At 35.0% G+C, this 72,089-nt stretch overlaps 6 protein-coding genes and 1 pseudogene across 11 annotated transcripts in view; 2 read left to right on the top strand and 5 right to left on the bottom strand.

Annotated features, from left to right (window-relative positions):
- Positions 1 to 29,050: 29,050 nt before the first annotated feature.
- Positions 29,051 to 30,156, bottom strand: LOC112422045 (metalloendoproteinase 1-like; annotated as a pseudogene).
- A 5,063-nt stretch (positions 30,157 to 35,219) lies between these two features.
- On the bottom strand, positions 35,220 to 36,310 carry LOC25494612 (metalloendoproteinase 5-MMP). The gene has a single exon (XM_013598287.3). It carries the CDS (start codon positions 36,297 to 36,299, stop codon positions 35,355 to 35,357), a length of 945 nt encoding a protein of 314 aa, XP_013453741.1. The 5' UTR covers positions 36,300 to 36,310; the 3' UTR covers positions 35,220 to 35,354.
- A 1,275-nt stretch (positions 36,311 to 37,585) lies between these two features.
- Positions 37,586 to 42,712, bottom strand: LOC25494610 (metalloendoproteinase 1). Its single transcript, XM_013598285.3, has 2 exons — positions 41,665 to 42,712; positions 37,586 to 37,788 (listed from the first exon to the last, which is right to left on the bottom strand). Exon 1 carries the CDS (start codon positions 42,662 to 42,664, stop codon positions 41,708 to 41,710), a length of 957 nt encoding a protein of 318 aa, XP_013453739.1. The 5' UTR covers positions 42,665 to 42,712; the 3' UTR covers positions 37,586 to 37,788; positions 41,665 to 41,707.
- On the bottom strand, positions 37,671 to 38,948 carry LOC25494611 (metalloendoproteinase 1). Its single transcript, XM_013598286.3, has one exon. It carries the CDS (start codon positions 38,891 to 38,893, stop codon positions 37,832 to 37,834), a length of 1,062 nt encoding a protein of 353 aa, XP_013453740.1. The 5' UTR covers positions 38,894 to 38,948; the 3' UTR covers positions 37,671 to 37,831.
- A 2,002-nt stretch (positions 42,713 to 44,714) lies between the features above and the next one.
- Positions 44,715 to 46,332, bottom strand: LOC11416976 (metalloendoproteinase 5-MMP). Its single transcript, XM_003613344.4, has 2 exons — positions 45,881 to 46,332; positions 44,715 to 45,579 (listed from the first exon to the last, which is right to left on the bottom strand). Exons 1-2 carry the CDS (start codon positions 46,248 to 46,250, stop codon positions 44,981 to 44,983), a joined length of 969 nt encoding a protein of 322 aa, XP_003613392.1. The 5' UTR covers positions 46,251 to 46,332; the 3' UTR covers positions 44,715 to 44,980.
- Positions 46,333 to 51,944: 5,612 nt separating this feature from the next.
- Positions 51,945 to 60,460, top strand: LOC112421959 (uncharacterized). 6 transcript variants are annotated; one of them, XM_039834256.1, is made up of 17 exons: positions 51,945 to 52,011; positions 52,049 to 52,112; positions 53,486 to 53,601; positions 53,794 to 54,076; positions 54,275 to 54,384; positions 54,481 to 54,805; positions 55,173 to 55,297; positions 55,370 to 55,697; positions 56,071 to 56,192; positions 56,279 to 56,603; positions 56,793 to 56,902; positions 57,167 to 57,244; positions 57,430 to 57,859; positions 58,767 to 58,896; positions 58,970 to 59,293; positions 59,397 to 59,498; positions 59,790 to 60,460. In XM_039834256.1, the coding sequence occupies exons 3-17, from the start codon at positions 53,523 to 53,525 to the stop codon at positions 60,168 to 60,170; spliced, it is 3,252 nt and encodes a 1,083-aa protein (XP_039690190.1). In that variant the 5' UTR covers positions 51,945 to 52,011; positions 52,049 to 52,112; positions 53,486 to 53,522; the 3' UTR covers positions 60,171 to 60,460. The 6 variants fall into 6 exon arrangements, with proteins under 6 accessions (XP_039690190.1, XP_039690192.1, XP_039690191.1 ...); XM_039834258.1 differs by having other exon boundaries at positions 51,955 to 52,112; positions 57,176 to 57,223; XM_039834257.1 differs by having other exon boundaries at positions 51,955 to 52,112; positions 57,176 to 57,244.
- A 9,947-nt stretch (positions 60,461 to 70,407) lies between these two features.
- LOC120580515 (uncharacterized) overlaps positions 70,408 to 72,089 on the top strand; it is a 4,590-nt gene continuing 2,908 nt past the window's right edge. The window contains exons 1-3 of the mRNA XM_039834199.1: positions 70,408 to 70,482; positions 71,158 to 71,221; positions 71,670 to 71,749. Coding sequence (XP_039690133.1) covers positions 71,182 to 71,221; positions 71,670 to 71,749 — 120 coding nt within the window. The 5' untranslated portion in view covers positions 70,408 to 70,482; positions 71,158 to 71,181. The remainder of the gene's footprint in view (positions 70,483 to 71,157; positions 71,222 to 71,669; positions 71,750 to 72,089) is intronic.

The raw sequence follows: 72,089 nt of genomic DNA, 5'->3' as shown, positions 1-72,089 counted from the left end.
ATCCATACCTTTGATGAGTTAGCCACCGCTTTCAAGAGCCACTACGGGTTTAACACTCGACTGAAGCCAAATAGGGAGTTTCTCAGGTCCCTATCTCAGAAGAAGGAGGAAAGCTTCCGTGAATATGCGCAAAGGTGGAGAGGGGCGGCTGCCCGTATCACCCCTGCTTTAGATGAAGAAGAAATGACCCAGACGTTCTTAAAGACGTTGAAGAAAGATTATGTTGAGAGGATGATCATCGCTGCCCCGAACAACTTTTCGGAGATGGTCACTATGGGAACCCGTCTTGAGGAAGCCGTCAGGGATGGAATTATTGTGTTTGAGAAAGCTGAATCTTCTGCAAGTGCGTCGAAGAGGTATGGTAATGGACACCACAAGAAGAAAGAAACTGAAGTGGGGATGGTGTCAGCTGGAGCAGGTCAATCAATGGCTACTGTTGCTCCTATCAATGCAGCTCAAATGCCTCCGTCATACCCATATATGCCGTATTCTCAGCATCCGTTCTTCCCACCGTTTTATCATCAGTACCCTTTGCCGCCGGGCCAGCCTCAAGTGCCCGTCAATGCGATTGCCCAACAGATGAAACAACAGATGCCGGTTCAACAACAACAACAAAATCAGCAAGCTAGGCCTACTTTCCCTCCGATACCGATGTTATATGCTGAGTTGCTTCCAACTTTACTCCAGAGAGGGCATTGTACAACTAGACAGGGCAAGCCTCCACCTGATCCGTTGCCTCCAAGGTTCAGGTCTGATCTCAAATGTGACTTTCATCAAGGTGCCCTAGGTCATGATGTCGAGGGGTGTTATGCTTTGAAGTATATCGTGAAGAAGCTCATCGATCAAGGGAAGCTGACTTTTGAGAATAATGTTCCACATGTCCTTGACAATCCGCTACCAAATCATGCCGCTGTGAATATGATCGAAGTGTGTGAGGAAGCTCCTAGACTTGATGTCCGCAACGTCGCAACTCCTCTGGTGCCTCTGCACATCAAGCTGTGCAAAGCTTCCCTGTTCAGCCATGAGCATGCCAAGTGTCTAGGATGCCTCCGTGATCCTTTAGGTTGCCATGCTGTTCGAGACGACATCCAAAGCTTGATGGATGATAATCTTCTGACTGTCAGTGATGTTTGCGTGGTCGTGCCAGTTTTTCACGATCCGCCTGTCAAGAGTACACCTTTGAAGAAGAATGCTGAGCCTTTGGTGATAAGGTTGCCAGGACCAATTCCTTATGTTTCGGATAAGGCTGTTCCATACAAGTACAATGCTACTATGATAGAAAATGGAGTAGAGGTGCCTCTAGCCTCCTTTGCCACAGTAAGCAATATTGCCGAAGGGACTTCTGCAGCGCTGAGAAGCGGGAAGGTTCGTCCGCCATTATTTCAGAAGAAAGTGGCTACACCGACCATTCCGCCAGTTGAAGAAGCAACTCCAACCGTTGTTTCACCCATTGCTACAGATGTGAACCAGTCAGGCAAATCTATAGAGGATTCAAATTTAGATGAGATTTTGAGGATAATAAAGAGGAGCGACTACAAGATCGTTGATCAGTTGCTGCAGACTCCTTCGAAGATATCTGTATTGTCATTGCTCTTGAGCTCCGAGGCTCACAGGAATACCTTGTTGAAAGTGCTGGAGCAGGCATATGTTGACCACGAAGTTACGGTAGATCGTTTCGGTGGCATAGTGGGAAATATTACTGCTTGTAACAATCTCTGGTTTAGTGAAGAAGAGCTGCCGGAAGTGGGAAAGAGTCACAATCTGGCTTTGCACATCTCGGTGAACTGTAAATCAGACATGATATCAAATGTGTTGGTAGATACCGGTTCCTCTCTCAATGTAATGCCCAAGACAACTCTAGATCAGTTGAGCTACCGTGGGACCCCGTTGAGAAGAAGTACTTTCTTGGTCAAAGCTTTTGATGGATCTCGAAAGAATGTGCTGGGAGAGATAGACTTGCCGATAACCATTGGCCCTGAGAATTTCTTGGTTACCTTCCAAGTGATGGACATTAATGCATCCTACAGTTGCCTGCTGGGAAGACCGTGGATACACGATGCAGGTGCAGTTACTTCCACCTTACATCAGAAGTTGAAATTTGTGAAGAATGGAAAACTCGTTACAATCCATGGTGAAGAAGCATACTTAGTCAGCCAATTGTCTTCTTTTTCTTGTATTGAAGCAGGGTCTGCTGAAGGAACTGCTTTCCAAGGTTTGACCATTGAAGGTGCAGAGTCTAAGGAAGCTGGGGCTGCTATGGCTTCATTGAAGGATGCTCAGAGAGCCATTCAAGAAGGTCAGACTGCCGGCTGGGGCAAGGTGATACAGCTCTGTGAGAACAAGCGTAAAGAAGGTCTCGGGTTCTCCCCGTCATCAAGAGTTTCCTCGGGAGTCTTCCACAGTGCTGGGTTTGTTAATGCTATCTCTGAAGAAGCCACTGGATCTGGTCTCAGGCCTGTATTTGTTACACCAGGAGGCATTGCGAGAGATTGGGATGCCATTGACATTCCTTCAATAATGCATGTTTCTGAGTAATGTGTCTTGTTGCTTTAATGCTTTGTTTTCAAAAATAACAATCCTCTCGCTCTGCCCAAAGCGAGAGTGATATTTTCTGTAAGGGCATGTTTGTTTCGGCATTGCCGTTGATTAATAAAATTTTGTCGTTTCTTCCACGACTATTTTTTTTTTTTAGTGCTTTTTCCCTTGGAAACAATGGTAATGCCAGAAAAAACCAAAATGTCTGTATTTTCTTATTAATTTCAAAAATCTGCATGAAAAAAAAAAAACTCTTTCTAAAATCATCCAATCATTATATGCAGGTTGAACCATAATAAACCCGTTGAACACAGTAATCCTACGGTTCCTCCAAATTTTGAATTCCCTGTGTATGAAGCCGAAGATGAGGAAGGTGATGGTATACCATATGAGATTACTCGGTTACTTGAGCAAGAAAAGAAAGCCATTCAGCCTCACCAGGAAGAAATTGAGCTTATCAACATAGGTACCGAGGAAAATAAGCAAGAAATCAAGATTGGTGCTACTCTAGAGGAAGGGGTTAAGCAGAAGATTATCCAACTCCTCCGGGAATATCCGGATATTTTTGCATGGTCCTATGAAGATATGCCAGGTCTAGACCCTATGATCGTGGAGCATCGGATCCCTACCAAGCCTGAATGTCCTCCCGTCAGGCAGAAATTGAGAAGGACTCATCCTGATATGGCTCTCAAGATCAAGAATGAAGTTCAAAAGCAGATTGATGCGGGTTTCCTCATGACAGTTGAGTATCCCGAATGGGTTGCCAATATTGTGCCCGTGCCAAAGAAGGATGGTAAAGTCCGGATGTGTGTTGACTTCAGAGACCTGAACAAGGCCAGTCCAAAAGACAACTTTCCATTACCTCATATTGATGTGCTTGTTGATAATACTGCTCAATCTAAGGTGTTCTCCTTCATGGACGGTTTTTCCGGTTATAATCAAATCAAGATGTCTCCTGAAGATAGAGAAAAGACATCTTTTATCACTCCATGGGGTACTTTCTGCTACAAGGTGATGCCGTTCGGCCTAATCAATGCTGGTGCTACCTACCAAAGGGGAATGACCACTCTGTTTCATGACATGATTCACAAAGAAGTTGAGGTATATGTGGATGACATGATTGTGAAGTCAGCAGATGAGGAGCAGCATGTTGAATATTTAACAAAGATGTTTGAAAGGTTGAGAAAATACCAGCTGCGATTGAATCCCAACAAATGTACATTCGGTGTCAGGTCCGGAAAGTTATTAGGCTTCATTGTCAGCCAAAAGGGCATTGAAGTCGACCCTGATAAAGTCCGGGCCATCCGAGAAATGCCAGCTCCACGGACAGAGAAGCAAGTCAGAGGTTTCTTGGGACGTTTGAATTACATCTCCCGATTCATATCTCATATGACTGCAACCTGCGGGCCGATCTTCAAGCTACTTAGAAAGAACCAGCCTGTTGTATGGAATGATGAATGCCAAGAAGCTTTTGATAGCATCAAGAATTACCTGCTGGAACCACCTATCCTTGTCCCACCCGTGGAAGGAAGGCCTTTGATCATGTATTTAGCAGTATTTGATGAATCCATGGGATGCGTGCTTGGTCAACAAGATGAAACCGGAAAGAAAGAGCATGCTATCTACTATTTAAGCAAGAAGTTCACCGATTGTGAAACTCGGTATACAATGCTTGAAAAGACTTGTTGTGCTCTAGCTTGGGCTGCCAAACGCCTGCGTCATTATTTGGTGAATCATACGACTTGGCTGATATCCAGAATGGACCCGATAAAGTATATCTTTGAGAAAGCGGCCGTTACTGGGAAGATCGCACGCTGGCAGATGCTTTTGTCTGAATATGATATTGTGTTCAAAACTCAAAAGGCAATCAAAGGCAGCATTCTTGCCGATCACCTTGCTTATCAACCTCTTGACGATTACCAACCAATTGAATTCGACTTCCCTGATGAAGAGATCATGTATTTGAAATCCAAAGACTGCGAAGAACCGTTGATTAATGAAGGTCCAGATCCCAATAGCAAGTGGGGTTTAGTCTTTGACGGTGCTGTCAATGCTTATGGCAAGGGAATTGGGGCAGTCATTGTATCCCCGCAGGGGCATCACATTCCTTTTACCGCCAGAATCTTGTTCGAATGTACCAACAATATGGCGGAGTATGAAGCATGTATCTTTGGGATCGAGGAAGCAATTGACATGAGAATCAAACACCTCGACATCTATGGAGATTCTGCGCTCGTCATCAATCAGATAAAGGGTGAATGGGAGACCCACCATGCTAATTTGATTCCTTATCGTGATTATGCGAGACGTTTGCTGACATATTTTACAAAGGTTGAGCTGCACCATATTCCTCGTGATGAGAACCAAATGGCTGATGCTCTTGCTACTCTATCCTCCATGTTTCGAGTAAACCATTGGAATGATGTGCCATTAATCAAAGTGCAACGCCTTGAAAGACCTTCGCATGTGTTTGCTATTGGGGATGTGATCGATCAGGCTGGTGAGAATGTGGTTGACTATAGACCCTGGTACTACGACATCAAACAGTTCTTGCTGAGCCGTGAGTATCCGTCGGGTGCTTCCAAACAAGATAAGAAGACCCTGAGAAGATTGGCCAGTAGATTCCTGTTAGACGGAGATATTCTGTACAAGAGGAACTATGACATGGTATTATTAAGATGTGTTGATGAACATGAAGCAGAGCAGTTAATGCATGATGTACATGACGGTACCTTCGGGACCCATGCTACAGGACATACTATGTCAAGAAAGTTGCTACGAGCAGGTTACTACTGGATGGCCATGGAGCATGATTGCTACCAGTACGCCAGAAAATGCCACAAATGTCAAATCTATGCTGATAAGATTCATGTGCCTCCGCACGCTCTCAATGTTATGTCATCCCCGTGGCCGTTCTCAATGTGGGGCATCGACATGATTGGAAGAATTGAACCGAAAGCTTCAAATGGTCACCGTTTCATCTTAGTGGCAATTGACTACTTTACCAAATGGGTTGAAGCAGCATCTTATACCAATGTGACCAAGCAAGTGGTAGCTAAGTTCATCAAGAACAACATCATCTGTCGATATGGTGTTCCTAGCAAGATTATTACCGACAACGGTACCAACCTGAACAACAATGTGGTGCAAGCTCTTTGTGAAGAATTCAAAATTGAGCATCATAACTCTTCTCCTTATAGACCTCAGATGAATGGTGCAGTTGAGGCCGCCAACAAGAATATCAAGAGAATCGTCCAGAAGATGGTAACTACTTACAAGGACTGGCATGAGATGTTACCCTATGCTCTGCATGGCTACCGCACTACCGTGCGCAGTTCAACCGGGGCAACTCCTTTCTCTCTTGTATATGGTATGGAAGCAGTTCTTCCTTTGGAAGTGGAGATCCCATCTCTCCGTGTGATCATGGAAGCAAAGTTATCCGAGGCTGAATGGTGCCAAAGCCGGTATGATCAGTTGAATTTGATTGAGGAAAAACGTATGGATGCCATGGCTCGTGGACAGTCATATCAAGCAAGAATGAAGACTGCCTTTGACAAGAAAGTCCATCCTCGAGAATTCAAGGTAGGGGAACTTGTATTGAAAAGGAGGATAAGCCAGCAACCCGACCCAAGGGGCAAGTGGACGCCTAACTATGAAGGTCCTTATGTTGTCAAGAAGGCCTTCTCCGGTGGTGCTTTAATCCTTACACACATGGATGGTGTAGAACTTCCAAATCCAGTGAATGCCGATATAGTCAAGAAATACTTTGCCTAGAAATATGAAAAGAACAGCGTGGTAGGTCGAAAACCCGAAAGGGCGGCCTAGGCAAAAATGCGCTTCCCGGTGGATCGAAAACCCGAAAGGGCGGTCCAGGCAAAAATAAGGGACAAAAAAAACAAACATGAAAAGCTCGCTGAGATTGTACGCAAATCAGGCAAGAATGAGCGTCTCGATGAGCCGAAAACCCGGAAGGGCGGTTCATGCAAAAATGAGATTGAAGCAAAAGGCAAGTAACTATATCTGGCTAACCACCGTCCCCTTGGGGCATCTGCAGCTGTTAATGACCATCTTCATCAAAAGCTCCTATGCTTGCGAATTCAAAGTTTCTAGGAAATGTCATGATTACTGTGTTCAATGTATCACCAACCAATAAAATTACCATTTTCCAAGCTTTGTGAATCCGTGGAGTCACGCCTTTGGCTGACCACCACTCTTATACATCAATTTGAGCTTGTGCTTTTGTTTGAAATTCTATTTTCTTCTACTTTCAAAGCTATATACAAAACATTTTCTTTCTTGATAATGACAATACTTGAAACAAACATTTTGAAAATTGAAAACCTTTTGTCTATTTTGAAAAGCAAACCTGAGCAACAGGGTACATTCAAATGAAACATGCATGAGCGAGAGTATGTTGGTGTCTATTTCAATATATGTTACCAGCAGGTTCTCCTCCAAGATAATCTGTGGTCAATGGCAAGAATGAAAAAACAGAATGAAAATGCATGAAAATAAATGAGCTCGCTAAGTTGAAAACCCGAAAGGGCGGCTTAGGCAAAAATGAGCACCCCGCTGGATTGACAACCCGAAAGGGCAGTTCAGGCAAAAATGGGGCATTGAAAAGAATTTATTTCCCCGGTGGACCGAAAACCCGAAAGGGCGATCCAGGCAAAAATGGGATGCAAAAAATGATGAATGAAAATGAGAATATAACATGCAAAAGCATTGACCACAGATGCAATGTCTACAACATACCCAGCGCTGAAATGCCCAGCACAACGGCGTTTTCCCCAGTCGGGTCTTCCAAGATTCTATCCCCAGCAAGATGCATAGCTACCTGCCCTCAGCCATGGTTCCGATACGTCTCCCAACGACGTCATCCCCAAAGAGGATTTCCAAGAATGTGTAATATAGCACGAGCCACTACGTGCCCAATACTCTAATGTCTTGTCTTCCCCGTGAAGTCGTGCCTACAAAATGCCAACGGTCATGCATTACAAGCATTCATACATGCATAATCATGCATATTACGTGCCCATGCATTTAATGAAATTGTTATATCATCCATGCATATTGCATTTCCAATGTCAACATCAGTCTCAATTCAATACTCATGTCAGGTTCTCTGTCAAAACCTTGTGAGCCAATAATATCGGTCAATTTCTGCCTTTCAATTCAAATCGACGTCAAGTCAACCTCAATCTATATTTTGTCAACAAACCAATCCCCAGTGAATGTGTTTCTGTTTGGTCAAGTTACTAGTTCGCATCCAAGAACGACTTGTACCCTTTTACTTTTCAATGTTATCGGTCGAGTGCCCAGCTCAATCCAAGAGCAGCTTGTACCTGTCTATATGTTTCCGTTTGGTCAAGTGACTAGCTCAATCCAAGAGCAGCTTGTACCTGTCTATCTGTTTCTGTCCGGTGGAGTAACCAGTTCGCATCCAAGAACAAGCTCGCACCTGTCTATTTGCCTTGCTTTCAGTCGAGTCACCAGTTCGAATCCGTAAGAACAACTCGCACTTTCCAATATCCCCAAGTGAGTCACCAGTTCGAATTCATAAGAACAACTCATGTTTGTCCAGTAACCTCTATCCCCTGTGAAGTGACCAGTTCGAATCCATAAGAACAACTCGCAGTTGTCTGTTTGTTTCATCCCCGGTCAAGTGGCTAGTTTGAATCCAAGAACAGCTTGTACCTGTCCAATTTGTTTCTAGTTTCCCGTTACTCTGCTATTCACTATCTTTGTCAATGTCTACCAATCCTGCAATGGATACGACATATTTTGTTAATTCCAATCCCCATGAGGTCTTGCATTCATAATCCAAATGATGCATGGCATGCATATTATTTGAAAATGGGTAGGCGTATTTTTACGTCCAAACACAGTGCAAATGCTAATATTTAAGTATCTTCGTCCTGTCAAGCCAAAGACTCCGTCTCTTGACTCTCCAGACAAAGAAACTTAAATAGGGGCAGCTGTTATACCCTGTTTTTGGACCTAAAAATACTGGGCCCAATTTCATTTCAAACTTTGTCAATTATCAGATTTCAACTGCAAAGTTCAAATTGTCTCTGCCTCGCAGTATTTCCAATCACAATTTTACTTATGTTTTTCTTGCATAAAACCTTTTGAAGTGTCTTTACTTGTCTTGTAAGTCATTCAGAAGTGTCTCTGAATCATTGCATTGCTTTTTCTACAGTTTATTTCAAAATTTGCAAAAAGTCATACAGAAGGGTATTTTGGTCATTTCCTGCAGTGGGACCCATTTTCATCCTTGTGACTGTCTCTGAGTCTTTTCAGATTGTTTTTGCATTTTCATTAGTAAATCTTGATTAAGTTCATTTTAAATTTGCGTCTGAGTCAGTGTCAGATCAATTTGAATCTGTTTAGGTCGTTTTAGCCCTAGGGGCATTTTGGTCATTTCACACAAAATTTTGACATAGGGAGGTTACTTTGAAGTACCTCATTTAGGCCATTGGTTCGTTTTAGTCCGTTTTGTCGATTTTATTTTTATTTCTATTTCGCTTTACGTTTAGTCAAATTACATATTTTAATTCATTTTTTATTTTTACTTTGCATTTTAATCCTTCAACTTTTTAAAATTGCATTTAAGTCCAAACTGTCCAATTTTTATTTTTTTATTTTTTTTAGTTCTGTTTTTAAAATTGCAGTCCAGTCCCATATTTTACAAAATTGCAGAAAGGTCCAAAGTCCATTTTAAGTCCAATGCCACATGTCGATTTCCTATTGGTCCCAATGCACACATGGCAGCCTATAAAAGGCGCATTCAATGCACAGTCAAAAAGTCAGAAATTCATCACAAACAGATTTCTTTTCTCTCTCCATTCAGTTACAGATCAAAAACAGAAATTCTCCAAGAACAAGCAAGAACAAAATCCAAACCCTAGATTTCCAGAAGACCAAAAAATCATCAAAATTCATTGGATTTTCCATTGATTCTCAGAGATTCCTAAGGAATCATCATCATCGAATCATCTTCTTTGCAATTCAAGGCACGAGCTCGCTGCAGCAGCAGCAAACTCCAGCACCGATCACAAAGAAGAATCAGTGAGAAAGAAGCAGAGAAAGAAGATGAAGTTTCCAGCCAAAATCACGAAGAATCAGTGAGAAAGAAGAACACCGATTTATTTTCGGTTCAAAGCAGCAAGAATCAATAGAAACGCATCTGAAGTTTTCCGAAGAAATCTTCATCAGCACCTCCAATTGAAATCACAGGTAAAAGCATAACTTCAACATCATTTTCTTTAAAAAAAAAGCATGAATCAGTGAAGTAAAAAACAAACCGAATCCAAAGATTTCCAGAATTCAAAGCCAAAGCCGTAACCGTAAACACAAAACCTAGATCCATAAGGATCTAAGTTTTGAAAGCAAGAACGCATACCAGAAAATCAATCAAACAACGAAACGATGTAAGAATCTAAACGTTTTTGTTCAAAAATCAAAAATCATTTCAAAACCGTACAAAGTTCCTTCAAGATCTACGTCGTTTCGAACCGTATTTGAAAAAATAGTTGCTGGATTCGTGTTTAGGGTTAAAGGACGAATCAAAAGGAGTAAGAATCTTTGAAATCTGGAAATTTAGGTCACCGGAAGTTCATAAGTCTCGCCGGAGAAGATGAAGTTTCCGGCGGACCTTCAAGGTCTCCGCCGTAGCTTCATCACCTCCGGTGGTGGTTTTCTGGAGAGAAGAGAGAGGACTGAGAGGAGAGAAGAGCTTAGAGAGAGAAAGAGGTGAGCAAAGTGAGCTGGACCGGTGTCCTTACGTTTATATAGACACCTGGACCGGTCCGGTTCACTTTGGTTTCCTTTTTGGACCGTAGGATCTAGGGTTTCTCTTTTGAATGGCTGTGATGCGTTTGCTCCCACGTGTTTGATCTGTGTTACCATGCGCTGCGTGTTTTGAACCGTCAGATCTAGGTTTGGATCAATCCAACGCCTCTAAGGCCTTTGGATGATCCAGGCCCAGTCTGTATTGGGTTTTGGTTTGGGCTTAAGGTTTTACGTTTTTTTTGCTTGCTTTTGTATGCTATTTACACCATTTTCTTTGCTATCTGCACCTGTGGCCTGCTCATTTTTGTTTACAAAATTTCTAAAAAAATCCTAGTGGTTTCTTGATATATTCTTGGTATTTTTAGGGTATCTTTGCATGTAAAAAAGATGTTAAAATGGTGTGAACTAATTCCATGTGTTTTTATGTTTTTTGTATGCATTTTGCTATGTTTTGTTCTTGACATTTTGATAGTATGACATGGATAAATGATGCCTAATATGGTGATGAATATGCCTCTGGAATTGTGTTTATTTTTGCTGTGTTTGGATGTGATTTTATGGATTTCTTGTTTTACAAGTAATAAGCGTTTATTTTTAGGAATAAAGTGGTAAATTTCTTTATGTTTGGTGTGATACTTTGCTTGCATGTACTTCCACTAATTTCATGTCATGGCTTGAAACAAAATTTCTTTCAAAATTGCCATGATGTGATGATTATGGGTTACAAGCACCTTTAGGTATCACATCAAAAGTTTTAGGTTTATTGCCACTTTATTACCTTTCCTTTGCCATTCTTATACATTTCCTTTTGATTATTTCCTACTATTTTGTGCTTTATGATTACTAACCATTTCATCTCATGTGCCATACATTTCATAAGCATTCCACCACCCTCTCCACTCTCCACCCTCTTTAGTCTAGCATTTATTTTTTTTTGCAAGTTTTGATTCATTTAGTGATGTAATTTGTTATCATTGGTTTGTAGCTTGGCAAAGAGGCCATAGAATGTATTTAGGAAATGTTGTAATATGGACTATGGACACTATGGCGCACCGACACGCACACACTCACCTTAGATGTATGCATAGGATTGTATGGTTAAATAAGCGTTTAGGTTTTAAACACTTAGAGAAAATCCATCTTTTTCCAAAAAAACAATTGAACTTCACTTCAAAAAATTTCATAATAAATATGAAGTCAACACTTCATTTTTTTTCTTTTCTTTTTCTTAAGGAAAATTCAATTCATCTTAACCATTTAGACTTTCTTTCTAATCACTAATCAAACCTCACTTTTTTGCTAAATCTAATGCTCATGAAGCCTCCCAATCTCCTTCTTCAAAACCATTTTCAAAACTTAAAATCAAACAATTAGAACAAAAACAAGTTTTTTAGCAAGAACTACGAACGGTTTTGATCCCTTAAAAGGGTACGTAGGCAATGAGTCAAAACTCATCCAAGCCAAAATAAAATCAAAATTCTACTTCTTCTCACCCCCATTCTTAACTAAATAAACCTCCCATTTTCAAAAGTAAGTAAAAATAAGCGTGAATATAGACTTAGGAAAACGGCTCCTATAGAGGACTATAGTTACTCCGGGTGCCTAACACCTTCCCGTAGTAAAACCGACCCCCGAACTTAGAATCTAAGGGTTTTTTTCTCAATTTTTCCCTTCCCAAGAAAAAAGAGAGATATCAACGGTCGAAAGGTTCAAGTCCAATTAATGGCTTGGCACCCAAAAACCATGATAACACTCCCTGATGGAAAATCTCAGAGAGTAGTCTTCCATAGGGTACCCAAGACCTTTTATTCAGTTGACTCTCTCTGAGTTGATGAACCATATGTCTGAATATGTATCTGGGAATATTTGCCTCTACACCCTTTATGACAAAGTGTAAGAGGATTTTATGTTCCAGAGAGGGCTGATCACCACCACCACCTTTTGGTAGTAGGTTTTCGTTCTGAATCTTCAACATAACCTTTGTCTTGGTGTTCATGTCAGAATAGGCAAAGTCCTTTACCTTGTTGTAGAGAGTTTTGTTAACAATAGCATTCCAGGGGCTGTCCTTTGGCTTTGAAATCCCAGCCTCATGTTCTCCTTCTGCTGGTCTTCTGATGACAAAGGCAATAGTGTCCTCAGTGATCCAGACACGGATTCCCATGATGCTTGATCTTATCTGGGTTTTGGAGAAAGTTTCCAAGCCCATTTCCGCTCTAGACTTCCCTTTGAGTTCAGGATTGAGAAGAACTTTTTCATCTTCTTCAATCTTGGCGGCTTCCCTGTCGTAGATGCTGGCTCTAACCCAGAAATGACGAACCAGTGTTTGATAAGTTGGTCCATTTAGAAGATTGAAGTACCTTCCCAGACCTTGTTTCTCGTAGTACTTGCCAATGTCACAGTCGTGAGCGGCCAAAGAATCAAAATCCACCGGACTTTCTGATTGAATGTTTAATTCCCATTCCTCCAAGGACATGGTTCTTCCCTTTATCTCATAAGCAGGAGCTTCTCCTTGTTGTTCGTTTGATGATGAACCAGATGCAGAACTTGAAGAAGCCATTGATATGAAGTGGTTTTAGGGTTCTAAGGAGTTTTTGAGAGGATGAGAGAATGCGCTTACTTTCGCAGAGGGTTGAGAAGAAAATAGAAAGTGTTTGTTGTGAAGTGAGAAGTGTGTGAAATGACTTAGTGTTTTTATTAAAACGTTTGTAATTCAGAGGGGACAGACAAACACAGCATTAATGACAAATTGGGGGCGCGTGTAAGTACGTTAAAAAGCGAATAAAAACATCATTGCCCTTTTTGTTATACTCCAATACAAATAAACCACGTCAGAGACTCTTCAGAAAACTACCTTTTGGGTAATGAGACAGCTGTTACATAAAGTAACTTCCAACGTTCCCACTAACCAAGCTATTCAGAAGCAAAGAATAACACTTCTGAAGTTTTAGCGCTGACGTCATCTTCAGAAGCACATTTTCCTCAGAACCTCAATTAAGAGCTTCTGATGAACCAAAATGCTTCTGAATAAACTTCAGAACCAAACTTCTTATTCAGAGGCAAGCAATTTTTCAATCAGACCCAAAATGCATGTTCAAATTTTTCTTAATAAAATCAAATCTTTCAACAGACAAAGGTTTTGTAAATATGTCAGCCCATTGATGTTCAGTATCAATGAATTGTATATCTAAAATTCCTTTTTGAACATAGTCTCTGATAAAATGGTGTTTGATTTCAATATGCTTGGCTCTTGAATGTAGAATTGGATTCTTTGACAAACAAATAGCAGCAGTATTATCACAATAAATGGGAATACTGTTAGCATTGATCTGATAGTCTTCCAACTGATGTTTCATCCAAAGCAGTTGTGTGCAACAACTTGCAGCTGAAATGTACTCTGCTTCTGCTGTAGACATAGCAATAGTTGCTTGTCTTTTGCTTGCCCAGGATATCAGATTCTCTCCCAGGAATTGACAATTTCCACTGGTTGATTTTCTTTCAATCCTATCACCAGCATAATCAGCATCACAGAATCCAATCAACTTATAATCTAGGGATTTCCTATACAGGAGTCCAAGATTAGTTGTTCCTTTCAGATACCTGAAGATTCTCTTAACTGCAGTTAAATGAGATTCTCTAGGATCTGATTGAAATCTTGCACACAAGCATACACTGAATAAAATATCAGGTCTAGATGCAGTGAGGTATAACAGAGAACCAATCATACCTCTGTAAAGCTTCTGGTCTACTACTGTTCCAGTATCTTCTTTGCTTAAGGTGCAGGTTGGATGCATTGGAGTGTTCATCACTTTACAATCTTCTAGCTTGAACTTCTTCAGAAGCTCCTTTGTATATTTTGTTTGATGAACATATACTCCTTCTTTACTTTGGTTGATTTGAATTCCCAGAAAGAATTTCAATTCTCCCATCATACTCATTTCAAATTCATCCTGCATTAACTTAGAAAATTCTTTGCAAAGAGATGCATTAGTAGAACCAAATATTATATCATCAACATATATTTGCACAATCAAAATATCTTTCTTAAGAGTCCTTCTGAAGAGTGTTGTGTCAACTTGTCCTCTTTCAAAATCATTTTTAATTAAGAAATTACTTAGTCTATCATACCAAGCTCTGGGAGCTTGTTTCAAGCCATATAGTGATTTCTTAAGTTTATAAACATGGTCAGGATGCTTAAGATCCTCAAACCCAGGAGGTTGTTTAACATACACTTCTTCTTCAATGACTCCATTAAGAAAGGCACTTTTGACATCCATTTGATATAATATTATGCCATGATTAATTGCGTAGGATAGAAGTAACCTGATTGCTTCCAATCTTGCAACTGGAGCAAATGTTTCAGTGTAATCAATGCCTTCTTGTTGACTGTAGCCTTGAGCAACAAGTCTGGCTTTGTTTCTGGTTACTTCTCCTTGTTCATTCAGCTTGTTTCTGAATACCCATTTTGTTCCAATAATGTTCTTCTGAAAAGGTTTGGGTACCAGATCCCACACGTCATTCCTTTGGAATTGATTTAGCTCTTCTTGCATAGCTAATATCCATCCATCATCTGAGAGAGCTTCTTCAACAGTTTTAGGCTCAATTATTGAAAGCAGTCCTATTAAAGACTCTTCTTGTCTAAAATGTGATCTTGTTCTTCTAGGACTATCTTTGCTTCCAATGATTAACTCCTCAGGATGTGAAGATTTGTGCTTGAATTTAGGTTGAATAACCTGCTGAGTGTTATCTTGAAAGTCCTCAGAAGCAATTTCATTCTGTGCTTTTGGGCTAGGTTCTGCTTCTGAATTAGACTCAGCTTCTGGAGTGATTTCAGCTTCTGGACAAGATTCAACTTCTGTATACTTTTCAGAATCAGAAGGTTGATCAGATTCTGATGCATCTTCAGAATCAGTTGTACCTGCATTACTTTCACTTTGCTCTGAAGTTTTACTTCCAGGCTCTCTATCATCAAATTTTACATGCATAGATTCTTCAACACATTGTGTTTCTGAATTATACACTCTGTATGGCTTTGACCTTTCAGAGTAACCTAAAAAGATTCCTCTTTGAGCCTTGGCATCAAATTTCTTCAGATAGTCTTTAGTGTTTAAGATGTAACAAGTACATCCAAACTGATGAAAGTAAGAGATATTTGGTCTTCTTCCTTTAAAGAGTTCATATGCTGTTTTCTCCAACATAGGTCTGATATAGATCCTATTTTGAATATAACATGAAGTATTGACTGCTTCTGCCCAAAAATGTTTAGCTAAGTTGTTTTCATGGATCATGGTTCTGGCCATTTCTTGTAAGGTTCTGTTCTTTCTTTCTACAACCCCATTTTGTTGTGGAGTTCTAGGAGAAGAAAACTCATGGAGAATCCCATGTTTTTCACAAAAAAGTTCAAATGGCTCATTTTCAAATTCTCCACCATGATCACTTCTGACTTTCAAAATTTTCAATTCTTTTTCAGATTGTATTTGAGTGCAGAAGCTGCTAAACACTTCACATGCATAGTCTTTACTTTTAATGAATTTTACCCAAGTCCATCTGCTGTAATCATCAACAATGACTAATCCGTATTTACTTCCATATAAAGATGCAGTGTTAACTGGACCAAAAAGATCAATATGGAGTAATTCTAAGGGTCTGGAGGTTGATACAATGTCTTTAGATTTGAAAGAACTTTTCACAATTTTCCCTTTCTGACATGCACCACAAAGTGCATCTGAATGATAATCAATGTTAGGCAATCCTTTGACCAGTTGTAACTTGCTAATTTTAGAAATTAATCTCCAATTAGCATGTCCCAACCTTTTATGCCATACCCATTTTTTATCATTCACTGACAGAAGGCAAACTACCTTCTGATCAGCCAGATCAGAGAAATTTATTTTATAAACATTCTCAACTCTCTTTCCCTTGAATGTAATGGATTTGTCATCCTTGTTGACTAGTGTGCAGTTGGTCTTACTGAACGTTACATCATACCCATTGTCACAAAATTGACTAATGCTCAATAGGTTATGCTTCAGACCATCTACTAGCCACACATTATTAATTGAGATGGAGGAATTACCAATAGTACCTGTACCAATGATCTTTCCAGTTTGGTTGCCACCAAACTTCACTTCTCCTCCATCTTTCATTGTAAGGGTAAGGAACAAAGCTTTCTCTCCAGTCATGTGCCTTGAACATCCGCTGTCTAGGTACCATGACCTTTGTTTCTCTCTTGCCCTTAAGCACACCTGCATTTTTGGCCAATTCAGATTTAGGTACCCATATCTTCATGGGTCCTTTTGGGTTAGTTTTGGAGGTTTTACTTTTCCTCCCTTGTACCTTAGGGTGAATGCTGAGTGGCTTCTGATCATTCAATACTTTAGGTTTGACACCTTTTGGTATTGTTTTCTCAGAAGCAGTAGCTGCTTTGTTCTTCTGATCCTTTTGTTTTGGAATTTTAGATTCTGGTTTAATCAGATTCTGATGAACAGGTTCTGATCTTTTCAGAATTTTAATCTTTTGACTCTTAGGATCAGATTTTGTCATTACCTTGATCTTAAGATTCTCTGGCTTTGATGTGATCTTAGCCTGTGAACCTGAAGCTTCAGGTTTTGACTGAACAGCAGTTATAGCATTTGTACCTTCAGGCACAAAGGTGGATTTCAATCCATCCTTGATACAATCACAGTAGCTCTTGAGACTGTATTCTTTGGATTTCTCCTCAGAATATCCAATCCCTTTGCCTTTGTTCTTGTATGTGCTGTAGATCATAGAAGCAACTTTGCTTCTGTCTATTCCAGCCATAATAAAATCATCCAAGGCAATCTCATGTTTATTGCCTGAACCTTTATCACATTTTTCTTGTAGCTTCTGACAAAGACTCTTGAGTCTATCTTCATATGTTGTTGATATGAGGTTAAACCCTTTGAGTTCTTCTTCAGAAGCTTTCAGTTCCAATAGAGTTGATTTTTGTTGTTTCATCAAATCAACATATTTTTCTTTTAAATCTGTCAACTCATTGGTTCTGTGTTCAAACAGTGATAAAAGTTCTTTTAGAGAATCAACAAGTTCTTGTCTAGGGATTTTGGAATATACCTCATTTTCATCTTCTGAATCTGATTCAGCTTCTGATACTGCTTCTGATGATACTGTTGCCACTAACCCAACGGCTGCCTTAGCATCATCATCAGCTTCTTCTTTATCAGAACCAGATTCACTATCCAAATCTTCCCAGGTCGCCATCAAGCTCTTTTTGATTTGCTTTCTGAATTTACTGGAGTTGAAGCTTGATTTCTTGGATTTGCCTTTAAACTTCTCCTTCTGAAGATCAGGGCAATCAGCAATGAAATGACCAGGCTTCTTACAATTGAAGCATCCCTTCTGATCTTCTTTCTTGAAGTTCTTGTAGCTACCTCTCTTGCTCAAAAATTTCTTCTGCTTCCTTGCCAGATACTCAAGCTTGTTGGACAGCATAGCCATCTTTACAGATTGATCTTCATCAGAATCTCCATCAGGTGATTCTTCTTCAGATTCACTGGCTTTGTAGGCTTTGGAAGACTTTGAGGTCTTTCCTTTAGATGGTAAAGCAATGGATTTACTCTTCTTAGAGGTTTCATGCTCATTTAAACTCATTTCATGCACTTTGAGTGAGCTAACAAGATCTTCAACACTTAAAGTATTTAGATCCTTAGCTTCCTCAATAGCAGTTACTTTGGGTCTCCATCTTGAAGGTAAGCTTCTCAAAATCTTACTAACATGATCAGAAGCAACATAGCTTTTCTTCAGTATCTGCAATCCAGAAACTAAAGTTTGAAATCTTGAGTACATTTCTTCTATACTCTCATCATCCTTCATTCTGAAAAGTTCATACTGATGAACTAGCATCAAAGCTTTAGCCTCTTTTACTTTCTTGCTGCCTTCAAAGTTTGCACAAAGAGAAGCAAACATAGCTTTCGCAGTAGATTTGTCACTCATTTTCATGTATTCGGTGCGAGGTATAGAAGCCACAATGATTCCTCTTATCTTGTGGTGTTTCTTATAAAGCTTCTTCTGAGCAGGAGTATGTATTCTTCTGTCTATAGCAGCTCCTTCTTCATCCAAATCCAGATCATCAACTCCATCTTCCAGTATATCCCATAGCTCTTCATCCAATCCCATGATAAAGCTGTACATATTAGTTTTCCACCATGAAAACTCTTCTGGATCTCCATTAAACTTTGGAGCTTTTCCAGAGTCTGTTTTCTTGTCAGCAGTATCATAGTCATGCTTGACACTTGTGTATTTTGGAGTAACTGATTCCTCATCTCCAGACATGTTTTTCTAATAGATCTTGAACTGTAACACGGTTAAGTGCTGTGATAACAGAGCAAGCTCTGATACCAATTGAAGGTGAAAAACACAAGAAGGGGGGGGTTGAATTGTGTTTTCTTTTTCTCTTAATAAAAAGGATTCTTCTTCTGATAAAACTTCAGAAGCAGTTTGATTGCTTCTGATGAAATGATCAGAGTCAGATTGCAGCGGAAAAGAACAGAGCAGAGAAAAGAAAGACAAAGACACAGGCAGTTATCCTGGTTCCTTCCACAACACGGAAGTAGTCCAGTCCCCCTTGCACTTCCAAGGAGATTTCACTATAATCACAAGATTACAACTGCTCAATACTTTCAAAGTATGAGACTTCACAAAACAATGCTCAAGCACACACGCAAGAGTCTTCCAATGCTCAAGCACTAAGCAAGAGACTTCTAATGCTCAAGCACGCAGGCAAGAGACTTCTAATCAAACAAAAATACAGAGAATTGAGTTTGAATTGAACACTTGATATACAATCAGTGGTGTTCACAATACAATACAGAAAAGACTCTAGACTTTGAATTTCTAAGATGTATCAAATCAGTGCAGAAATTCAGTGTGCTTTGTAGAATCAAATTGACAGAGTTTTGGCGCTTTTGAACTTATGTATCTCTATCTTGAATCTTCAAGTCTTCACTCCTTTATATAGAGGCGTGAAAGAGACGTTGAGATAATCAGCACGTCTAAAGAGTCGTTTGAAATCCTTTGATTATCCACCAGTGATCTTTTGCCTGATTTGGGTGTAGTCCTTTGAAGGATAAACTTCAAATTCATTCCCATCTTGAGTTGTACAAATTCTGCAGGCATGGCTGTTGTTTTGTCTTGTAGCGTAGACAGAAAACAGAGTAGTGGAGGTAGTGGTTGTACACTTGTACTTTGTCAACTCTATTAATGAGAGACAAGTGCTCAGTGCTATCCATATATCCGTTGATACCTCCCTTTCAATTCTTCGTTCTTCTTTGATAAGACTGAATTGAGAATCAGCAACTTTGAATCTTCAGTTTGATTAAAGGATCAAATGTAGCTTCTGGTGAAAATATTGCTTCTGATGAAAACTTTTGCTTCTGATGACTTTCTGCTTCTGATGACTTTCTGCTTCTGATGACGTCATCTCTTCAGGAGCAGTTTAGCTTCAGGAGCAGCTTTCTGCTTCTGATGACGTCATCTCTTCAGGAGCAGTTTAGCTTCAGGAGCAGTTTTCTTCAGATGCTCAGAATTTCTTTTTCTTTCCATTGTTCTTCCAAGACCTATTGAAATAACTTGAGTAGCCTTTGGTCCTGTACACTTGAACAATTATTAGTAATAACCAATTGACAATTTTTAATACCTTGTTATCATCAAAACTTAATAAGGTTCATTGTGAAACACATTTTGTTCCAACAAAATCATCCACCAACACAATTTGAGTTAACCAAAATGAGAAAGATTTTGTATTATGAATAAAAAATTAACCTCTCAAAACCCTCTTCTTCCAATGTCTTCTATTTTTCCCACTTGCACATTCATTTCCTTCAAAACCCTCATCTCCACTCCCCTTCAAACTCTCAAACAAAACCTAAGGGAATACACTCATCAATTAAAATTATAAAATAGAAAGAACACTTCATAACAATAAGGATAATATTGGATATTATAAAAAAACTTATAAAATAATTGCTTTTGGTGTTACATTTTTTCTTTCCAAATTTACCAATCACTTAATTATTTTTTTTTTTACCAATATTTATCTTTCTTTACCAATAAAAAAAAACAATTTTGAATAATAGAAATTTAATTTTATGTATTTAATTCTTCTTTTTCTCTTTAATTATTTCTTTCAATCACCAATATATACATAAAGGAATTAATTAATTTTAACATAGAAAAAATAACTATTTTTAATCTATTTTAGTATTTTCTTTTCTAAAATTACATTTTTAAAGAAATTTGGTCATTTTTCCCAATTTTAAAAGTCAATCCACATTCAATAAATATATTTTATTTACAATGTTTCCAACAAAATTTAAAGAATCTATCTAAGTTCAAAAAATATTCCTTCCCCCTGAAGTTGATGAACATGTGGTAGATCCATGGATGATCAGAGGAAGACATCGTTACTCAAGAGTCAAGTCAACTATTATTACAAGACAAAACACAAAGTACAAAAAATACAAAACAATAATTATACAACTCATCTACCTTCTATTTGAGTATAACCACTCCTTTTTTTATTCATCCCTCAACTATTTTAAAATACACAAACAAAATAGGACGCGTTAGCTTCAATCATTCTTTCTCTTTCAATACTCGCTTCGTTCTTAAATCAACGATTGTTATGCTGTCCACGTTATAATTATAATTATAAGCAAAAATAAATACATTCTATCACCGTCATATAGTTGTACTAGCCGGGACTGAGTCAACAATTACGCTTAAGGGACCATATTCAAAGTATACTTTACTAATGAAAAAAATAAATTTTTGAATGCACAGACAAGCAATTTAATTAGAAATTATAATCTTTCAAAAAAAAAATTAGAAATTATAATATATGTTCAAAGTAAAAGTATACTAAAAATTATCAAAAAAAAAGGCTTAATTGCACTTTTGGACCCATATCTTTTCAAAAGTTGCGGTTATGGACCCCTAATTAATTTAAATACAAAACAACCCCCTATGTTTTGATTCTTTGGCAGTTTTGGACCCCCAGTCCATTGTTGACTCGGTCAACGCTGACGTGGCATCCTAAGTGAGGTGCCACGTGTGGTTTTTTTTTTTTTTTTTGCCTTGGGGGTCCAAAACTGCCAAAAAATCAAAACATAGGGGGCTGTTTTGTATTTAAATTAGTTAGGGATCCATAACCGCAACTTTTGAAAAGATAGGGGTCAAAAAGTGCAATTAAGCCAAAAAAAAATTAAGAATATAAGAATGATAAGTATGAAAAGACTAAAGTGATTTTTAAATAGCATAGAAAGAAAATATGAAACAAATAAAATGCAAACGTGAGAGAATGAATTCTCTGTGAAATCGCCCGAGAATGCGCAAAAAAAATGATTGACAGTGAAGATAACTAATTTTAATCAGATTAACTAAAACCAGTTGACCTATCCAACGCACCATTCAGAAGGATTATTAACGAGTTAACTATCAAATTAGTCCCTAACTATGTTGTGCCCTATCAAATACGTCCTTGAGATTATGAGTATTCTCAAATACATCCTTGAGATTATGAGTATTTTAAAAAGGTTCTTGACACGATTCAACTGTCGAGTTGGTCCTTATATTTAGCAACTTACTATATATCAATTAATCCCATATATTTTAACAATTTACAATTAGTTTGGTCATTAACAATTAATTCTTCCCTTTTGTAAAAAAAAAAAAAAAAAAAACAATTAACTCTTCCCTGAACACAAAGGGGAGGAATCTACGCTTCTTGAAGATGAGGTGCAGGAGCTTCATGAGTTGTCAGTTAGTTTGCATTCTTTGTCACGGGTTCAAACAAGTATTAATTGGTAGAAGGCGAGGATGACTGGCTTCAGAAAGGTGATGCTAACTCAAAATTCTTCATAGCATTCTATGAGTGCATGTTATTAAGGACTGAAATAAAGACACAAATGTCTACTATGGATATAGATCAGTTTGCAAAGTAAAGTGGTTGGAAGCTGGTGATAAGTTTAACTTTTCTTTCGACAAAATACTTTATGAAAATCAACATGGCTTTTTGTTTATATGCCTTAATCAGATCACAAGGAGAAGCCACTAATTAGTCTTATGAAACATTTGAAATAAATTAAATTGTCGCAACTAAAAGTTTCTTACAAGTCAATTCTATAACGTTGAATAAGAGGCAACTTTGAATCTATTTCTTTAGAATTTTTGCGGCTAGTGGCAGGGGCGGTTTTACCACCTCGCGAGTATGGGCACATACCCGGGTTCAACCTATATTTTCTTTGTATCACTACAAGAAATTTACAAGAAATTTGACTTTTAGTGACTGATGGGATAAAACCGCAAGTGCACGGTCTTACCGAAGTAGTAAAATATGAGTATCGTTCCGACAGGGAGTTACGAATTCAATTAACTTTAGATAATGATTGGACTAAAGGTTTATAAGGTAGAAAAGTTTGGGATTTTAATTAAGAGCAAATAATAAAATAAAAGATAAAAGCCTTGGGGTTATTGGTTCATCCTAACGACAAGTCCTTCTCAAACCAAACTATTAAACTTATAACTTTATGTTAGACCTAATTTCTCAAGACAGTTTCTCTTTTGTTCCTCTAGCAACCAAGCCTATTTCGCTGACTTGATTACTATTAGATTTTGGTTCCTCTAACAACCAAGCCTATTTCGCTGACTTGATTGTTATTAGTTCCCTTGAAGATCGAAACTATATGTCTCAAAGATTGCAAAGCCTATTTCGCTGACTTTGCAATCCTTGTCTAAATTCACTTGTTCGAATATCAAAGCTCCACTTTCGTTTTATGAATTGATATTTGAGATGATGGATAAACAATTATCAAACCCTCCACTTTCGTTTCCACAGTTTGATAATGGTTGATCCATGTTAAAGCGGTGAATTTAGATAAGGAATTAGGGTTACATAAGATTAAGGTTTAAAGCTTGGTTTGATTAGGATTATGTCATTAGACTTATCCAACAATCCCAAGACAAGAGAAGTCTACTCACTGACGTTCATCGTAGACAAGGAGAAGAAGAGAGAAAGCATAAAAGTAAATAACAATAAAGTAAATGAACTTTTATTAGAAAACAATTGTCACATATTGCATTCCAAGAAAAGATGAATATTTGTGATGGCTAGCTACTCTATTTATAGTACACAATTGACTTAAAATCTAAGCAAGTATATTCCAAGAATATTCCACGGTAGATTGTGCGCCAAAATAGAATAGCTTAGAGCCCAAGCAAAAGCAGCAAAAGGTCTTCTGGAGGGTGGCCCGGCCGTGCCAAGGCTAGCACGGGCCGTGCCAGGCTTCTGACTTGTGGGAGACATATTTTGTCTCCCAATCTTCATATTTTCGTGTCCAATCTGCTCCAAATCCCTTTCTTTTGCTCCAAGACTCAATCCATCCAATATTCTTCCCTGAAATATAATAAATTGCAATTTAAAGTAAACTATCCTAAAAAGGAAATAATACTAATATAAAATTATATAAAATCTAAATAAAACTAAACTAAAAAGCATATTAAAATAGTATATAAATGACTCATCAAACTCCCCCACACTTGAATCTTTGCTTGTCCTCAAGCAAAAGGCATAAACATAGTAGCACCAACAGTTATATCAAATGACAATTCAATTAAAGCACATGTCTCCTCAAGGGCTTAAATCCCAAGTGTACACTAATCACAAACTCAAGTGTTTCTTGTAATTTTTATTCAACCCAACGATCAAGTTTCAAGTGAGTGTGTGTGTGAAGTCCAACCCTTTTCTTGCTCCTGTATAAGATAGGCATTATGAGGAAACATGGTCTAATCCTAGCACTAAACCAACCAAGAAAGATTCCTTCTATAATTCATATAAGAGAGATGGGAGTATTTGAGAATCTTTGTTCTTTGCCATTTGCACATTTTAAGTTCTTTATTTAAGGAACAACATCTTCACGTAGGAGGTCGGAGGGCCTACCCCTTCCCCAATCTAGATTCAATGGTATCCCTTAAAACATCATCTTCACGTAGGAAGTCGGAGGGCCTACCCCCTTCCCCAATCTAGATTCAATGATGCGTTTTAAAGTTTTTCCTCAAGATAACAATCATCTTCACGTAGGAAGTCGGAGGGCCTACCTCCTTCCCCAATCTAGATTCAATGATGAGATCTTGGAATTTATTTGGCTTTTTGGCTTTTCATGAACTCCCTTATACTGACTTATACTACTGGCATTTTGAGAATCTTTAAAGGTTAATGCACCACTAAGATTAAAACGCGTTTCCTTAAAATACCTATTCATACATTTACTCAAGGGAAGCAACTTTGTGTTTTTCTCATTGGAGAATTTTATTCACTTTAAAACAAGATGTGGGTATATCAAGAAGACTTAAAACACAAGAGTTTGCTTTCATGTACAATAATCAACAAAATAAGAGGAGACAATGAAAATTTTTGTGTCATGATATTTTCAATAAAAATTAGCTACTTAACCATGCCTTTTACAATAAAACAAAACAAAAGAATAAAGTTCAAGGGAGTTTGGAAACACTACGACTAAAGACACTTTATTAGGCTCCCCCCACACTTAGGAGAAGCATTGTCCTCAATGATTCAAGATAAAAGAAAAGTAGAAGAGAAGGAGAGGTAGAAGAGTGAGATAGAGATTAAAGAGATGAGGTGAAAAAAGAGGAAGAGGAAAGCTCACATTTTTATTGAGGTCCATAGGGAGGGCCTTGGAGGTTGAAGTGTTGCATCATGTTCCGAAGCATTTGGTTATTTTCTTCGGATATGCGGTTGCCCCGTAGGACATCATTTCTTAGCCCGGATAATTCAACACCTTGCCTTTGTTGCTCGGTGCTTATCCTTTGTACCTCGGTTTGCATCCATGCCCATCTTTCATTGTTGTCGTTATGGTCATGGGGCTCCTCTTCATGGTGCATGTGTGCACCTTCTTCGTCACCTTGATTATGCTCTTCATGTACCTGTAATCCATCACCAACATACAACAAATTTTCCTCCACCTCGGGGTTAGTCCGAGATGGGTTAGGAAGTAGAAATAAAAGTGGTATGCGAAGTTGAAGTGCATAAGTCATGGGTGGGTGAATCTTAATGAAGTTCATAGCAACAAGGGTTTCAATATTAAGTCTATTGTTGCCCTCAATTGGATTTATCCCATCTTCCTCACCCGCTCCAAACTTCCTAGCGATGAAGGTAATGATACCACCGACTACTATCTCAGCTCTATTATCAGGTCTAGCTCCTATGGAGGAAAGGTAATCAAGTAGGTAGAAACAAGTATTAACGGGATTGTTACTAAGCATTGCCCAAAGCATAAAAAGTTCATCCGTCCTAGTTGTTCCTACCTCTTTTCTACCCCAAATGGTACAAGCCATGACTCTCTGGAGGTATCTAAGTACTGGGTTGTGAATGTTACTAGCCTTATTGTTGCGGGGATTATATTGCCTTAACCCGGTAATGCGTTTCCAAAAGAGAGCGGGGTCATAGTTTTCCGACTTTAAATTTGGATTCCAAGAGTCATGGATGAACCCCGCATTTGCAAAGTCCATCTCTAAACAGAAATTTTCAAGAGACATCTCATAATCCATATTCAAAAGTCGGAAAGAGACTCTATGATCGGGGTTGTCAAAATTCACCTTATCCTTCGTAAATTCAATAGAACTTAAGAATTCATAAGTGAAATTTTCGAAACCTTTCATAGGTCTAAGCATATCAACCCATCCTAAATTTCCTAGTAATTTAAACACATTATCCCTTAGTCCTAGCACACTCAAAGTATAAGGATCTGGATATCGACAAGGATGCAAAGGTTTAGAGAGAAGAATTTTATACCTGTCCCTTTGCTTGGTGTCCTTGAAGATTATGCCATGATTCTTGGCTTGCGTTTTCTTCTTTGATTGTGGTCCTCCGGAAGAGCTTGCTCCACCTTTCCTAGATGCCATTATCCTTAACCTTGGTGGACCTTTTGTGTTTTGGGTGAAGGTTGGGTGATGGGGTTGGGGTTTGAGTAAGTGTTAGGAGTTGGGTTGGGTGAATTGGTGAAGAATTTGTGGGTTTTGTAGTTGGTTGAATGGGGGCTACGAATTTGATGTTTTTTTTTTTTTGGTAGGGATGGAAGAAAGTTGTTTTTGATGGAAGGGTTATGATTGAAATGTGGATTGTGGTTGATGGGGTGAAGAAATTTTGAGAATTGGTGAGGTTTTGAGGGAGGTATGGAGTTTGTAAGGTTTTTTGGTTATGGAGGTTTTAGATAAAAATGGGAGGATGAGGGATGTGAGTGGTTGAGAATGGGGGATGAAGAAGATGAAAAGTTAGATAAAACTGAACCTGGGATCGGGCACGGCCGTGCCAAACTTAGCACGGGCCGTGCCAACTTTCTGGATTGTGGGTCAGTTTTTGGGTAGCAAGGTCTGGCACGGCCGTGCCAGTGTTAGCACGGGCCGTGCCAAGGTTCTGGACATGGGGCCTCAAAATTTTCTCGTTTTCTTGAATCACCTTCGGACAATCCCCCGCAGCGGCGCCAAAAACTTGATGGGATAAAACCGCAAGTGCACGGTCTTACCGAAGTAGTAAAATATGAGTATCGTTCCGACAGGGAGTTACGAATTCAATTAACTTTAGATAATGATTGGACTAAAGGTTTATAAGGTAGAAAAGTTTGGGATTTTAATTAAGAGCAAATAATAAAATAAAAGATAAAAGCCTTGGGGTTATTGGTTCATCCTAACGACAAGTCCTTCTCAAACCAAACTATTAAACTTATAACTTTATGTTAGACCTAATTTCTCAAGACAGTTTCTCTTTTGTTCCTCTAGCAACCAAGCCTATTTCGCTGACTTGATTACTATTAGATTTTGGTTCCTCTAACAACCAAGCCTATTTCGCTGACTTGATTGTTATTAGTTCCCTTGAAGATCGAAACTATATGTCTCAAAGATTGCAAAGCCTATTTCGCTGACTTTGCAATCCTTGTCTAAATTCACTTGTTCGAATATCAAAGCTCCACTTTCGTTTTATGAATTGATATTTGAGATGATGGATAAACAATTATCAAACCCTCCACTTTCGTTTCCACAGTTTGATAATGGTTGATCCATGTTAAAGCGGTGAATTTAGATAAGGAATTAGGGTTACATAAGATTAAGGTTTAAAGCTTGGTTTGATTAGGATTATGTCATTAGACTTATCCAACAATCCCAAGACAAGAGAAGTCTACTCACTGACGTTCATCGTAGACAAGGAGAAGAAGAGAGAAAGCATAAAAGTAAATAACAATAAAGTAAATGAACTTTTATTAGAAAACAATTGTCACATATTGCATTCCAAGAAAAGATGAATATTTGTGATGGCTAGCTACTCTATTTATAGTACACAATTGACTTAAAATCTAAGCAAGTATATTCCAAGAATATTCCACGGTAGATTGTGCGCCAAAATAGAATAGCTTAGAGCCCAAGCAAAAGCAGCAAAAGGTCTTCTGGAGGGTGGCACGGCCGTGCCAAGGCTAGCACGGGCCGTGCCAGGCTTCTGACTTGTGGGAGACATATTTTGTCTCCCAATCTTCATATTTTCGTGTCCAATCTGCTCCAAATCCCTTTCTTTTGCTCCAAGACTCAATCCATCCAATATTCTTCCCTGAAATATAATAAATTGCAATTTAAAGTAAACTATCCTAAAAAGGAAATAATACTAATATAAAATTATATAAAATCTAAATAAAACTAAACTAAAAAGCATATTAAAATAGTATATAAATGACTCATCAGTGACAGCCAAAATTCGTCACTGTAGGAAAAATTTCCGTAGCTAAATCCATCTATCGTTGTCAAGTGGTTGTCACTGCATGTTTTCCACCTTTAACTACGGACGAAACCATTGGTAATTCTAAGAGGCCATTTTAAAAATATTATGGACCTCTACCTACGGTTGCGGCTGTCACTAAAACTTATTCATTGTTTTATTTTATTTTTTATATTTTCTATTCTACTATAAATTTTAAAAATGAATAATTCATAAAATTACCACTAAAATTAGTATAATCAATATAATAAAATATTATATTATAATCAATATCATTGGAATTTGAAATTGATTACTATAATCAATTTTTTGAATAAATTCTTAAAGTGACTTAACTTGAATAATTCTCCTAACTATGAACTATTATACTATTCACCCAAACCAATACTTAATACTCTCATAAATCAAAATCTATATATACTTCATTGCTCATTTACTTTATGGTAATAAAATTTGAATATTGCTCATTTACTTTATGGTAACAAAATATGAATATTAGCAGGTTATGTTTCATCTCTCTTATTTCAAATTGTACTTTTATTGTCAAAATGACGAGCCTATTTGATTTCGATGTATAACACTATTTATATATTATGTCACATGTGAATTTGCATTCAAAATTTTGCTCAGATTCTTTAAAAATCCTGGCTCCGCCACTGGCCTCAAAATATATGAATGTTTATCATACCATATTTTATGGTAATAAACCCTACAACTTATTTATCATCAATGAAAATAGATAATATAATTTATTGATCTTTATTATAGTCGATAAGTCGAAAGTCTACTTGAAGTGATTTTTGCACTCCAATAGATATGTAATCAATTACAACAACCATATATCATGATACCCCCTATAACAAACTATTCAACATGAACGGAAAATAGCACATGAAGTAAGGTACACAATTATTAGGAAGCCAAGTTCATGAGAGCTACAAAAGCAAAACCAAAGGACAAAGAGGTAAGAAGAACAAAACTTGACTCAAAAAGCTTAAAGCACCCACTATGATCAGAGTTTGGATTGGCTTTGGTAGTGTTGGTGTAGAGTTGTTGTTTTTTTTTTTTTTTTTTTTTTTTGGAAGGAAAACCGTGTAGAGTTGTTGTATAGCTTGGTTATCTGAATCTGTTATTTGCACCTTCTTTTCATGCAATGGATCTATTAATGGGTACATAATAGACTCCTTATCAGAAGAGTGATCAAGTCCTAGTAGATATTTGATGCATGACAACAGTCTCCAAATCGAATTCTTGCAATTCCCACTTCTTAAAGTAGGTGGTAGTTGGCAACACCCAGAACTTAGAACATTCCAGACGTACCATACCTGATTTCTCATTCGAATCAAGGTTCCTGCTGATGAAAGAGTCACCCACCACAACATCATCAACAACATCATTGTTGTAAATATGGTAGAATCCAATCTTAATGTCAGCATCATCGTATGATGTTGTCTCGCTAAAATTTAGGACCCTAGTAGTCTGCGACCAACATGTGAAGGCATTTCTAAACCCTTCGATCATGTCTAATGAGATTTTTTTTCCCTGGAAGAAAACCATATGTAAGCTTTTTTGTGCCCTTAGGGAACAACTTGTTTCCTTTCGGAAATGATACATTACTTCCAACATCGATGCCATACTCGTATCCCATATCAGGAATACCACATCGCGGTAACGAGATTTTTTTGTAAAGTCTCGGTGTTTAGGTGACCAGTAACTTGGAGATTGAAAAATTGTTGGTACGTCTTAATAGCGGATATTGTTTCCTCGTCTAGAACGTCATCAAAGTTCAATAGAAATTGTGGGAAGTAGCCGAAAGTGTCGAAATGTTTTTTAATTTGAGATAGGCCTTGAATCTCTTCTGTTGGTTGTTCATCTGATGGAGAAGATTGTTTAATCTTGTCTATTTGTTTGCCAAGAGAATGAGGCAATTGAGGGATATAACCCGAAAGTGTTGTATTGACAATGATAAAGAGGAGGGATAAGAACAATTCAAATTGATATAACTTCATCATGTTCATTAATGATTAATGCATAGAAAAAATAAAAGGACAATAATTAGAGGGTTTATAAAATAAAAGTAATTGAAATAAAATATAGAGGAAAAACTTTTAAATTGGTAGTTTAGACATCAAAAGTGTTTATAATTCAATTTTATATTTTGATGGTGACGGTTTGTAACTGTTGTTTCATATGCAACAATTAGAGGTTAACAATTCTATCATTTTTTAACATCGTTCTACATAGTATATGATTTCAAATATGTTAAAGAACAAGTGATCCTTGAAAAACAATTACTAAGTAGTAACTGCATAAGCCAATAACTAGCACATTGTTTTTCTTTTTTCAGGTATTGTTTTTTCACTGGGTCAAGGTCCAATTGTAAGACATGAGTTCTCAATAAGGTACCTGATTCAAACGCAGTACACTAACGTCAACATAAAACCACAAAATAGAGAATGGGAACCAAAGAAAATATGGACCCTTTGATGAGAATCATACCACATATGAGCTAAATTAATGTCTTCATATGGTGCGTCCAGGAGTGCCCTAATCTCTTCGTAGTTCTTCGGTCGGATCAAACTTTTATGAATTTGTTCAACATATATGACCAACGAAGCGTCTAACTCGATCGGCCCTCTAGTACTGTACTGACCAAAGATCAAGAATATGGTTCTCACATCGTCGTTCATAGGCATCATCCGGGTGAACCGCACACTCCCGGCTGAGTCGATCGATGGATGTCGATACTCAACACCATCCACCCTCTGTGTGTCTCTTTAGTTGAGTTGGCGGTTGATTCGATCCAGCTGACCCTTCAACACGGAGAGGGCGACATAAGTGTGAATCCTGAACAAATGGATTGGTTTCTCCCCGTTGTAGTAAACTGTAGCTAGCTTGGTGTTCGGATCAATGAGAGTTTTCCATGTTTTTTGTGTGTGGTTTTTTGGTTATGAAAACAAGGACACCTATTTATAGAGGTACTTGGGTGTCCTATAGCACATAAACTGTCGGTGCAATGCGGACCACAGAAAAAAATCATGTCCTAAACATTTTCTTATTATATAATCCGAAAAGTCTCTCACCCTGCATAAGGTATGAAGTTTCCTTCATTTCCACCTAGCATTGAATTAATTAAGATTATATAATCCGAAAACCATGGGTATGATTTCAGATTATATAATTTGAACCAAGTGAGTTTCTTGGCCGGTGGTCTGAACCACATAAAACACATTTTCAAAGGTTTTTACCAGCATTAATGGGTGGTAAAACCCCTTTGAACCACGTTTTTTTGACTCAACATTAAGTGTAGATACACTATATGCAACCATTCCCCCCTATAAATAACGTATAAACCTTCACCATTTCTCACACCATCATCTCACACTCTCATCCTCTCCTCATCTTCCTTATACAACAATGTGTTCCCATCGTTGGCATTTCATAAAAAGATGCTACTTTGGACTCAAGGATTGTATGAACGGTTAACGGGGAAGGCAATGCACTGCAAAGAAGCACGGTTTGTTTGGGTGCAAAGTTTACCATCAAGGTCTCTTTCGCCCTTAAAAGGAAACAAACCATACCTATGCCCCCCCCCCAACATCTCTTTCCCCTTCGCCCACCCGTTCACCTTTCCTCCCCATCAGCTTGCGCCACTAGTTTAGCTCCCCCAACATCTTCTTGTGCTGCAGATTTAGTTATACCCCGCTAATAAATTAGTTTTAGGTGTTTGAATGTTATATGTAATAAGCTTTAAGATTCAGCTTTATTGTAAATGTATTGATATAATAATAAAATGAAATTTTTATGTATATCTTTTGTTCTTTTATTTTTTTCATTTATTTTATGATTTTTGCATCTAAATAATATAAAATAAACCAAACTCAAATTAAAATTTTGGTAAAAGACATTTTCGGATTATGTAATATGAATATTTCTTGAAATCATGTTCAAATTATAAAATCCGAACCAATGATATTTTGGGAAAAAATAAGGCACGTGAAAAGTACATAGGGTGAGAAAAATAATAGTCAATTTATTTTTCTTCATGTGAGTACGAGAGGGAAAGAACGACATGGTTGTTATGAGTTAAGGCTTGCTAAGGCAAGATTTTGCAAAGACATGAAAGCCAAATACTCAATAAGTGTTTTGTTGACTCTTTTGCAGGATTTTTTTTTTTAATTTTTTTTTACAATTGTTTTCTCTGTTTTTTTTTTTTGTTTAAAAAGCCAAAATAAAATAAAAAAATCAAAGCTCACAAGTCCTTCAAGCAGGGACGGATGTATGTTCATCCATATGTGGGCTTGTGCCTACACTAAATTTTTAAGAAACTATTATTTTTAGTAGTATAATGTATCAATAGTTGACATTTTGATCATACGATCCACATTTATCACAAATTATTTGTATTTTGGCCCACATATATAATCATATATCTCAAATTATTTCTTGATAGTATGAATATTATCAAGAATCTGATGCAAAATTGAATGAGAGATGATCGGTTAAATGATTGTTTAGTTATTTATATAAAGAAATATATTTTTATTGATTTTCAAAATAAGAAAACCATTCAAAGTTTCCATAATATGAAAAATTATAGAGGACAATTATTAATGCTACAAATTTTTTTATATGGTGCCCCACTATTAAAAAATTCTGAATCCGTCGCTGCATTCAAGCATAAGAATAAGATACGTAAAAGAAGATTTCAAAAAGAGTTTACAACATTACATTTAAGTTTTAACAATTGTTTTCTCAAGATTTGGCTTACAAATTTATTTTATTAATGGTTATAAATATCCTAGTACAAAAACAGGAGCTTTCAAATTTAGTTATTCAAAAAAATCTATTCACTTTTAAACCTTATTTTCCTTTTATATCGATTATTTTAAGGACTAAGAGTATTCATTTTCAGTAAAATATTTTTAAAATAGGAACCGTTATTTTAAGCTACAATATTATGGAGAACTAAATTTTTCAATAAATTTTAATAGGGACTAAAATTTTAAAAAAGAGTGTATATATATATATATATTAAATAATTAACTTTTATCCAAATGGCACAAATATCTCATGGCTCGTCTCCACGTGTACCAGCAAGAACATTTGGCGTCCACTGTCGAGATGCAGTAATACTTGTGTCGGCCGCAACAAAGGGAACTTTTATGGTACATTCACATTTTTGAGTGTACCGGTACTCTTGTTTCACAAAATATATAAATTAAAGATCACTTTAATGAAATAAAAAGGTATTTGTCAATATTTATATTTTAGAAAACATCATTTCATTGTTTATAAGGATCATATTACAAAGTTTACATTTTGTCATAAAAAATAATCAATATTCATTGTTATGAGTAATAAAAATTCTTAAAAATTAAATTTTATTTCGTCGAATCTTTTGGTATATAAAATTTAATTATCTTAGTTGTCAATGATAGAAAATAATTATTTTTCTTCAAAAAAACAACTCATTTATTATTAATTTTACGACTTGGTGTATCGATACACCCAAATTTATTGGGTGTACCATAAAATTTGCCCGCAACAAAAGCATTCACATGCATGAACGAAATAATACATAGGCAAATTTTATGGTAAATTCAACAATTTGAGTGTTCCGGTACACCAAATCTTTAAATTAATAATTAAATGGGTTGTTTTTTTTTTTTTTTTAAGAAAAAGAATTATTTTTTATCATTGACAATTATAATAATTAAATCTTATTTTCCAAAAGCGTCAACAAAATATTTTTTATTTTTTATTTTCTACTACTCATGACAAAGATTATTGATTATTTTTTATGAAAAAATGTTAAAAATTTAATATGATTCTTATAAACAATGAATTGATGTTTTGTTTTTTTTATGAAATGATGTTTCTTAAAATTAAAGTATTAACAAATTATTTGTGAGGTGTACCGTAGAAGTTCCCAAATATATTCCAAAATTATTTCTCTCTTACGATTACACAATTTTTTTCTTAAACTCCCTATTCGGCGCAAGGACGATTACATGATACTAATAATTTAATCCCATATATTGACATTTTTTTATTTTTTGAGGGAAACCCATATATTAACATATGTAACTAACTTTTGTTATTTGTCTTCGTGAGCTTAACTCAGTTAGTATGAACAATGTATAATATATACAAGGTCCGGGTTCGAATTCCGACCATAACAAAAGAAAAAAAAACTCTTGTTATTTAGTTACTTCTTTGCTCATCGTAAACTGATGAGTAATAGCGAAACATGATTTATCCAAATATGATATCATACGGTTGAATCAATGTGATTTAATCATGTTCATGCTTCTCTAATCACAAACTACCTTTACTACAAAGAATAATAAAAGGAATAAAAATTGGGTACGTAAGAAACATGAAACTAAGGATTGGGTACGTAAGAAACAGTTTCAATGGAATAGTATGTCAAATGGATTCTTTGGTCATCAAGAAGGTATATAAATTTATTCAGCATTTCTTCGAACACATTGGTGTGCCAATGTGTACCAACTTTTTTGTGGTTTGAATTGATTGATAATACTTCATTTTGCAATTGGATATATACTATGGGAGCTTTTAAGGTGAAGTCATGAAACTAATTTTTTTGAAAAAGTTAATTTTAACTTTAATGTTTGATTCATTTTTAAATTGTTGATTATTGATTAATGATTAATAGTAATTCATCTAGTAATGCTTACAATATTTTGGACTTACAAGTACTATTTTATAGTTGACATCTTTAACATGTAAACAAAGTTGTTGATATCATATGATAGTCTTAATTGATACACTTTGGGGCGTGTTATACTTAAAATAAGGTAGAATAAAATTAAATTAAGTGTATTCTTGTTAATTTGATGAATTGATGATATTATGGGACTGAACTTTGATGTCATTGTATAAACAGTGGGGTGTTACTCACAAAACTTTTGATGTTATAGTGTTAACTTCACCAAAAAAGTCATTCTCATAACTTCACCATAGAATTTTCCATATATGTGATCAAAATGTGTATATAGGAAGTTAAAATGTTAATATATAAAGTTTATAACTTTTAGCATGTTTTAGCACCTTATTTCAAATGTTGCTAAATCCTAAACATATATTATTAAGCATTACCGGAAAATGGCACACGAAGTAAAGTATTACACAAATTAATCATTTAACTTATGTAAAAAAGAGTCTCTAATGAAGGGATATAATTTAAATGCTAGTTCAACAGAGCCACAAAAGCAAATCCAATGGACAAAGAGGCAAAGAGGCCACTATAATGAGAGTTTGCATTGGCTTTTGTAGAGCTGGAATAGAGTTGTTGTATGGCTAAGTTATCTGATTCTGTTATCTGCACCTTCCTTTGTTGCCATGGCAATATTGTTGGGTACATAATAGACTCCTTATCAGAAGAGTGATCAAGTCCTAGTAGATGACCTATTTGATGCATCACCGCAGTCAACAAATCGAATTGCTGAAATTGCCAGTCCCAAAATTTGGTGTAAGTTGGCAACACCCAAGACTTTGAACCGTTTAGACGTAACATACCTGATTTCACATTTGAATCTAGTTTCAAGCTGATGAAAGAGTCACTCACCACAACATCATCAACCGCATCATTGTAATTAATATTGTAGAATCCAATCTTAATCTCAGCATCCTCATATGATGTCGTCTCGCTAAAATTTAGGACCCTAGTAGTCTGCGACCATCGTGTGAAGGCATTTCTAAACACCTTGATAATGTCGATTGGGATTCGGTTGTCCGGAAGAAAACCATACGTAAGCTTTTTCGTGCCCTTGGGAAACCACTTGTTTCCTTTCGGAAATGATACATTACTTCCATCATGAAAGCCGTACTCGTATTTCATATCAGGAATACCACATCTTGGAAACGAGAATTGTTGTAAAGTCTCGGTGTTTAGGTGACCAGTAACTTGGAGATTGAAAAATTGTTGGTAGGTCTTAATAGCGGATATTGTTTCCTTGTCTAGAACGTCATCAAAGTCCAGCGGAGATCGTCGGAAGTAGCCGAAAGTGTTCAAATGTTTTTTGATTTGAGAATGAGACAATTGAGCTATATAATAACCTAAAACGGTTGTATTGACAATGATGAGGAGGAGGGATAAGAACAATTGAAATTGATATAACTTCATCATGTTCATTAATGATCAATGCATAGATAAAATATGAACTGAAAATAGGGCAAGAATTAGAGGGTTTATAAAATAAAAGTAAATGAAATAAAATATAGAGAAAAACTTTTAAATTGGTAGTTTAGACATCAAAAGTGTTTATAATTCAATTTTATATTTTGATGGTGACAGTTTGTAATTGTTGTTTCATATGCAACAATTAGAGGTTAACAATTCAAACATTTTTTAACATTAATATACATTAGTGTATGATTTCAAATATGTAAAAGAACAAGTGATCCTTGAAAAACTGAAGTTATAATAAGTAGTAATTGAATCAACCAATAACTAGCACGTTGTTTTTCTTTTTAAGGTATTGTTTTTCACCAGTCAAGGTCCAATTCTAAGACATGACTGCTCAATAAGCTACCTGATTCAAACGCAGTACACTAACGTCAACATAAAACCACAAAATAGAGAATGGCAGGCAGAGACAATATGGCCCCTTTGATCACTATCACAACCCGAATCACCGCCTCTAAAAGGAGTCACCCATTCTAAAAAAAATAGTACACATTCTCAATCCAAAAAAACCTCGAAACACCTTTAGCTCTTACCGAGCGTCGAAGTATTTTTCTAGATATCCAGCTACTCCGCTACACCGCACCTACTCAACTCATCATCATCTTCATCTTCATCTTCATCGATCTTAGATAGATCAACTATGTGACATTGTTATTCAAGTTATTTTAGAATTGTTATTAGCCACCGATGCGGAGTGTCCTTATAACTATTGCAAATCACCATAGCGGCGTAAAATAATTTTATGTTTGCACCACATGTTTTATACATTTTTAAAACTTTTATTTGGCAGATTTATTTTTAATGCATTGTACCATTTTTAATTCATTAATGCATGTACCATTTTTAATTCATTTTTAAAGAAGATAAATTAGCCTACTGAAATTGACACTTGAGAGAGTCAGCTAATCTATATTGGCGACTCAAGGAGCAACCATTCATGGCCATTATGGAGAAATCCTTTATCAAAGAGATATTTCAATTGATCTTATATTCATCACCGTAGGAATTGGGTTCAAGCTTTCTCCAACGCCCTCTCATCAATGGACTCCTGACGTATATGAAGGAGTTCGGTTAGTTCGAGAAAATTCATGAGTGGGTATATAATATAGGTCTTTATGTTCCTTCATCTGGCTTATGTTATAACCTAAAACTTTGAAATGAGCACACTCCAAGGTTTTATCATTCCAATAGAACCTTTTAGCAACGTTGGTTTTATCTCGGAGGCTAAGATGTTACTAAATCAAATTCATTACATTTTTGTATGGCTTTGTATCATTTTTCAAATGTTGCTAAATATCCCAACAATATTGTAGTGAATTTTGCACTCCAATGGATATCTAATCAATTACAATAATCACGTATCATGATACCCCATAACAAACTATTTAACATTAACCGAAAATGACACATGAAGTAAAGTACACAAATTAATTATTTAACTTACGTAAAAGTGAGTCCCTAATCAAATGATGTATTAATTAGAAAGCCAAGTTCATCAGAGCCACGAAAGCAAAACCAAGGGACAAAGAGGTATCAAAAGTAGACTCAAAAAGTTTGAAGCACCCACTATGATCAGAGTCTGGATTGGCTTTGACAGAGTTGGTGTAGAGTTGTTGAATAGCTAAGTTATCTGAAACTGTTATCTGCACCTTCCTTTGTTGCAATGGCACTATTGTTGGGTACATAATAGACTCCTCATCAGACGAGTGATCAAGTCCTAGTAGATGACCTATTTGATGCATGGCAACAGTCTCCAAGTCGAATTGGTGAAATTCCCAGTACCAAAAGTAGGTAGTTGGCAACACCCAGTACTTTGAAGCGTCTAGACGTATCAAACCTGACTTCGCCTTCGAATCAAGTTTCAAGCTGATGAAAGAGTCACCCACAACAACATCATCAACTGCATCATTGTAGGTAATATTGTAGAATCCAATCTTAATGTCAGCATCATCGTATGATGTTGTCTCGCTAAAATTTAGGACCCTAGTGGTCTGCGACCATCGTGTGAAGGCATTTCTAAACACTTTGATCATGTCAGTTGAGATTTGGCTCTCCGGATGAAAACCATACGTAAGCTTTTTCGTGCCCTTGGGAAACCACTTGTTTCCTTTCGGTAATGATATATTAATTGCGTCAGTGAAGCTGTACTCAAAATTCATATCAGGAACACCACATCTTGGTAACAAGAGTAGTTGTAAAGTCTCGGAGTCTAGGTGACCAGTAACCTGGAGATTGAAAAATTGTTGGTAAGCCTTAATAGCGGATATTGTTTCCTTGTCTAGAACGTCATCAAAGTCCAGCGGAGATCGTTGGAAGTAGCCGAAAGTGTCCAAATGTTGTTTGATTTGAGATAGGCCTTCAATCTCTTTTGTTGGTTGTTCATCTGATGGAGGAGATTGTTTGATCTTGTCTAATGTCTTCCCTATTTGTTTGCCAAGAGAAGGAGACAATTGAGGGACATAACCCGAAAAGGTTGTATTGACAATGATAAGGAAGAGGGATAAGAGAAATTCAAATTGATATAACTTCATCATGTTCATTAATGCATAGACAAAATTGTGAGTGTATATGCTTATGAAATGAAAAAAGGGCAAGAATTGGAGGGTTTATAAAAACTTTGAAATTGGTAGTTTAGACATCAAAAGTCTTTATAATTCAATTTTATATTTTGATGATGACGGTTTAATTTGTAATTGTTATTTCATATGCAATAATTAGTGGTTAACAATTCTGATATTTTTTGACATTGTTCTACATTAGTATATGATTTCAAATATGTTAAAGAACAAGTGATCCTTGAAACATACATACAAGAAGTCTACCAAGTTTGGTCCAAAGAAAAGCAGAAGTACTATGTAGTAACGAACAGACAATATGAACGTTTGCCTCTTGTGCCGTTAAGACGACAGAAGCAAATCCAAAGGTTAAACTGAATCAACCAATAACTACTTCTAAAAATGGATAATTTGATTGTAAACAATATTGTTTTTCTGTTTCAGAAAATATTGTTTTGCTTTTACCCCTAAAAAATACTATCGTTTTACTTTTATATTTGAGAGATAAGATATAATGTTAACGAGCGTCCCAGTACACTCTTTAAACACTTTAATTAGTAAGTTCTTTATGAAAAGTTGTGTATTAAGTTCATTGGAAATTGTAATAGTTGACTTTTTAAAAGAATAATTGATAAATTTGGTATGCTTGAAGAGTGCTTCGGAAACACTCGTTAACAAGACTAATTAATTAATGTTGGCCTCCTAATCCTACAAAGTTCACTATAGCTAAAAATCTATTTCGATAATTGGTGGAAGCAATTGTTGGCCTGATTACAGACCGAACTCGGACAAACATAGCATTTTTGTTAATAGGGTTTAGAATAGAAAACTTCTCTTTTCTTTTTAAATAAAGAAGTTTGATTATAAACAAAACTCAATCAATTATATTCTATGAAATAATATCATGAATATATGTTGCGAGGAATTAAAATTTGTTTAATTATGATTAGTTTTTTTATTGATTTTCTACATACTTGTTTAAAATATTATAAGAAAGTTTCTCCGCAAGTTAGCTCAAAATTTCATTTTTAGGTGTGAATTTACAATAGCTTTATCTTGAAATATTGGCTTTTAAAATATTTCATATTTAATTCGATACACGTTAAATTATAATTATTGTTATGTTCTTAAAATATCTGTAAAAATTCATTTAAAAATATAAAAGTTTAACAATAATTGAACAAATTTTAATTTAACAAGGACCAACGCATACTTTTAGTTATTGTAAAATCAAAATTTGTTTAATTACACTTAAACTTTTAAATTTTTAAAAGAGTATTTACGTACATATTTAGAAAATTATACAAAGTTCATCTGCAAATAGGGATGGCAATGGGTACCCAATGGGTAGGGTACTACAATGCCCGTCCCCATAACCGCATTTATAAAAAATACCCGTACCCGTGCCCGTACCCTCGTGGGCAACAACTTTAGTCCCCTTCCTCATACCCTATGGGTACTTAAGTGCCCATACCCGCACTTTAACTATGAAAAACCAAAAAAAACATCACAAATGAAATAAAACTACGATCCCAATTATTTTTTAAAATTAACTCATAAAATAATATGAATCGTGGTATTTAGTCAAATAGAAAACATCCGAAATATTCCTAAAAAATTATACACCGGCATGATGAAGTTGTTATTGTATTAAGTAGTTGTTTGGTTTAAGTTTAGGTTTAGGCTTAAATAGCTAAATTAATTAATTAATTATACATAAAAAATAAATAAATAATTTATGATATTATATAAATATGTATATGCGGGTCTGCGGGTCTGGGCAGTATAGTACCCTTACCCGTGTCCATACCCATTTAATTTTGTGGGTATTACCCGTACCCGGACCCATAAAAGTGGGGTTTTACCCTACCCATTGTGGGTATTTTTTGCGGGTATCCATTGAATCTAGGTCCAATTGCCATCCCTATCCGCAAAAAAAGTAGATTCAATCTCATTTGAGATTGAATCAACTTCGTATTCCAATTGTGCTAGACTCGAATTCACGTTACATCGATGTGGAAACTGGAATGGCGTGGTGTTTTGGTCACGTTTGAATTTAAAAGAACCCCGCTCTTTCTTCTCATGGAATTGAAATGTTTCTTTTTATTGTCGTGTTTCTTGATGAAGTTTTTCTAAATGTAGCAAAACTAAAATTGGGCTTCTTTAGTGAAATGATTGAGCTCAAATAAGTTAATACGACCACTTAAGGAAGAATTCTTAGGGAGAATCCAAGTTCGATTTTTTTATGAAATAATTTTTTATCAGACTTTATGTACCTCCTGATCAAATTCTGGAGTTATAGAGCCCCCTTCCATAGAAACGAGAGGGATAACCCAATTTTATTTTGGGATTCTGAAAGTAAATTTGTTTGTGAAAACTTGCAAGTTTAAGCAATTTTAGTTGTGATTTCACTAAAAACAATTTTAGTTCCGATTTAACACAAAAACCATACCTAGAAACGTAGACCTGGTGTAGTATACGGTTAAAAACACAATTTAACATTCCAATAGAACCTTTTAGTAACGTAGGTTTTATCTTACGGTGGCTAAGATGTTACTACATCAAATTCATTACATTTTAGTACGGTTTAGTATCATTTTTCAAATGTTGCTAAATATCCTAACAATACTGTAGTGACTTTTGCACTCCAATGGATATGTAATCAATTACAATAATCATATATCATGATACCGCATAACAAACTATTTAACATCAACCGAAAATGATACATGCAGTAAAGTACACAAATTAATTATTTAACTTACGTAAAAGTGAGTCCCTAATCAAATGATGTATTAATTAGAAAGCCAAATTCATCAGAGCCACGAAAGCAAAACCAAGGGACAAAGAGTTCAGAAGACCAGAACTTGACTCAAAGAAGTCTCCACTATAATCAAAGAAGCCAAGTTCATCACGGTCTTGATTGGTTTGTTTGGTGTAGAGTTGTTGTATGGCTTGGTTATCTGAAACTGTTATCTGCACCTTCTTTTGATGCAATGGCACTATTGTTGGGTACATAATAGACTCCACATCAGAAGAGTGATCAAGTCCTAGTAGATGACCTATTTGATGCATGGCCACAGTCTCCAAGTCCCAGACCTTTGAAGCTTCCAGACGTATCGTAAAACTTCTCAAGTTGATGAAAAAGTCACTCACCACAACATCAATAACTTCTTTGGAATTGTAACTAATATTGTAGAATCCAATCTTAATGTCAGCATCATCGTATGAAGTCGCCTCGCTAAATTTTAGGACCCTAGTGGTCTGCGACCATCGTGTGAAGGCATTTCTAAATACATTGACCTTGTCGATTGAGATTTTGCTCTCCGGAAGAAAACCATAGGTAAGTTCTTTCGTACCCTTAGGGAACCACTTGTTTCCTTGTGCACGAGCAAAGCCGAAATCGGGATTTATATCGGGATTTATATCGGGAACACCACATCGTGGTAACATGATTTGTTGTAAAGTCTCGGTGTCTAGGTGACCCGTAACTTGAAGATTGAAAAATTGTTGGTAGGCCTTAATAGCGGATATTGTTTTGTTGTCTAGATAGTCATCAAAGCCAACCAAATATAATCCTTGGAGGTACTTGAAATGGTACAAATGTTGTTTGATTTTAGATAGGCCTTGAATCTCTTCTGTTTGTTTGCCAAGAGAAGGAGACAATTGAGGGATATAACCTGAAAGGGTTGTATTGACAATGATGAAGAGGAGGGATAAGAGCAATTCAAATTGGTATAACTTCATCATGTTCATTAATGATTAATGCATAGACAAAATTGTGAGTGTAAATGCATATATATGAACTGAAAAAAGGGCAAGAATTAGAGGGTTTATAAAATAAAAGTAAATGAAATAAAATAGAGGAAAAACTTTTAAATTGGTAGTGTTTATAATTCAATTTTATATTTTGATTGTGACGGTTTGTAATTGTTGTTTCATATGCAACAATTAGAGGTTAACAATTCTGACATTTTTTTAACATTGTGCATATATTAGTATATGTTTTCAAATATGTTAGCGAACAAGTGATCCTTGAAACATACATACAAGAAGTCTACTAAGTTTGGTCCAAAGAAAAGCAGAAGTACTATGTAGTAACGAACAGACAATATGAACGTTTGCCTCTTGTGCCGTTAAGACGACAGAAGCAAATCCAAAGGTTAAACTGAATCAACCAATAACTAGCTATGTTACATTGTTTTTCTTTTTAAGGTATTGTTTCTCATTGGGTTAAGGTCCAATTGTAAGACATGAGTGCCCAATAAGATACCTGATTCAAACGAAATATACTAACGCTTATGAAGCATCGATACGCTTAAATTGCCACCGAATCGCACCCAATACGCCAATATGCTCCGATACGTCGTTGATACGCGTCGAAGGATTATCATAATTTTTCTAATTAAAAAATTCAAATTTTAAATTCCGATACGTCGTCGACACGCTTTGATACACCTCAGATACGTTTCATGGTTGTTCAGTTTTTCACCTCCCGAATTACTATTCTCTAGCTTCAATTATCATCTCTCTTTACTTTAATGGGTTAAATATGTTTTTAGTCCCTATAAATATGTCAACTTTTCGTTTTAATCCCTTTAAAATTTTCCTTCAACTTTTAGTCCCGATAAAATTTTCAATCTTCACTTTTTGTCCCTCTTTTAAAGTAAACTCATATGTAGAATTCATATTTTTTAATACAATTTTCTAAAAAAATTCAAAATATTATAAGAATCACTCCAAAAAAATTAGAATTTTTTAACAAAACATGAATTGAATAAATTAGAATTCATGTTTTTTTTTTCTTTTTTTGTCAAGTAGCGTAGTAAATAGATCTCACGCATTTTAAGTGTGAAGAAGTAGGGTATCCGGGGTTCGAACCTCGACCCCTGCATATATTATGCATTGTCCCTACCAATAACGTTAAGCTCATAGGGACTGTCTGTCTGCTTTTTTATTGCACAAGTACGAAAATAAATTGTGAAATTTTTATTTTGATTAAAATTATAGACATAGATGATTTCTTCTACTTTCATATTTTAATTATCTTTTTCAATGACATTATCAATATAAGAAATATAATATAATTTTTTTAATGACACCAATAATAATGACATTATCAATATAACAAATATAATACAATTTGTTATGAGATGGCGATTAACCATGGTGCAAAACTCAAGATGGAAAGGTTCAATAGGATGTGTAGCTTCATACTATGGCAAAGAAAGGTTAATGATATGTTGGCTCAATAAAGTTTACAGAAGGTGGTGCGTGAGATGAAACCGACCGACATGGAAAATATCGATTGGACACAGATGAAGGAAAACGGCACAAAATTGATACATCTATGTGCTTATGATGAGGTGATGTATCATATTCTCGACCTAACAACGCCGAAGGAGGTTTAGGTTAAATTAGAGTCCATATATGTCTAAGACACTAATGAACAAATTGTTTGCGAAGTAACAATTATATAGTCCGAAGATGCAAGAAGGATGGAATTTGCAACAACATGTACAAGATCATGGGCAGAACAAAGGTAAAAACAGGTTATGGAAATAATAGGTTTAAATTCAAGAACAGGAAAACAATTAAGTGCTTTAGATGAAAATAATAGGTTTTCATGTAAGGTTTATAAGGTGTATTTCTTGAAGCAGAAATTTGAAGTCTTTACCAAGGTCAAGTTGTGGAAGGCAGAGGTAGAAAGAATCATACATGTAAAAAAATCAAGTATTTGCGGTCAGATATAATGAGACGAAGTACAATGATTCAAATTTCAAGAGGTTTTGTAAAGAACACGATATTCAAAGACATTTTTCCGTTTAAAAGACACCGTAACAAAATGGCGCGGCAGAGATAATGAACGAGTGTAAAAAGACACACAATTGCTAGCTCAAGAATTTGAACTTGAATGAAAATATTTTCAGTTGAACTAGGTCTTATAGACTACTCCAACCGTTTTACAATCTTGTTATTATCACCAATATTATAGAATACTTGTAACTCCTAATGTAATAGTAACTTATTAGTAACATATACAAACCAAGAACATGAACTATGTTAACCTCTTCAAGTATTGACACCATAAATTTCCTGAATCCTCTGCAAATCATCAACATTTACCAACTCAATCTTCTTTTCTTGCAACACAATCGGATACATAATAGCCTCTTCAACAGAAGAATGCCCCAACCCAAGTAAATGACCAACTTGATGCATCACAACAGATTCCAAATCCACATCATCCTCTTCAACAACATTTTCACTAGGTAACACCCATTGTTCATCTGCATCCAAATATACACTTCCAACATTAACACTACTGTTTATATAACTGCCTCCAACTGTTCCACCTTTTCCATCCAACGTTAAAAACGCTATACGAATATCTGAATCATTAAACGACATTGTCTCAATGAAGTTCAATTCAGTTGCATTTGACCAACGGTTAAACGCGTCTTGAAACAAAGACTTAACATTGTCTGTGACATTATTCTCTGGATGAAAAGCATATGCTAACGATCTGTTCTCCACATTTCTCCACCACGGTTTAAACGGCATTGTTTTGTTGATGAAGTTGTTCTTCATGGTGGTGGTTCCATTGATTATGTCAGGAACACCACAACGTGGCTTTGAAATAATTTTATATATATCTTGATCGAGTTGACCTGTGGAGAAAAACTTGTTTGGTCATAATCCATATGAAATTTATTTGGACGCACACATAAATAAAATGGTTGAAAGAAAAATAATTCAATAATTTTTATTTTCTTAATTAATTAAATGGTGTATATATTTGTATGTGCGTGTCTAAATGGTTTAAATAATTAAATTATATATATATATATATATATATATATATATATATATATATATATATATATATAAATACATATATGTATATCTTTGTATGCATGTTAAAATAAAAAAAATAAAAAATTGGACTGGTGACTATATAAATAATCTTACCTGTAGTATTGAGATTGAAATTTGTTTGAAATTCGATTATTGCAGATTGAAGATTTTCTGTGAAAGCATCAGTGAAATTTGAATGCAAAGTTGAAGAGTTTAGGTAACCGAAGAATTGTAAATATTCTTTCAAATCGGAAATTCCGCTAGCTATGTCTCCAATCTTTAGAGCGTTGTTGAAGATTGACTTGAGTTTATTCCAGATGCTGGAAAATAATTTACTTGAAGTTATGCGTTTAAGATAGAAAGGAATTCTACTTCTGACTATTAATCCAATTGCTGGTGCAAAAGAAATGGATTCAGATACATCTGCAAGTAGAAAAGATAATACTAAGAGAAACATATAGGTTTTTTGTGTTCTCAATTTCATAGTTTGGTAATTGTGATGTTAACTTAGATTATAGTGTTTTTTTGTTTGGGGTTAGAGAAAATGAGAGTTAAGGTATGACCTTATTATAGAACTTGGCCAAAAGATTTGGAGAAAGTCAAACTCAGATACCTTGTAAAACAAATATTATTGTCGAGGTGTATATGATTTGCAAAGGTCAACTGTGTGTGTTTATTCAACATGATGCAATCACGGGGAAATTTCGTGATTAATTTCAGAAATGAAATAAAATTTGATTATTGACTAATAAGGAAAAAAACAAACTTTTTTTTATATTAGTAAGCAAAAAGTATTTGATAACTATTCAAATGGTTCGCTCTCAAAAAAATAAAAAATAACTATTAATCAAATGGCTTTTTCTTTCTTCAAAGTTTCGTTAGCTATAATCTCTTCCATTAAATCTTTGTTTTTTTTTTTCTTTTTCGGTCAGAGAAATATGATTCTTTTCAAAGGATATTGAGAGAATATATAGTGAGTTCTAAAGAAAATGTTAATAAAACAGTGATTTTGGCATTTCTACAAAATATGTTTGTTTCTCTTAGTTTGTCTCTTATTCTGATTATTAAATTAACTAGGTAAACTATATTGAGTGACATGCTAGGCAAGTGAAAAATATAGGTTAAGGACGAGGGAATTTCCAAAGTTTTCTTAAGAAACTCTGATCTAATACGTAATTCAAGTAATTAATCTTCTATGTTTGATTAACTGTTCCACATATAAATCAGATGATATCTCAATTCATTCATTCATAACTAAAAATGAATCAGGTAAGTGTAGTCTAATACGGAGAGTTCCAATTTGACGTGGTTCTCAAAACAATAATAATTCATTCACAAACAAAAAATAAATTTGTCATAGTTTGCAAAAGTCAAGGAGACTGTTTATTACCAGGAGGAAATTTCATGGTTTCGTTTGAGTATTTTGGTTTACTGATCTCATTTACTCTTAGATACTTCTTATAAAAAAGTCTTGTTAACGAATCTTTCGGATACTCTTTAAGCATTTCAGAATAAACAAGTATTCTTAAAATCAGTCAAATATTTTGATTTCTAAGACGTAATGCATTTTCATAAATACTTAATACTTACACCCTCCGATCATTAATATAAGCAAAAATCAACTTTTTAAATACATTCAATTAATGATGTATGTGGTCTTTATTATATGTCACATACATCATTAATTGAATGTATCTAAAAAATGGATTTTTGCTTATATTAATGACCGGAGAGTGTATCGTTCTTAAAGAGTGTTTTAGGACACTCGTTAACATTTTCCTATAAAAATGAGTCATCATGTGCTCTTAGGATGTGTCAAGATCCTCTCCATTATCTTTATTTGGAGAGATAAAGACACAAAGACATTTAAAAATAATTAATAGTAATGAGATTCACTTAATGGTAGAACTCACTTCATATTTTTTTGTATATATCTCTCACTAAATGACATTATCCATTTATTTTTAACAAATATATTGAGAGGATCTTAACTCTCAAGATATGTTAAAAATTCTACAAATAACAAATATTTATTTAAAAAATTGATTTTCAATATTTATGAAATAAATTGACACAATTTTCAATATATAATTTCCATTTTTATATAAGAACGTCTTATTTATATAATCATTTGATTATTCACCTTGTTGCATTCATTCCAATAGTTGTGTTTATTCAACATGGTCCAATCACGGGGAAGATTCGTGTCTGACTTCAAAAAATGAACGAATTTTTTGTGTTGTTTTGAGTTTTGACTAACAAATAGAAGAAAGCAATATCTTTCAAAAGAAAAAAGCAATAGACAACTATTCAAACGGTTTGTTGCTCCAAATGGATTGATTTAAAAGAAATTATATTTGTACAATTTTATACTATTTTCTATATGTTTTAATTTTCGTGTTAATGTCTACTTTTCTTTGTAAATTATAATTGTTTCATAAATTGTTATATAAATGGTTATTCAAATAACACACCTTTTAATTTAAATGGTAGAAAACTTGGAATCCTTCAATAAATGGTTATGGTGTATGAAGAAAATGCAAATGGAATGAAAGAATTCATTTTTTTTATCTAACAAGTTTCATGATAGAGGGTATTCCCTTTTATTTAAATAAATGATTTTCACATCTACTTTCTCCGTTCCACTTTATAAGTCATTTTAACAAAATTTGTTTGTCAAATTATATGTCACTTTACAATATCAAAGAATTATTAATATTTATTTTTCCATCAAGCCCATTTACTATTTATTACTTTATCTTTTTCCAATTCTTTTAATTTATGTTTTCCATACCATTAATGAATGATATTTTTATAAAAATAAAAAAATAAAAAAAACTCCTAATTGCTTTTTTTTTTGGCAAAAATAAATGATATTCATTCATTCAAATTGATAGAATACATCAATACAATGCAAATTCACTAAAACCAAAAAGGATGAATATGCGAACAAACTCACAACATCCATGTTAATAGCATAAAACAACAAAGTACAAAAGACTACGCATATGACTATTATATTTAAATATCCGGAATACATATGTCTCTAGATCTGCAACGTTGATGACGCCAAGCCATTGATTGGATCTGCACTAGATCTAAGCTGATCTGACAATTCGAACCGAACAAATACCTGAACGAAACAAGAAAGACAAACAACGCCACACAAAGACAACGAACGAAACAACGTCGCACTAAGATGACAAAATCATGAAAGAAAAAACGAAATAGATGTGAAAATCACTTATTTCAATAAAAGGGAAAGAGAAAAACGAGTTAGAGGGGTGATTTTGGATAAAAAAAATTGACCATAAATCACCCATCTTTGATGGATGAAGGAAAAGAAACTAGAGTTTTGACGACAAGGAAGTTTCCTATTAAAAAACGGTTATTTTGAATCGACCTATTATTGATTGTTCACAATTACTCTTTTTTATTCAACATTAGCTACATTTGTTAATCAATGTGCATTTGCTAGAATGACATGTAAAGTGGGACAAAAGAAGTAGTATTTAGTTTTTCTTTTGTGATTTTGTCGTCTTAGTGCGACGTTGTTTTGTCAATAGTCATTGTGCGGTGTTTTTCCATCTTGTTCTTGTGTTTGTTTGATTCAAATTGTCAAATCAGCTTCGATCCAATGCGTATTCAATCAATGATTTTGACGTCGTCAACGTTGCAAATCATGAGGCTAATATTAGTACTCCAGAGACTTGAATATAGTTATGTTTGTAGGCTTTTGTACTTTATAGTTTTATGTTATTAACATGAATTTGTGAGTTTATTCGTGGATTCATCTATTTTGTTTTTAACGAATTTGTACTATCCTGATATACTATGGGCCCGTTTGGATTAGCTTATTTTAGAGCTTATATAAAACAACTTATGCAAATAAATAAGTTTTTCTGTATTATTTATAAGTTTTTAAAGTAGTTTATGAAAAAATCGTTAATGTAGATACAATTTTCATTAGTAAAAGCTTATAAATTAAAATAAAAGCTCATTTATTTAAATAAGCTATTTTTCATAAACTCAAACCAAACAGAACCAATATCAATTTGAATGAACAAATATCGTTATTTTTAATCAAAAAATAAAAGTTTTATGTTAGAGATTAATCATCTCTAAACGATGGTGAAAGTTTCGTATTAATACCATACTAATAAAAAAGTATGAAATACATTTATAATAAGGTCTTATCCAATTATGCATGCTCACCTCATAGCAAGATAATATTATATTATTATCTCGTTAAAAAACATTATAGTATCGTCTATTGTAATTTTTTTTTTTAATATATGTTGTGTTTGAAAAGAATCAAATAATAATATAATAAATTTTTGGCTTAATTACACTTTTGGTCATTGTGTTTTGGCCTACTCATGAAACTAGTCATGCCCTTTAAAACAGAACAAAACGGTCCTTTAGTTATCATTTCTGTTGCATTTTTCGTCCTACCTCCTATTTTCAAACTCCATAAGCGCAGAGAAATGACAGTTTTAGGCGGTTTTAGACCTACCCATTGCTCAACCATGAAATCAACAAGGAATAAAACATGTGGGCACAAGAAATTTATTCTATTCAGCACACTAACAAAAAAAACCCTAATTTGAAACATATCTTAGAAATTAGGGTTTTTTTGGTTAGTGTGTTGAATAAAGTGGATTCTTTGTATCCACATGCTTTATTTCTTGTTTATTTCATGGTTGAGCATAGGGGGTAGGTCTAAAACTGTCATTTCTCTGCGTTTTTGGAGAATAAAATGGGGGTAGGACGAAATATGCAACAAAAATGATAATTGAAGGACCGTTTTGTTCTGTTTTAAAAGGGCATAACCAGTTTCGTGAGTAGGCCAAAACACTAGGACCAAAAGTGTAATTAAGCCTAAATTTTTTGGCAAAATCAAATTAGATTAAAATAAAAACAAAAGAGGTACAAACATTAGAGGCGTAAACCTGATCCAGGAAATTTATACAAAAATGTAGGTCACAAATAGGTGATATGGGCATACAAAGCAATCATAGTGGAACAAATTCTAGTTAATTCTAACATAAGAACATCTATCAAGAGCACAACCCAGCCTGTGTACGAGCTAGAAACAAGATTGAAAAAAAAGTGATTTGTGAACATTAGTGAGTACAACCAGAGTTTAAAAAAGGGCAAGTGATATGAGTGCTAACATTGAAGTAGAATAATGTACCACAACATCAAGCAAAAGGCCCTTTCGAGCCAAACAATGACTGAAACCAAACACTAGCACAATTACAAATCCATGAACCCACCATTACTACGAGAAACAACAATTAACTTATATCTATTTATGACCAACTAGTCGCAATTCATTCGTGAAGGACATGAGTGGATCACAAGAACATGAAAGCTCTTGACGCACATAGAACTCATATCGAAGGATGAATCCAACACTATACCCTCGAGCCACATAAATCGACCCAAATTTGTTAACAATCGAGCCCATATTGCACACAAGTTGAACCACACACAAGCATGCCACCGTAGCAAAAACAACATTCACATCGAGAGAGAAACATACATGGGTTGAACAAGACAAACATAAAAGACTTCCCTTGTCAATAATAAAAATTCTGATTTTGTTAAAAACAACCAATCAGCTTCACAACCTCAAGGGGATCCACAACAAGAAAACTGTCAACACCACACGACAAAGAGAAAGTGGCTCGAAGCAGAATCATTGAAGATTTGGTAAGAGGGTGGTGCGAAGGGTCGACGCAACTCATCGTGCCACCAGTGGAGGCTTCTACATCATCAAAACAAGAGTTTGTATATGGGAAGATATAATTAAGAGAAAGGTATTGTAGAGAAAAGCAGAGTCAACAACTAACATATTATCATTTTTTAATTTCAAAAATATATTTTCTTATTTTTTAAATTGATTTTAAAATTTGTAAATTAACAAAATACTCACATCAAAAAGATCTGAACAAAGTTGCATAGTTAACAACTACCATACAGACGAGATTCTGACGAATCATCGTTTAATTGAGTCTAAGTACTATTTTAAAAAGATAAATATTTTTCAAACAACGTTTTTAAATTTTTTTTATAGGGATCAAAATCCAAACTATTCGTATTTAGTGGGACTATTGATATATTTTAGTCATTAAAATTGCTACAAATTCATTTTGGTGAATGAAATTGCTACCAATTTTATTAGTGGCTTAATTGGCTACAAATTATTTCGAGTACAAGGCTAGGGATTAACTACAACACTCGTCTTTTGCTATCGCTTTCGATTCTCCAATCGGTCTCAGTCATCTCTCCGATCTAACCTGTTTCAGTTTGAAGAACTCGATTTGAAGTTCCAGATCTGGTATCTATCTCTACACTCCTCTGTTTTCAACATTCTTCTTTATTTCTTCAAATTTCATCTCTTGTTTTTATTGCTGATTGCAAAATACATTTTCATAGAAAAATCACTTTTAACTTTGATTCTTCATAAAATTTTCAAATAGAAGGAACACACAAATGGACGGTGGGATTGAATCCCTCTTAAGCCGGATACCGAGTTTTCAAAAACAAAAAACAAACCTAAACCCTAACTACAAGGGTTTATGAACTACCCTTTTGGGCCTAGTGCGTTCATCCGGATGCATTTTGAAAGTTAGGCTTTATTATAGATATTTCAAGCCATGGATGTATTAATGAGTCTGTTAGGTTTAAGACTGCGCTGTGATCATTGTGGATGCACATCGGTGTTGAAGTTTGTGGTTCAGTAACAAAACATCGTATGCGGTGTTCTAGGTTGTTTAGATATATACACTGCAAGTCTTCACTTAAATGAGCCTTTTGTACTAGCAGTAACCACAAAGAATATGTAATGCTAGTTGGAGAATGATGGGCAGCTTGCAAATTTTGACAGAAACTCTTTGTAGCTTAGAGTTTCGATGATGAACATGATGAATTGAATGAGAAGGATGCTAATTGTTATTACTAAGATCGCAAATACTTAAGAACCAGTCCTGGTAGACTTGAGATCTTTGGTTGATGGCGTTGAATGGTATCTGAGTTGGGTTGTTCTGCTAGCAATAGCCTTCTTCTTCGGGCGAATGGGGCTGGTGTACCTGCACATACTCCGACGGTCAAATCAGTAAGCGCCGTGGAATGATAGGTACTTTAGGGTAAACTGAGTGTATCTGACCCAGTGTCTACAAGCTAGTATTTATAGTGTAGGTTTAGGGTTTTGGCTCTTGAACCTTGACATGGACAGCTGTCCTTTGAGGTACAGCTGTAGTCCTCAAGGGACAACTGTGAGCAGACGAGGAGAGGTTGGCCTCGGATCCGGACGGAAGGGTCCAAATCTCTTCCAGGGGTCATCATTCTCGTGCGGTCCTGCCTAAGGTCCATACCATAGTCCTTATGGGCCTTGGACAAAGTGCCACTTAGAACATATGTTGGGTTGAGCCTCGGTCCAGACAGGAACAAGAACCACAATGTTTTCATAGCAGTTGAAGCAGAATTCTTAGCTGATACAAATGCCCCAATGAAAGAAGTGGGCATAATAAATGATACACATGAGAATTATATGTTTGAGATTCAAATAGTAGTTTGTAACCTTGCCTCTTGAAATTATACATGCAATTTAAGTTTATTTGATTACTACCATTTTTCTGTCTTTTTTATTATCAAATTCATTTTACTCTAGTACATGATCTCAATCAACAATAATGATTTTTTTACATATAGATGAAAATAAGACCAAGTTGCTTCTAGATATCATAACATGGTAGTCCGAGGTAAAAGATCTAAACGTGCTCAAGGGAGAGGTCGCAGTGATCCACCACAACCTTCCACTTCCCTAGGTAATGACTTTTATAAATGCTTAGTTTGGAATAACAAATTTTCTTAAATTTGTGAACTCGTGTCTCTGCATTTGTAGAAGTTTATTTATGTCACCCTTTTAGCATTACCGGTGGTTTCAAACAAATTTTCTCAACTTTGTAACTATCATCTTTGCAGCCAGTATGTGGATCTCACTATTTCTTGTTGTACAGGCGTCAAGAATGACAAGAACAGAATTCAAAAGAAAGGACCAGTAAAGGGTTTTGATGCATTAAAAAATAAGCAAAAATTTGCTCCTTTCAATTCTGAACAGAATGATGAAGACAATAACTACAATGATGGTGAAGATGAAGAGATGCAATTCGTCAATATTTATCAACAACAACTACAGGCGACTGTTGCGAATAATTCAGAAATATGTATTGAAGCTGGTGGAGGATCCCATGTAGAAACTGACAGGCAGAAAGTTATATCTTTAGAGGGTGCTTCTAACCCGTAAGTCACTTGCCACTTGCTGGTTTTCTTTTTTGTTTGATTATTTATGGTTTGATTTACCAAGAAATAGAAATAGGACTTGTAGAGTTCTTTCCATGCATTTGTAGAAGCTGTAGCTTGTATATATTGATATATCTCGTAATATACTGATAAAAATAAAACCAAGTTGTATATAATCATCTTTAACATGGAAATCAGAGGTAGACGGATTACTCGTGGTCAAGGGAGAGGTCATAGTGATCTACCAGGGCCTTCTCAACCGTGCATTGATCCACCACCACAACCAGTACATACTTCGGTTTCCACAGGTATTTAATTTTATACGTTCTTGCATATGGTGCTTGTTGCATGTTGCAATTGCATATGATGCATATTGGTTGATCTCCCTATTTCTTGATCTATAGGCGTCAAGAACGATAAGAATCGAATGCAAAAGAAAGGCAGGGGCAAAGGGGTTGATCCATTAAATAAGAAGCAGAAATCTACTGCTCTTAATTCTGAACAGAATGAGCACTGCGACAATAATGGCGAAGATGAAGAATTGCAACTCATCATTGACAAAGTTTGTCAATCAAAATTACACAAGCAAGAAGCAACTGATGCAAATAATGTGGAACAGTTAATTGGATCTAATTTCGGACTTTCCAACAATGCGAGGTCATCAAGCGTAGGATATCCTGTAGAAGCTGATACGAGAAAAGTTATATCTGTAGAGGGCATATCTAACCCGTAAGTCACTGGTCACCTGATTTTATTTCTCTTTGATCATTTATGGTTTGGGTTACCAAGAAATATAAAGCCAAATCCTGACAATTTCTGTAGCGGTACATGTTTAGAAATTGAAAATAATTGGAAGTGTGTATTCAATTCCTTAAAAGTTAAAATATTGTTATTTTCTAGACAATATTCCCGTATTTAGTTCCTTAAAATGTTTCATGAGGGCCCTTGTTAGTTTGACCCTAAAATAAACAAAGAACTTGTAGAGTTCTTGCCATGCATTCATAGAAACTGTAGTTTGTATATATGGATATATTTAGTAATATACTCATAAAAATTAGTCCAAGTTGTATATAAATATGTTCATTATGGAAATCAGAGGTATTGGAACAAAACGTGGTCGAGGGAGAGGTCGAAGTGATCTACCAGGGCGTTCTCAATTGTGCACTGATCCACCACCACCACCACTGCCACAAGCAGCAGCACATACTTCGGTTACCCCAGGTATTTAATTTTATAAATGTGTTAATTGCATATGATTCATATTGGTTGAGCTCCCTAATTCTTGTTCTACAGGTGTCAAAAATGACAAGAATACAAATAAAAAAAAAGGACGGGGTAAGGGGGTTGATACATTAACTAATAAGCAGAAATCTACTGCTTTTAATTCTGTACAAAATGATGAACACTATGCCAATAATGTTGGGGAAGATGAAGAATTGGAACTCATCACAGAGAAAATGATTCAACCACAATTACACAAGCAGCAAGCAACAAATGCAAATAATGTGGAAAAGTATATTGTATCCAATTTTGGACCCCACAATGTGAGGTCATCAAGTGTGGGATATAATGTAGAAACTGATACAAGAGAAGTTATATCTGTTGAGGGCATATCTAACCCGTAAGTCACTCATTACTTGACGTTTTTCATTTCTGATTGATCATTTATGGTTTGGTTTGCAAAGAAATAACAAAAGCCAAATGCTCTCAGGTGCTCTAGAGGATCCTATTAAGGAATAAAAGAATAGAAATATTGTCTTGAAAGTGGTGTATTCAGTTCCTTAAAAGTTAAAATATTGTTCTTTTCATGACAATATTCCTGTATTTGGTTCCTTAACACGTCCCCTTAGAACATTTGTTAGCAAGACCCTAAAAAAACAAATTACATGTAGTGTACTTGCCATGCATAAGTAGAAACTGCAGTTTGCATGTATTGATATATTTCACAATATATATTAATAAAATTAAGACCAAGTTGTATATAAATATATTAGTGCGGCAATCAGAGGTAGAGGAATCAGACGTGGTCAAGGGAGAGGATGTAGTGATCCACGAAGGCCTTCTCAATCATGCATTGATCCTCCACCACCACCAGCTCATACTTCAGTATCCACAGGTATTTCACTTTCCACATGGTGCTTTTTACAGGATGTAACTGCATATGATCCATATACGTGGATCTCATTATTTCTTGTTCTACAGGTGTTCAGAATAACAATAACAGAGTTCAAAGGAAAGGACTAAGTAAGGGGTTTGATGCATTAAATAATAAGCAGAAAGCCACTGCTTTTAATTCTGGACACAATGTCGAATACGATGATTATAGTGATGGTGAAGATGAAGCACAACTCATGGAGAAAATTTATCAACGACAATTACTCAAGCAGCAGACAGCTATTGCAAATAATGTGAAAAAATGTATTGAAGACAGTTTTGGACTTTCCCACAATGTGAGGCCATCAAGTGGAGGATCCCATATAGAAGCTGATAGGAGAAAGGTCGTGTCTGTAGAGGGCATCTCTAACCCGTAAGTCATTTGTCACTTTCTGTTTGATCGTTTATGATTTGATTTATCAGGAAATAAATAAACAAAAAACTTATACAGTTCTTGCCATGCATTTGTAGAAGCTGTAGTGTGTCTATATTGATATATTTCATAATATATTCTTAAAAATTAGACCAAGTTATATATAAATGCATTTAACATGACGATCAGAGGTAGAGGAATTAAACGTGGTCGCGGAAGAGGTCGTAGTGATCCACCAGGGCCTTCTCAATCATGCATTGATTCACCAGCAGCAGCTGCACATACTTTGGTTTCCCCAGGTATTTCACTTTATGTAATGCTTGCATATGCTGCTTGTTGCTTGCTGTAATGGCATATGTTGATTTGCAAGTTTTTGCCTTCATGCTTTTGTTGTAATCAAATAACATAAAAAAAAAAAAAAAAAAAAAACTGTTATTCTTAGACTGTAGAACATGTGACCCAAATATATCATTGGTTTATTTATTGTCTTTTATGTTGCAAAGCAGTAATTTTCCGTTGCTCTAATGATGTAATGGTATTTTTTATTATCCTGAAACTTCAAGGTGCTGCAGCCGACTGTGATAGCTGGCAGAATGCTCACCCTACATTCTTTCACAGAGGTGATACTTCTGCCACAAAGAGTGAGTTAAGCTTAACCTTTCATTTCTGTACTTAGTCTTCTACTCACAATATATATGTCAAGGTGTGGTGAGCTGTGAGGCCTGGAAATCTCCAACACGACATATATAATTTCTTTTAAGTATATGATTGGCATAATCGACAGGCACTTGGCATGTGTTATTTAACAGCTTGCATTGTTCTACAGGTATGAAGAATGACAGGAACAAGATCCCAAAGGAAGGACTGGTTAAGGGGCTTACTGCATTAAATAATAAGCAGAAATTTACTGCTGTTAGTTCCGGAGAGAGTGATGAATACTCTGACTACGATGATGGGGAAGATGAAGACCCTGACTATGATGATGGGGGAGATAAAGAGATGGAACTCATTGGGGAGAAAAGTATTGAACAACAATCACTCAGACAACAAGTAGCTGACACAAATAATGTGAAACAATGTAATGGAGGCAATTCCGGAGTTTCCAATCATGGGAGCATGGACAGTGCATCTTCAGATTCTGACCCACACCCAGCCCATCCACCAGGCAACGACCCAACTTCACTGCTTTTCTGTGGAAGATCTGGTGTAGGAATTGATAGAAGAAAAGTTATATCTATCGAGGATAACTCTAACCCGTAAGTCTCTTGGACCAAAAGCATTTTGATTTTGCTTATGTACTAGCTCAAGACCGTATACTTGCTACAGACATGCCATCTCAAATTGTATCTTAAATGTTTGTAATCGTATTCTTAAGCCATTTTAAAAACACATGCTTGCTTGTTTTATTGCCCAAAATACAGTTACATGTGATTAGAGAGGAACTTGAAAATATATATTGTTGAAGAAAAATTTGTTGCCGATGTTAGACTGAAGAGATCTGACTTGAGAGGTTGATGAAATGTAAGTGATGTAGAATGCAATGAGACACGATTTTGTAGGAGAAAGCTGTAGATCACAAACTGCTATTGTGGTTACACATGATTTCTACACTTTTGTACTAATTGTTCTTCGTATGTTGTTTATTGCTTGTAAGGTGAATTAGGAAAAATCTCATGGATGTTCACAACACTTTGTACTAAAGAGTGTATAGTAGAATATTAGCGATTTGTTCAAATTTTATTACGGTAAGCGCTATAGCTGCTACTTGACAACACTGAATATACGAGTATAATCTTGTATAAAATTATGCACTTCAATTATCTCATTATGGCTTTTTACCTCTTTCACATGCCAGTTGGAATAAATCAGTGATAAATTGTCTGACATGATAGAACTATCCAGCAAAGTAGATATGTAATCATGTACATAATCAGCACTCCCTTCATGTTGTAAATGGATATGACATCCACACCATCATGTATAGTATAGCAAGCAACATGACATCAAATGAATATATTTATATTCATTGATGTATAGTAGACTTTGTCAATTGCCAACCTAGCTGATGACACAACTCCAATGTAAACCATACCATATTACTGGCATCATGCCATATCTAATTTGCCAAACCAATTTCTTACTTAGAGTTTAAATCCCTTGCAGGAGGAGGTTTGTTCCCCAAAGTGTTACCCGTGAAATTATATCTACTGTGATTGCACGGATGCCTACTGCAGCTGCGAAGTGGAAAGATTATCCAATTGAAATGAAGGATGAGTTATTTAGGGAATTCATGGTAAGTAGTTATGTTTTCTAGCATCATTTTATTTTATCTTTAGAAAATTTATTTATATTATATATTGGTGCAGGGTAAATACAATTTTGCATCGGATTCTGAACGCAATATTGCAAGAATAGTGTGGAATAGAACATGTATGGACCGCTATCCCGATCATTTAAAAAATGCTAGAAAAACGGCCTTACGACAGGTGAACTCAACAAACTTAGCCGATACCAAGGGGCATGGGCCCAAAGGACTGAAGCCAGAAGTATGGAATGGTTTGGTTGACATCTGGTTGAAACCAGAGTGGACGAAGAAGTCGGATGCTAATCGATGCAATAGAGCCGCCAAACCTGATTCAGCGTTGCACACCGGAGGCTCGATAAGCTTTAGAGAACATAAGAAGAGGATGGTAAATAATAAATATATACAATATTTTTATATACAATTATACTTATATGCTCTATATTTTGGGATTTTCCCATACAGTCCACTAAACTAAATGTTAATTATAGGAGGAAGAGATGAAGCAAGAAGTTTCCTATAGAGATGTTTACGCTCATGTTCATAAGAGTAAAGATGGGGGATATATATCTCGGCGCTCAAAGAAATTGATCGTAAGTTAATTTATAATGCGCACAAGTTAATATATTATATGGATGCTACATAAATAATTTATGGGTCTTGCTATCGAGTGCCCTAAGGGCACTCTTTAAAGATTCTTAATTAGGAAATTATTTACTAAAAAGTCAAATAGTTCAATTTCCAATGCATCGAAGAACATTAACTTACTATTTTAGACTTTTAAAGAGTGCCCTGCATTTCCCTTAATTTATTTATATTTGTGATGTTACATATAGTTAATTATTTGTATATGTGGTAAAATTATTCTTGATATATTGTCTTAGGATTTATATGACACTATGATGTTGGAAAAGTATGGAGAAGATTTTTCCATGCATCCAGAGTTTGATTCAGAAGTCTGGGCAGAGGTGTCGGGTATGAATAAGAAGAGGAGAGCTTATGAAGCTCCTAGCTTAGTTATTGGCAATCCTGGACCCAGGTATACTTCACATGCAGATGCTGGTGGTCCCTCCCATACTGCAGCTGGTCCCTTCCGCACTGTAGCTCCAACTGAAGAATATATTAAGGAAGCTGTAAATACAGCGATGACTTCTTTTGTGCAAACGCAACTGGCGCCTATGTTGCAGCCCATCTTTTCTATGATTGGTAGCTCCATGCGACAAGCACTGTCGAAAGGTAGAGTAGCTGAGAAAGACAGCGATTGATGATGAATGATGATGATTGAGTTGTTGAGGTAGTTACATTATCCAACTCAGCTATCTTTTGTTGCTCTGTTTCTGTTTTATGGTCGCTGAGAACAATCAACAGTTTATGCGGACATCGGTTGCTTATAGTATTACTGATTAAGGCTACTAAATATTATGCTATGTTTATTTTACATTTAAATTGATTAGCTGCAACTGAACGTACTTTTCTTTTTGAAGCATTGGAACTGAATTACTTGTTGTATGAATGAATATGTGAAATGCAGGAGTTGCATTCAATTCTCCCCATATTTTGATAAGGATTCGTATTTGGTCATTTCAATTAAAACGTTTTGTAAATTGAAAAGCTACACAAATATAAATCATCTATAAATAACTGTGATTTAGCTTAATAACATTTTATTGATGATTAGCTACAAATTAGCTAGATAGGAAATATTTTCACTAATTTGATCATTTTATGTTGCGACTATTTTCACTAATCTGTTAATTAGCTACCAAATTTGTGTTGCTAGTTTTTAAACAAAGCTTTGAGAGAGCCCTACAAAAAACAAATAAAACTTTCAGATGGATGAAATATATATCATGTAATACAAGTACCTAGCAGTGGTGTTTTAAAAAACATACTGGCCGGTCGACAAACCGGGAGGGTTTGTCTCGGTTTGAACCGGGCTGTCCGGACCGGTTTGTGGCATGAAGAATTATCTTAAAAAATTTTAAATTCACGCTAAAAGAGGATCGTACATGGGATATTTAACATGAAAATGCTCAATTTTACCAACCTCCAAAGGATAACTATTGTAATAATAATGCATCTTTAGTTTATGTAATTGATAATAATATTTAGTTTTTCCACTTATTTTTTCGGTAGATATAATTATATTTAGTTTATTTAAATGAAATCACAGTTAAGAGTAACTTGCGTCATAATAATATATCTTATCTTGGTATATCTATATATAAGAGGGATACATGTTTTTGAACTGAATTGTTTTTTCCAGCTCCTGAGGTTGTTCATCTCCAATGGTAATAGGTCAGGAAGAAGAATCACCCTTCAATTTGGGTTTATCCAGATTCACCCTATTCTCTTTGTTTTTTACGTACAACTTGTTGCAAAGAGAAACTGAGTGTTCTGTGGTGAAACAATTAGAACAAAACTCAGACAACCTTTCGTAAAAAATATAAACATAGAATGCATATCATTCACGCTCTACCATCACCCCATCAAAGATTCTCTTTGGTAGGTCAATGTTGACAAGAATGCGATCGTAGTGGCCAAACACTATATCTTCTTTGTTGCACCATCAGATTCCCACTTTGAGAGGTGGAACAACCCTGGTCACAAATTATAGGTACCAGTTGACCAGGCTTCATCTTATCTTCAGGATTGGTGAAATGAAATTCAAAGAAACCTCGACTAAGAGAAATCAACCTCCATTGTCCAAAATCCTTCCAAATTGTTTGCAGCTTCGACGAGAGATCTCGAGATGTTAAGGGTTTGTCTCCTTCACTCATAACCATTCCATGTAAATTTCCACACCTCGATTATAAGTCTTGTGTGAGTTTAATGCAAACTGAGTCCCCTTTGATGCAAAGTTTCAGTAATAGCATGAGAGATAGATCATCAAAATTTACAAGGGCCTATGTGAAGGAACATGTCAGATGATCTCCTTGTTTTGTTGGAGGCATAATGTTTATGGAAAGAAACTTCCATCAACATATTGGCGGTGGCACGATCATGATGTGCGAGAAGCCCTAACAACAACAAAGCAAAAAAAAATCACACACAATGTGCGTAATGAAATACATGAGGAGCCCAACAAAGAGGTAACAACCAGGATTTTATAGGATTTTATTGAAATAAGAGAACAATCAGCAAGACACGCTTACAAGGGAATGCTCAAGGAGAATCATTGCATATATGGGAACTGATGATGGAACATCATATGATATTTTGATAATCTTTTTAGTTATTTTTTTTTGTATTTCAAGGCAAATTAGAAGTCATACAGTAGAGTTGTCGATGGTTAGAGGAACTTTTTGTATTGTTTTCATTTGAGACGTTGCAATTCAGTTTTATCCGAAATCATGCATCTCTATAGGTATTTTGAGTCTTTTTATTAAGAAATCAGATAAATCCGTAAAACAAGACATCATGTGAGGACTTAGGATATGAAAATTGAAGATCAATATTTATTAGAAGGCATTTTAAGATAATATGATGAGCTCAAGTTCGCTAACCATGTGGAAAGAAACTTAAAAAAATGCACGTTTAAAAATTGTTTTTTAATCAAAATTGTTTTAACTCCTAATTTTCATGGGGTCTTGATTAGAAATAGGTCATGGATAATATAATGGAAGGAATTGGAAGAATTTTTTTTTTCTGACCCTCTTTGTAAAAAAAATATCATGTCTGACCCTATGAAAATTATTCACCAAAATGACCCATTTTTTTTGTCCTTTTCCTCATTCCCGTCATTTGAAACGGCGGGAATGAGCCGCCATTCTGACACACGTCACGACACATCGTGACTGGTCAGCTATTTTTTTTTAAAATTTTTTTTTTGTCATTACCGCCATTTCCATTTGAAATGGCGGGACCGATTTTTTTTTTTTTTTTTTCGTTTTTTGCTTTTTTGGCCAACATTTGTACATTATAAATACATATTAATTTTGCTCCCAGGGGGAGTCAAACAAGGCGCATATGGGACATTACCATTTTGTGTTGCCACTAAGCCAATGTACATTTGATGTTAATTTTCACATCTAATAATATATATACCCTTTTTAATACCAGTTTCACACACCACAAACCATCCAGATTTTCATTTTTGTTTTTTTTTATTGGATAATTTAGGATCTCCGACGAATATATATTTAATTTATCGGTGAAAAATTATCCGACAAAATAATTTTTTTCACCAATAAATATATATATTATTATCCGACGAAATATATATTTTTCACCGATAAATTATCCGACGAAATGATATATATATTATTTCAAGATATATATATTCAAAATAAAATCTAGATTTTGTACATATTCGAGTAATTTTTCAAAATAAAATCTAGAATCCAATTAAAATTATAAAATCTCCTATATTTTTTTTTTTGTCAAATAGCCTAGTGGCTAGAGAAATTCACCTTAAAATGAATAAGTGAGGTGTCCGTGCCCGGGGTCGAATCCCGGCCCCTACACATATTGTGCATTATCCCTTATCAAATGAGCTAAACTCATGAGGGCCCTATATTTTTTTTTTTATAAGACTTATATTAAAAAAAACAAAAATGAATATTTTTTTGAGGGAACAAAAATGAAAAATTGGATGGTTCATGCCTCATGGTATATATATTATTGGATGCGAAAATTAACATCAAATGCACATTGGTTTTTTGATAACACAGAATGACAATGATCCATATGCGCCTGGTTCGATTCCCCATGGGAGCAAAATTGAAATTTTTTCTCAAATAAATTAATATGTATTTATAATGTACAAATGTTGCCCAAAAAAGCAAAAAACGAAAAAAAAAAAAAAAATTGGTCCCGCCATTTGAATGGCGGTAATGACAAAAAAATAAAATAAATAAATAGCTGGCCAGTCACGATCTGACGTGTGTCGGCGGCTCATTCCCGCCGTTTCAAATGGCAGGAATGAGGAAAAGGACAAAAAAAAAAAGTGGGTCATTTTGGTGAATAATTTTCATAAAGGGTCAGACATGGTATTCTTTTTTGCAAAGAGGGTAAAAAAAAAAATCGAATGGGAAGAATCATTTGGCTATTGAATGCCTTCAGCGCAACATTTATCATCAATTGCACAATATCCTTTAGTTAAGGAAGTTTGAAGAAACCAACACATGCATGACAAGGCTGTAAAGTCAAGTTTATTTTGGCTATTCATTGGTTTTTATTGGATGAATATATGGTTTTGATATCATATCTAAAATCTTATTAGTAATGCTAATACGCCGTTTATTAGTTTTCTTTAAATTAAGATTAGAAGTTATTTTAATTAATTAGGGATCGTTGAGATAGAGCTCTATAAATTGTAATTTGTTTGATTTGATAAAAGAGAATTAGAATGAGTAAAAATTGAGAGTTATTCTATTTGGTTCTTCAAACCTTATATCTAACTTATCGGTTTCCTATAGCGCTAATTTTCGATTTATCAACCTGAACCTCCATAGCCGGTTGTGGCGTATCCTCGACTTACGAATCGGCTATCCATCCCGATTGTGGCGTCTTTTCACAAATCCACCAACTTATCCCCAAATTCATTCTCGACGGCTTCACGACACTCACCATAATACAAAGTGAAGAAAATGCATTTCAAGTTTCAAGGCATTGTAAAACGGAATAGCGCTCAAAAAAGGGACGAAAACTACATAATTCACACATGAGGGGCTTCCAAAAGTTCCCATGCGCCTAGGACCATGCGCCCTTGCGCATGAGGTAGCCTTGGCTACTGGCTCATGGGTCCCATCCAAATTCATGCATCCTGTGCTTTGGTGTGCAGGCAGGGAGTAATGATTGTTTGCTTTTCAAGTTGCTTTAGATGGAAAACCCTATTTTTCTTCTCTTAATCCCCTAAGTATTAATGTAGCATAAATAAAGACCCTTGACACTAAATTTATTCATTCATAATGCTGGAAGTACAAAGCAATGGTCAAACATCAGAGCTTTAAGGTAGATGATCTTCATCTTCTCTCTCTAGGGTTAAAGGGTATATTTTTCTATTGTTTTGTAATGATGTCAGTTGCCATGTGAAATTAAACCTCTTTGATTAGGGTTCCACAATGAACCATTTCTTGTTTAGGATGCTTAACCATTGTGTTGGAACAAAATGTGTTTCACAATGAACCTTATTGAGTTTTGATGATAACAAGGTATTAAAAATTGTCAATTGGTTATTACTAATAATTGTTCAAGTGTACAGGACCAAAGGCTACTCAAGTTATTTCAATAGGTCTTGGAAGAACAATGGAAAGAAAAAGAAATTCTGAGCATCTGAAGAAAACTGCTCCTGAAGCTAAACTGCTCCTGAAGAGATGACGTCATCAGAAGCAGAAAGTCATCAGAAGCAAAAGTTTTCATCAGAAGCAATATCTTCACCAGAAGCTACATTTGATCCTTTAATCAAACTGAAGATTCAAAGTAGCTGATTTTCAATTCAGTCTTATCAAAGAAGAACGAAGAATTGAAAGGGAGGTATCAACGGATATATGGATAGCACTGAGCTCTTGTCTCTCGTTAATAGAGTTGACAAAGTACAAGTGTACAACCACTACCTCCACTACTCTGTTTTCTGTCTACGCTACAAGACAAAACAACAGCCATGCCTGCAGAATTGTACACTCAAGATGGGAAGGAATTTGAAGTTTATTCTTCAAAGGACTACACCCAAATCAGGCAAAGGATCACTGGTGGATAATCAAAGGATTTCAAACGACTCTTTAGACGTGCTGATTATCTCAACGTCTCTTTCACGCCTCTATAAAAAGGAGTGAAGACTTGAAGATAATATAGAGAGATACATAAGTTTAAAAGCGCCAAAACTCTGTCAATTTGATTCTAAAAAGCACACTGAATTTCTGCACTGATTTGATACATCTTAGAAATTCAAAGTCTAGAGTCTTTTCTGTATTGTATTGTGAACACCACTGATTGTATATCAAGTGTTCAATTCAAACTCAATTCTCTGTATTTTTGTTTGATTAGAAGTCTCTTGCCTGCGTGCTTGAGCATTAGAAGTCTCTTGCTTAGTGCTTGAGCATTGGAAGACTCTTGCGTGTGTGCTTGAGCATTGTTTTGTGAAGTCTCATACTTTGAAAGTATTGAGCAGTTGTAATCTTGTGATTATAGTGAAATCTCCTTGGAAGTGCAAGGGGGACTGGACTACTTCCGTGTTGTGGAAGGAACCAGGATAACTGCCTGTGTCTTTGTCTTTCTTTTCTCTGCTCTGTTCTTTTCCGCTGCAATCTGACTCTGATCATTTCATCAGAAGCAATCAAACTGCTTCTGAAGTTTTATCAGAAGAAGAATCCTTTTTTAAGAGAAAAAGAAAACACAATTCAACCCCCCCTTCTTGTGTTTTTCACCTTCACATTGCTCTTAGAGCACTGGTTAGCATTGTCCAATTTTTTATTCACTTTATGATCTAAAGTCTGATTTAATTTGTATATGTTCTATATCATATCGTAGATGGAGCAATATTAGGATTGATAATCCTAATTCTTTCTGCACCCGACTGTAGTAAATTTCTTAGTTTATAAATTAATTTCTTTTAATTGAATCTAAATATGAATTTAGAGCTATAACTCATCTTAAGGGAACAACACAATTGTAACTGATTGAATTACATCGATATTAAAATAAAACTTTCACTGATTCATCACGAGGTTATGTTTTGATTACTTAAATCTAAACAGACAAGTCAAACTAATAATTAACTGAGATAACTCAAACAAAGACAAAAGGGGGATTCAAGGATTCCCTAATCGTTGTAACACTTATGAATCAATAAACCTAATCTCACATTAGGTAGGACAATTAAAACCCTGCAACCAACTTTCAATCTTTTATTTTATGGGCTTCTTAAACAAATTCCGTTAATTATCGAGTTGAATGACAATCTCTGTGAAGACGATAACTTACTATTTTATTACTTGATATAATTTGGTGCACTTGTCTCAATTAATCCTTTAGGAACAATCAGTATGGCGGTGAGGGAAAAACCACTTTTGTGTGGTCAATTATGACGTAATGAAAGTCTTAATTAACCAAGGACTCTTGTTTGGCATTATATAAAAAAAATGCAATTATCAAACAAGATTGTCGCCCCGTACAAGGTTAGATTTCGAAGGATGCAGAGGATAGAGATGTTCAAATCCAAACCAATCCAAATTAAAATCGTAAACCGATCTAAAAAAACGGAATCCTGCACAAAATTGAATATTATTGGATGTGCTTGGATGATATTTTACGAAAACCGTTAAGATTGGAATGGATTTTGGATTGATTTTTCAAAACTGAACAAAACCACATACAAATATTTTAATACATATTTCCATTTTTATAAGTATAATATATTATATTAAGCTATATTTTTTTTTTAATTCTATTAATACTACGTATGTGTTTAATTTAATCAATTTTGTTTCTATTTCGTATGTTTCAAAGATAATCAATCATTACTATTTTGTACTATTAATTTTTTATAAATCATATGCTAGTATAGAACATATTATTTTATCATAATTTTATAAGATTATTATTAATAAAAAGAGAGTTACATCTTGTAATTTGGATATCCGAAACCGATCAAAATTAAACTGCATTATTTTGGATCAGATCAGATCCGTTTTTTAAAATAAATCATCTAAAATCAAACCGAACCGCATATAATTTTATCTTTTAATCGGATGAATTCTTCCTTAAAACCGATTCAAACCGGACCACGAACACCCTTAGTGAGGCTCCAATACCCACCCACTGAGACACATGGAGATCGTGTTAACCTTCTGAGAATAATAATGAACATAGACCATATAAGTCCAATTTCTATTAGTATATTGAAATTCCATATGTAATTGCAACATCAAAAGGCCAACCATTAGTAAGATATATAGAATACCATCCATCACTCATCTAAAAATGAAATACTACATGATAGGAACCATGTTGTTGCACACTACTTGTAACTTACAAGTGATTCAAGGATAAACATATTGTTTGATCACACTAACATTTTAGCTGAAGCATCAACAAAAAATCAAGTTAATTCCTCCCACTTATCAGCGTGGATAGAAGCATCAACACCCAATGTATCCATAACCTCTCTTCCTAATAAAGCGGAGTTAAAAAGTACCTCCATATGCAAAGGCTAACTATTCAGCTAGGGACAACGATGGAAAACATGCTTATTAGATGAGGATTTACTTTCCATAGGTGAGAACATAACCGATTGCAAAGATGCCACAAAACAAGCAAAATATAAGCAGACTGAATGTCCATCTGGAATCAAGTTATCACTTGTGTTAGGAAGAGGGAATCCCCTTAGAAAAATCATAAGTATTTATGAAGACATGTCATCTTACGTTATTCTTAGCATATTTTTTAGTCATTTTCAGTAGGTTTTAGAGTAGGTCATCTTACGTTATTATTGGAAAGCCAATTTAAGTCTATGCTTTCAATTACCTTTAGGTGGTAAGACCTCACACGTAAGGATCACCGTGTGACCAGCAGGTGCAACCAAATATTGGAGGTATAAACCTAGTCAACTGAGATAGTATAGACCACACGTAAGGATCACCCTGTGATCAGCAGGTGCAGTTTGACGACCAGCTAGGTTGGTAACGTCCCAACGACCTCATCATTTATATAGTTTACCTAGAATAGATAATCGCGACATGACTGTTATTTAATATCCAACATAATAAATAGGGGGATTCGAAGAATCCTAACACTGCTTACTTTTCTGCAACCAAAACAGGTAATTTGCTCTGTTACGAACAAATAAAAATTGCAAATCTCTAACCCTTTAACTCTTTTATTTATTTGTCAACTAAAAATAAGTAACGAGAATTGGTTGGACGAAACGACAATTCTCGTGGATACGATACTCTACTTATCACTTTATTATTGGTAAACGATTTGGTAAACTTACCTAATCCACGTATCAATTTCTAAAGGTATTCAATCTCTTTTGAGAGAACAATCGTCTAACCGCATATGAATATATGGTATACTTCGCAATCTTTGAAATGGGAAACACACACATTCCAAGAATATTCTTCAAAGCTTTCCAAAACCTCACATACTTGTTGAGGGTCTTTATAGGTGCATCACCATGTTCCGGTGAAGTACAACTACATTCCACCATGTCACACCTACTTTAATCGTCACTTATGAATGTATTCATATGAGATGAATATACTAATATTAACAACTAGAAATAATTATCTTGTTAGCCGAACTATGAAAATAAGAAATTAAATGATTACGTGAGGAAGATTCTTAATCAACTGAAGTATATGCGATGGAGGTGATTCTTTCTCAAGACTATTAACTCAAAATATCAGTCTTAAAAGACTCATAACTGAGTCAATACATGGTGGGGATGCACAATGATGCAATAAACCCATGATCCATGCTCTCAATGACGTTATGAATTTTGAGGAATAAGGGAGAAGACACAATCTCAATTGGAACTTCACATCTTGTATATTTTCATGAATCATGCTAAGGAAAGGTGAATGAAGTCAAACAATGTTTAACTCCCTTGGTAAACATGGGGCGCCACAATCCAACAACGAGGGGTTTATTACGCAACATGAGTAAAATTAGTCAAGTGAAGGTTTAAGCATTGTATACCATGTCGTCTGGGTAGTAGTTAACAGTCACACAATAATTACTCTTTTCATGCATTGTAATTAACACATCTAATTAATCAATCAAATAAGCTTATATAACACTTTACCTTTCTGCTTTCATTTATGCATTTCTTAGTGTAGTTTAAACCCAATAATAGACATCTAATCAATCAAATAAGTTAGGGAACCTACATCTGAGGGATAAATCCTCCTTCAAAATAAATCGCTTGAAGTAAAGGAAATCACAATTGAGAAAACTCAGTTAATTTCAGCTTCCATCAACTATTATACTTATATATATGTGTGTATGAAACTCTACAGTGAACCTACTCATTTTAATGGAGGTGCAGTTTAGATTTTTCTCATTGTTATTTGGATCAAATAACATTTTTCTATATAACAAATGACTATTTCCTCACATTAAAAAAAAATCTAAGGAGAAGAAGGTAATTTCATCTATTTATGAATTTTGATGAAACTTTTTCCCTCTATTTCGTTTGAACGTATCTCTTTATCCCCCCTCCTAAAATATCGTTAAGATCTCCTAAATACATATTCGATAGTTATTTGGGGGTTCTAAAGAAAAACACCCCTTTCATTTAGACCATCTGACATAAGCCAAAAATACGAATCAAGCCCAAGCCATTGAGGGGCCCATACTTGACCCTTTTCTCTTGTTGAATGGGATGACACACAACCTCATTGCATGTGAGACACATGGAAGTTGCATGTGCTTAAGGTGACAAGTAGAATTATAAATTGTTGCATGCAATACACTTGGCCTCTTGTATGTTGCAAGTAATACACCTGGCTTATTGCATTTAACCATTTTAGCTGTTCTTCACCTATAAATAAGGTTCATCTTCTTAATCATCTTTAAGAATTAAAAATCAATAGTGAGTGTTTCAAAACAAAGTATCTGCGTTTTTCATCCCAGGTTCTAAACCACTTTCTTCCATCCTCTTTCTGTTGTTACCTTTTTTTTTTTTTTTTTTATAATCCAAAAATTAAGATTTTTTTTTTACAGAGAATTTATACTTTTTTTCTTCTCTCATGTTCACTCCTAGAAATTAAATCAATACAAATAATTATTTGAAATTGATAATAAACTTAATTGCACCTTCATCCACATGGATTTATTGACTTGATATTTTAAATTATATAAATAAGAGTACATTTGGTAATGAACTATTCATTTTTTGACTAGAAAAATAAATAAATTAAAAATAAGTTATTTCCATATGTACTGTTATTTTATTTGATTTTAATTTAAAGTGAATAAGTTTATACATTTTCCCAATAAATCTACACATGAAAATAAAATATTAGAAAAAAGGTTTCCCAATATTAGAACGTTCTAAATTTGTAACGTATGTAATGAAGTCAGTCACACTATAAACTCATGTATTATTGTTAATTATGTAATAAACATTAGAGATTCACTTTATGACCGATGGTAAGTTTTCTTTCTGAATGGTTGAGGGTGTGAAGATATATTTCAATTTTTTTTTATTTTTTTTTTATAGATTTCCTATTTGGATAGCTTCTTGATCTTCTAACTATTAAACTAATCAAATTTGATTTTTGTGATTCTTGGGTGGAATTTGTTAAGGGTATTGAAGATATTTACTTCAAAATGGACGACAAGAATAATGATCACTGCTTTGTTATTGGAGGTAAATCATGCATGATCCTTAAATATACAATTATCGTGTTTGATTCTTACAATTTGGATTTAATTTAAGAATTTTATTCTTTCTTTTTAATTATTACAATTTTCAATCGTCTATATGATTCTTGTTCTCAATTAAATTTTGAACGTTTGTACAAGAAAATAATATTTTTTATTTGATTTGATTTTAGATCCAATATACAAAACATAGGTATAGTTTAATTAGTTAAATAAAACCATTTAATGTCAATAGCCATAATTTCCTCAACAAAAAGATATAAAGGCAAATAACAAAAGACTATTATCTGATTGAAATTTCTCTAATTAACTTAAGGATATCATTAGCGCACAATTATACTTCCAGTGTTTATATGCAATCACATGTATATATGTGTGTATGTAAACTTTAGTCTACTAATTTCTAAAGTTGATTTTCTTTATGGTTGAAATAGGCTCTTCTTCAAGTGAAGTTGTCAAAAGCATAGCTTCAAGCACATGTGTGAAAAAAGAGGATATTGGTATAAAAACAGAGGTTAGGATTAAACTATACACAAAATTAATGTTCTTGCATGATTTTGATGAAAACAATGTACTATAATTTATGTATTCGATATTTAACATTTTCTTTTCCAGTGGATGCGATTTTTATCGTGATATAAAATCTCATATCAATTGGGGTCTGATGCAATTGTGGATCTTTATTAAACCAAATAAAATAACGCTAGATATGGTAATGATTTTTTTTAATAGATAGATTTATTAAAAAAAATCCTAACTTATTACCAAACGTATTGTTTATTTTATTTGGCTTAAATATATAGTTAATACATATATATTTTCCTAATTAATCTATGTATATGGCAATTACTTAT

This window comes from Medicago truncatula, chromosome 5 (genome assembly GCF_003473485.1).
Source record: "Medicago truncatula cultivar Jemalong A17 chromosome 5, MtrunA17r5.0-ANR, whole genome shotgun sequence".
NCBI lineage: Eukaryota > Viridiplantae > Streptophyta > Magnoliopsida > Fabales > Fabaceae > Medicago > Medicago truncatula.
This window is presented reverse-complemented; position numbering and strand designations above follow the sequence as displayed.

Excerpts from the sequence above, each read along its gene's own strand:
- LOC25494610 (XM_013598285.3), bottom strand. The coding sequence starts at position 42,664 with ATGAACATGATGAAGTTATACCAATTTGAATTGCTCTTATCCCTCCTC.
- LOC112421959 (XM_039834256.1), top strand. The coding sequence starts at position 53,523 with ATGGTAGTCCGAGGTAAAAGATCTAAACGTGCTCAAGGGAGAGGTCGC. Across the intron at positions 53,602-53,793 it reads ACAACCTTCCACTTCCCTAG|GCGTCAAGAATGACAAGAAC; the intron begins GTAATGACTTTT and ends CTTGTTGTACAG. Across the intron at positions 55,698-56,070 it reads GTTGAGGGCATATCTAACCC|TGCGGCAATCAGAGGTAGAG; the intron begins GTAAGTCACTCA and ends TAAATATATTAG.
- LOC11416976 (XM_003613344.4), bottom strand. The coding sequence starts at position 46,250 with ATGAAATTGAGAACACAAAAAACCTATATGTTTCTCTTAGTATTATCT. Across the intron at positions 45,580-45,880 it reads TTTCAATCTCAATACTACAG|GTCAACTCGATCAAGATATA; the intron begins GTAAGATTATTT and ends TTTTCTCCACAG.
- LOC25494611 (XM_013598286.3), bottom strand. The coding sequence starts at position 38,893 with ATGAACATGATGAAGTTATATCAATTTGAATTTCTCTTATCCCTCTTC.
- LOC25494612 (XM_013598287.3), bottom strand. The coding sequence starts at position 36,299 with ATGAACATGATGAAGTTATATCAATTTCAATTGTTCTTATCCCTCCTC.